General features: G+C 39.6%; 2 protein-coding genes and 2 long non-coding RNA genes across 11 annotated transcripts; all 4 read left to right on the top strand.

Annotated features, from left to right (window-relative positions):
* The first annotated feature begins 3,202 nt into the window (after positions 1-3,202).
* On the top strand, positions 3,203-11,987 carry LOC121857489 (TBC1 domain family member 23-like). Its single transcript, XM_042353569.1, has 15 exons — positions 3,203-3,267; positions 3,935-4,034; positions 4,429-4,543; positions 4,696-4,900; positions 5,084-5,207; positions 5,560-5,684; positions 6,260-6,410; positions 7,044-7,208; positions 7,741-7,827; positions 8,057-8,270; positions 8,851-9,047; positions 9,616-9,766; positions 10,026-10,143; positions 10,338-10,535; positions 10,746-11,987. The coding sequence occupies exons 1-15, from the start codon at positions 3,239-3,241 to the stop codon at positions 10,825-10,827; spliced, it is 2,061 nt and encodes a 686-aa protein (XP_042209503.1). The 5' UTR covers positions 3,203-3,238; the 3' UTR covers positions 10,828-11,987.
* Positions 11,988-15,549: 3,562 nt separating this feature from the next.
* On the top strand, positions 15,550-41,320 carry LOC121857476 (WD repeat and SOCS box-containing protein 1-like). Of its 6 annotated transcripts, none has more exons than XM_042353528.1 (12): positions 15,550-15,810; positions 25,873-25,932; positions 33,107-33,275; positions 33,909-33,929; positions 35,239-35,265; positions 36,235-36,464; positions 36,776-36,885; positions 38,872-38,994; positions 39,657-39,807; positions 40,102-40,237; positions 40,359-40,481; positions 40,709-41,320. In XM_042353528.1, exons 2-12 carry the CDS (start codon positions 25,890-25,892, stop codon positions 40,872-40,874), a joined length of 1,299 nt encoding a protein of 432 aa, XP_042209462.1. In that variant the 5' UTR covers positions 15,550-15,810; positions 25,873-25,889; the 3' UTR covers positions 40,875-41,320. The 6 variants fall into 6 exon arrangements, with proteins under 6 accessions (XP_042209462.1, XP_042209465.1, XP_042209466.1 ...); XM_042353529.1 differs by lacking the exon at positions 15,550-15,810 and adding an exon at positions 17,107-17,123; XM_042353531.1 differs by lacking the exon at positions 35,239-35,265.
* Positions 41,321-44,887: 3,567 nt separating this feature from the next.
* On the top strand, positions 44,888-54,222 carry LOC121857505. 3 transcript variants are annotated; one of them, XR_006087211.1, is made up of 10 exons: positions 44,888-44,951; positions 46,714-46,823; positions 48,728-48,834; positions 49,143-49,286; positions 49,943-50,055; positions 51,608-51,673; positions 51,883-51,959; positions 52,104-52,350; positions 52,514-52,730; positions 53,043-54,222. It is a non-coding gene; the product is annotated as an uncharacterized LOC121857505 (long non-coding RNA). The 3 variants fall into 3 exon arrangements; XR_006087213.1 differs by lacking the exon at positions 51,608-51,673; XR_006087212.1 differs by lacking the exons at positions 44,888-44,951; positions 46,714-46,823 and adding an exon at positions 47,085-47,202.
* Positions 54,223-55,547: 1,325 nt separating this feature from the next.
* Positions 55,548-59,215, top strand: LOC121857506. Its single transcript, XR_006087214.1, has 2 exons — positions 55,548-56,648; positions 57,621-59,215. It is a non-coding gene; the product is annotated as an uncharacterized LOC121857506 (long non-coding RNA).
* The last annotated feature ends 6,521 nt before the right edge of the window (positions 59,216-65,736 follow it).

Here is a 65,736-nt window from a genome sequence, read left to right as displayed (position 1 = left end):
TTCACACACACATGTACAGGTGTCTTATGGTTCACACACACATGTGAGTGTCTCATAGTTTCACACACACACACACATGTGCAGGGTGTCTATAGTTCCACACACACATGTACAGGTGTCTTATAAATCACACACACCATGCAGGGTGTCTCATGTTCCACACACACACATGTACAGGTGTCTTATAGTTCTTTACACATGTACAGGGCATCTTCCTAGATTCTGCACACACACATGTACAGGGGGTGTCTTTATAGTTCACACACACACATGTGGGTGTCTCATAGTTCACACACACATGTGCAGGTGTCTTATAGTTCACACACACACACATGTACAGGTGTCTTATAGTTCCACACACATGTGGGGTCTTGGTTCACACACACATGTACAGGTGTCTCATAGTTCCACACACACACACACACATACACAGGGTGTCTTATAGTTCTTACACACATGTGGGTGTCTTATAGTTCCACACATGTACAGGTGTCTCATGAGTTCCACACACACATGGCTGGGTGTCTCATAGTTCACACACACACACATGCAGGTGTCTTATAAGTTCCACACACGTAACACAGGTGTCTGCAGAACACACACACATGCAGTGTCTTATGGTTCCACACACACACATGTGGGGTGTCTCATAGTTCACCCACACACACATGTACAGGGGTGTGTCTGTAGTTCCCCACACATGTGCAGGGTGTCTTATAGTTCACACACACACACATGTACAGGGTGTGCCTGGTTCCACACACACACATGTAGGGTGTCTCATGGATTCCACACACACATGTACAGGGTGTCTTATGGTTCTTTACACACATGTACAGGGTGTCTCATAGTTCACACACACACACACATGTGCAGGGTGTCTTATAGTTCACACACACACACACATGTACAGAAGGTCTTGCTATAGTTCTGCCTTTAGGAGTGTCTCATAAGTTCACACACACACACATGCAGGGTGTCTTATAGTCACACACACACATACTTACAGGGGTGTCTTATGGTTCACACACATGTGCAGGGGTGTCTTATGATTCACACACACACACATGTGGGGTGTCTCATAGTTCCACACACACACATGCAGGGGTGTCTTGTAGTTCCTGCACACATGTGGGGTGTCTTATAGTTTCACACACACACACATGTACAGGTGTCTTATAGTTCCACACACACATGCAGGGTGTCTTATGGTTCCACACATATGTGCAAGGTGTCTCACAGACTCACACACACATGTACAGGGAGTGTCCATAGTTCACACACACATGTGCAGGGTGTCTTATAGTTCCACACACACATGTGCAGGGTGTCTTGGTTCACACACACACATGTACAGGTGTCTTATAGTTCTTACACACATGTGAGGGTGTCTTATAGTTCCACACACATGTGCAGGGTGTCTTATGGTTCACACACACATATGTGCAGGGTGTCTCAGTTCACACACACACCAGCACAGGTGTCTCATCAGTTCACACACACATATTTTTGCAGGGGGTGTCTTATAGTTCACACACACCTTGGGGTATGGTCCACACACACACACGTAACACAGGGGTGTCTTATGGTTCACACACACATGTACAGGGTCTATATAGTTCACACACACATGTACAGGGTGTCTCATGGTTCTGCAGCCACAGGTGTCTTATGGTCCACACACACACACACATGTACAGGGTGTCTTATAGTTCTTTTTTACACACATGTGCAGTTGTCTTATAGTTCACACACACATGTGCAAGGGTGTCTTATAGTTCACACACACATGCAGGGTGTCTTATAGTTCTTGCACATGTGGGGAGTGTCTCTAGTTCACACACACACATGTGCAGGTGTCTTATAGTTCTTTTTACACATGTATTGGTGTCTTATAGTTCACACACACACATGTACAGGTGTCTTATAAGTTCAACTCACACATGCTTGGTGTCTTATGGTTTCACACACACACATGTACAGGTGTCCTAATTCACACACATAGCACACAGGGGTGTCTTATAGTTTCACACACACACATGTAGGGTGTCTCATAGTTCAGCCACACATGTACAGGGTGTGTTATAGTTCACACACATATGCAGGGGTGTCTGCATAGTTCCACACACACATGTGCAGAATTTTACGTGTGTGTGTGTCTTGATTCAACCCCGGGTGTGTTATAGTTCACACACACATGTACAGGGTGTCTTATAGTTCACACACACATGTACAGGGTGTCTCATAGTTCACACACACATGTACAGGGTGTCATATAGTTCACACACACATGTACAGGGTGTCTTATAGTTCACACACACATGTACAGGGTGTTTCATAGTTCAACCACACATGTACAGGGTGTCTCATAAGTCACACACACATGTACAGGGTGTCTTATAGTTCACACACACATGTACAGGGTGTCTCATAAGTCACACATGGGTTTTATTTAGGCTGTAACATTAGTATGGGTATAATTCAAGACTTATTCTCTGGTAGATGAAGGATAAGTGAATATATGGCTACAGTGAAGAAGAGAAACGCACGTGTAAAAAATATTAATTAAAAAATTATATTCAGTTACGACACTCCGAACACTTCGCTCTTACAACACCCTTATTTATAGTCTTTTCTAACATTTAATTCCGATTATATACATCATAAAATATAAAAAACATACGATAAATATACATTATAAGTTTATTTACAATTATTAGGCCAATAAATATGGTTTTTATGGACAAGGTATTGGGTAACTAAGCCAAAGTTAACTCCAAGGGGATGGGACAAGTTGACACTCGGCAGCGCCTGTGTCGCCACCTAGGTATAAACAAGGGAATTATTGACAGTGTTACCAGATACTCTTCCTCATCAAACCCAAGATGTGAATTAAATGTATGAGAAATTGGATTATTTATCGTCGGAAATGCTCGTTTATTTCTTATATATATATTTATAAGTAATAATTATATCTTAAATGAAGATAAATATAACGATTCATAGACCAATAACTATTTAAAATACTATTTATCTTGAAGATAAGATATCCATTATTTTTTTCTTTTCTCGTCAAATAACAGATAATTATACATTATTATCAACGTAGAATATAAAACTAAATAATATCCCAACATTTATGAACTTTATTAAAGGATAAACAGAATCATACAGACGAAAAGAATAAAAAATACCAATATAGGTAAAAGTATTGAGGTGGCAACAGTGTAGATCAGTCATGTCTGTGGAGGATGAAGACAGTACCTGGTGAGTGATTAATGACCTCAATACCTCTTAAATAACACCTTTACTGCTATTAATCAACACTTAATGAACTCCTGAGCCTCATAGTTCATAAAATACTAGATAAATAGCGTCGTTAAGGGGTTAAATAACGGTAAATATGGGTAGTTTTGGTTGGAATGTTAGTTTGGTAAAATGTCAACATTGGATCAGCTGTTTTCACTTATTCTCTTATATTTCCTTTATTTCCTTTATTATCAGGGAGAAAATCATTCATATATACGTCATTTAACACATATGTATACTTGTGTCATCATACATAGGATAATACATGCTATAAACCTTTAAATACCTGTGGTCTTTACACCTTATATACGTCAGCCGGGTCCTGATTGTCACCTGATGGGCTGGAGTATTTAATGGTAGAATTGGTAATATGTTTTTCTGATGGGTTTTGATGTGATTGGTTCAAATCTGACTTTTGTTTTGATCGGAAATCACTCGTTATGGATTTAGCCCCTCCTATCATAATAGTTCTATCAATTGTGTATTCTGAATTCCCTGTACTGATTGGTTGCTCTTTACTGCAATATTACTTATTTAATGTCATAATCTTTAAAGTAGAAACTATTAAACTAACCTTAATCTAACCATAACCTAACCTAACTACGATCTTTAATATGTGTCATAGGTTGTTGGCCCTCGAGTCAGCGTTGCACGAAGGCGTCGATGACCACGAACTCGTCAGCATCACCAGAGGGCGAGTGTTGCCGGAGGAGCATCGAGCGCAGGCAAGTATCGGAGAGGGAAGGAGGTATGAAGTCAGGTGAAGCCCCAACCACCCTTGGTAGACTTAAATAAAACGATGGACAAACCAATTCCTCTGTTAGTCGATAGTTTGGGTATTCTTTTGGAAGGTGAATGTAATAATTGAACGATGAGTCATAATAGTAGTGTTCGTGTGTCTGTCCTTTGATTCCAACTGCGTCTTGGGGAGAAGGCGTGACAAAACGTAAATGAAAAAACAAAATCACGTTCGGAATTGTGCGTCTCACTCATGTAGGGGGGAAAGGGGCAGTGACTAATCATCAGGTAAAATAAACGAGGGTGTCTAATCATCAGGTAAAATAAACTAGGGGTGTTTAATCATCAGGTGACCCACTAAAACACTTCATTTCACCCCAGATATGGTACACGTGTCTCGGTGGCGGGAACAAATTCAGCAACTTTACTCAGTTCGATGAGATATTTGATCTACAGGAGCAGAGTACAGTGAGGCAAGACTGTAGAACCCTAGTAGGTGAGTGTATGATTGACTTGGAGTAATGCACACACACACACACACAGCCTTACAGATTTCAGTGAAGCTAACTTTATTTCCCACCAACTATAAAATTAACCCAACTTTATTTCCCACCAGCTAGAATATTAAGCTGACTTTATTTACCACAGATAAACTTGGTAATGAAGAGGAAGATAAGGTTTCGGTGATATGCGACGTGGAATCCATCTTCACTCATTACTGCAAGTCTCGGCACCTCAAGTACGACCCGACGATGCGATGGGCTGACATTGTCTTACCTCTCCTGGCCGGGAAAATGCCACGAGACCATATTTACATCTGCTTCGAGGAGATTCTTGAGAAATATATCCCGAGGTAAAGTATTTTCCTATATATCCCTATATATTAATCCTCTCAATAACAGACTTGTCAATAGTGGATATTCTCAATAACAGAAACCTCCCAATACTGTACAGGGCTTGTAAGAATTAGTGTGGTATTGGGAGAATTTACTTTATAGTCGGAAATTATAACCTAACCTAACCCCCCCCCCCTCAGGGAATCTGGCATCGGAGGTCCTGTTTATCACCTGCTGAGGCTCCTGCTCCTCTACCACGACCCGGAACTGTCGACTTTTCTCGACTCCCGGAAAATCACCCCAGATCTCTACGCCACGTCTTGGGTAACACAGATACTTTTGTTTGTTGTTGGTTAGATGTGAGTTTTTGTCTTGTGGTTTAATTTTATGAAGATTATGATTTATTATTGGTTTTTTTTTGTAGTGTTAAGTGGCCATGGTCTTTCAGAAAGCAGTTAGTTATTGTTATTATCACCTGAAGATTAACCCCCAATTGTTTACCTGAAATCACCCCCAGTTTAACCACCCTGGAACTACCTTTTGGGGGGGGGGGCTATTGTTCAGGTGATATCTAAAGGCTATAAATCACTAATGACCTCGTTCGCAGCTTTGACTACATCACCGAAGAAAAACAACCACGTCACGCTCTATCCCGTTTGCCATTCTCCGTTTCCAGATGCGGAGTTTGTTTGCCGCAGTGTGTAGTCTGGACTCAACCATGGCCGTGTGGGATATATATTTCCAGGAGAGAGATCCGTTCTTTATTCTGTTCTTGGCTCTTGTGATCCTAGTCAACGCCAGGTTAGTGTTGAGGCCACTGACCATTATGGTTACGAACCTTTGATTATTTCACCTGATTGTTAGATGTCCTATTGTTGACCTGACCTGACCTGACCATGATGGTTATGAACCTTTGATTATTTCACCTGATGATTAAACATCCTATTGTTAACTTAACCTAACCCAATCTAAGCTAACCTAACCTAAACTAATCTATCCAAACCAAACCTAACCTAACCCAGTCTATCCTAATCTGACCTAAGCTATCCTAACCAAACATAACCACAGGAAAGTTTTGCAGAAGAAAAAGTAAAGTTTACTATATTTGAAAATATCTAAAACATTATTAATTTGTATGTAATTTAATTTTTATTTATTTTTTTTAATTCGCTAACACCTTCACTACAGGGACGACACTTTTAATATTAACAGCAGATGATTTTATTCAGCTCAGAGGTGACCCCATACACCAGGTGTTAGTAGACTATCACCACTAACACCTTCACTACAGGGACGACACTTTTAATATTAACAACAGATGATTTTATTCAGCTCAGAGGTGACCCCATACAGCTAACCTTTAATCTATTTCTCAGGGAACAAGTTTTAGAAATGAAGAGCAAACCGCAAAACAACATCATTGAGACCTTAAGTGGAATCCCATCTGGCCTGAGTGTCGACGACGTCTCGGACTTCTGCTCCCTGGCCAGATACTACGTCGTCAAAACACCTGCCACTTTCAGAAAGGTGTGCAGGGGCATTGTGGGTGATGACGATGCCTTACTCTAGTGTGAGCCTTGGCTATGTACAGCACTATGCAACAGACGAAGTTTACCGCCAACTCTCTGCACCACAGCATTGAATCCAAATAATCTCAAACCTAAAAAAAATCCCTTCAGTCTCCATAAAGTCCATTAGATTAAGTTATCTCATCTATAATGGACTATAACCTCTATAACCTGGCTTGTATAATTATTTCCAGATATATAGACACATATCTTTTCTTCTCACGTAGGTACTGTATTGCACGCTTAATGCCACATGTGCTTCTGTTGACAGTTTGGTGATTGTGTGTTAAACTGTCAACAAGAAGAGTTTAAAAGTGCTTGCTGGTGATTTCTGCATGGTTAGGTTAGGTTAGGTGGGTTTGAGAAGGAGAGAGTGTGTTTGTGTGTGAGAAAGAGTGTTTACATCTGTATTTTCATTTAAACGATGTAAAAGTCATAATAATATTCATTCATTGTATTAAAATAGCTCCTAGTAGTGTGTTAATATGTCAAGGGTATACAGTCATTGTATTTCAGTAACTCATGGTGGATATATTCATACAATACACCACCACGGCTTTTGAAGTATCCCGTATTTATTACCCCCAAACAGGACTTCTCGACGGTGATCTTCGGCTCGGTGTACATGGGTCACGGGGACATGTGTAATAGGGTAGGCGACCTCCCTCTCTCCCAGTCTCTGTGTCTACCCGTCTCGGCCGAGGAAATCATCGACACCTGCGATATGCTTCAGGCCCCACCAGAGGATATTGAGCAGGTCGGTCCTGATGCGTAGTTTGGTAGTTATTGGCAAATTGTTCGGGGTCTTAGGTTAGTTTAAAATAGATTAGAATTGGTCTGGGTAGATTAGGTTAAGTTGCATTTGGTTTGGTTAAGGAAGGTGAGGTTTCGTTTATTTTTGTTAGGTTAAAGTTAGATTAAGTAATGTTGATTTAGGCTAGGTTAGGGTTGTTAATCTTCCCATGAAAATAAACTAGGGGGTTAATCTTCATGTGACCTGACTTAATCTTTTAAATGTGTACTTATGTGTATTAATTATTGGTTCATTGTTCATCCAACCAATCAGAAAATCAGTCAACCAATCAGTGTTTCTATAAGCCATTTCATAGTTTTTTGTCGACCAATCAATTCGTTTTATGTGTATCAATTCTAGGTTCAGTATTCAGTCAACCAATGAGGAAACTAACCAACCAACCAACCATTGAACCAATCAGGAAATCTGTCAACTAATCAGGAAATCAGCCAACCAATCAGCCAATCAGTGTTTCTGTAAGGCATTATCATTCCAGGTGCGGTTCTTCCTCATCGACTGCCGCCCCTCTGACCAATACAACGCCGGCCACCTCCCAAATGCCTTCCACCTCGACTCTAGCCTGGTACGCCGCCCTGTGTATGGTTACGTCGGGTGGGGTGGGGTGGGTGCTTACAGGAATGATAAGGGGTTGAAACGTGTTATAATGTTGTTTTATACGGTTTATTGCCTGTTTATGTTCTTATGCTCTGTTTATCATTGCTTTTGTTTACAGTTTGTGTTTGTTTACAGTTTTTCTCTGTTTACACTTATCATTGTTTGTTTACAGTACACATTTATTTGTTTATCTACAGATGCTTCAACACCAGGCCCTATTCCAAACTGCCGTCCAGGGTCTGTTTATGGCACAGCGTCAGGCCGTAGCGTCGGAGACCCCAGGCTGCGGGCAACACCTCTGTTTCGTGGGGTCGGGCCGTGAGCAGGAGGACCAGTACGTACACATGGTCGTTGCGTCGTTCCTTCAGCACAACACTCAGTACGTCAGCCTGGCCAAGGGCGGTTACCATGGTGAGTGTCTGGTGGTGGTCGAGTCTTATCATTTAGGGTTAGGGTAATTTAATGTTATCCACTCCAGTGCTAACCTAACCTAACTTAACTTAATTCAACCTTAACTTATCCTTGATTTAACTTAACTTAAACTAAACTAACCTAAGCTACTCTAATGCTAACCTAATCTAACCTAACCTAATCTAATCTAACACGACAGTCAGCTCTTGTTTCATATTCGTCAGTTATTACACTTTTCTATTAAGTTCCTCCTATTAACAACATCCACATCCTATTATCTGTCCTTTATAAAAAAAATACTAGTTAAATAATGATAAAACTAGATTATAGATGATTAGTTTATGTATTTGAGATAGATTATAGTACAGTACATAATTATAGTCACTTAATCATTAAGGTCTAGCCATTGTTAGTGCAGGATTAGACCGTGAAAACTACCATGATTGGTAGTTAGGTTCACACTGGATAACACCCTACTCATGTGTGTCTCAGGCCAGGACATGATCCCAGGACAATACTGAGAGGTACAGTACTCAACACCCTTCTCATTACACTGTACTAAAAACTCGTTACATTGCAGCCATACACGACCTGCTGGTACACAACATCAACGAAAGCCTCGCCGACCACGACTCCAAGCAGTGTCTCGTTTGCGCCCCGGACAACCAATCACATTCCTCCGAGCCCGCTGACCAGGAGGACTTCACAGCGGTTCCCAAACCTCAGCCGTCGCTCATGAATCGATTTTCGTCGCTATCGTCCGTGTTTAAGATGAGGGTGAGGTGTTTTGTGTGTTTGTGTGTGTATGGTAGGGTTTTTTTCCTATATAATGGCTGAACTTTTCAACACCACTGTCAATTGAATCTTGACTCTCTCAGCTATAAACATGTATACATATCTCTCAGTAATACATATATCTTACATGTATACATATATCTTACAGTAATACACAAGCTTTCATTATTTTAAACATTCTAATACGACATGAGATTTCTTCACTCTGAAACAAATGACAGAGAAAACTTGTGTCTTATAAGGGGGAACTCAAGAAATTTATTGTCTTCAGGTTTTATGGGATATTGAGTATAATGTGAATTGTCTGGGTGTACTTTGATTAACATGTATGACTGCTACCATCACTACCACAATCCCCTACTACCACAACTACCACAATCTCTTTCTACCACCACTACCACAGTATCCCGTCAATCTCCTATTACCATTGCTACTACTACAACCATCTCCTTTAATCTCCTACCACCACTACCACAATCACCATCACAGTCTCCTACCACCACTACCACAATCTCCTATAATCACCACCATATCTGTCTCACATTTCCAGTCAGCCGAGATGAAGGAGAAACTGGTCGAGTACATCACGAACCCCAATGGTGAAGGCTTGACCATCGACCGCCACGTGAGCGCGCTGGACCGAGGGAGACCCTATCGTAACCTGGGAGACGTGTTTGGCTTCGGTGACGATGACGGTGAAAGTACGTATAGACCGGGTTACTGTAAACATGACCCCAGGACGTCTGTGTACGCTGGGCGGTGAATTTTCCGATCTACGGCATCAGTAGGAATCAAAACTCATAAACTGGATAATAAAAATGGACTTAGAACGTCACATAACATCACATAATGTCACAACTTTGTACCAGCAATGACCAATTCGGCATCTCATTTGACGTTTGTTTACCATTTGTCGATAATAATTCAGTTTCTCATTTGACCTCTGTTTACCTTTCATAGATAATGAAGAGAACGAGAGGCTGGAGGTAGTGAAGATCTCGCAGTGGCTCAAGAAACCGGACTTTATATCGTCGTTCACCTGTAACCAAGTGAAAGAGAATGGTTATATGTATAAATGGTGAGTTTGATCAATAGGGGATTGGGTGGGTGGGTGTGCAAAATTTAGTTAACAACATAATGAAAAATTTAAACAAAAATAATTAAATTTATCCACAAAAAATTACCTCTAAAAGCACAACAAATATTAACAAATAAAATAATAGTAAAAAAAGGTTAAAAAATCAATAAATTTCAATTATTTTTACCCCTCAGTCATCTGTTGCTTATGGAGACACTGCTGTTTATCGTACGTGAGTCGGAGAACAAGGACGGAGAAGGGCATGTGACGGCACGGAGAACTCTGGCCTCCATCGTCAAGATAACCTCTAAGAAGAGACACCCGGATCTCATCACCTTTAAGTACGGCACTACGTCACCAGAGGGCGAGGTCACCATATCCGACATGGACAGGCAAGTTGATGGTGCACAGGTGATGTTAGTTATGGTGGAGAGATGTTAGTTGATGGTGCACAGGTGATGTTAGTTATGGTGGAGAGATGTTAGTTGATGGTGCACAGGTGATGTTAGTGTCAATTATGATATCAATGCCACTTATGGTGTCAATCACTTTCAGGACAGTGATACCAACCATATAACACCATCTTGTTCACATCCTTCCAGGTTCCTCATCCCAAAGGCGAGCGAGGCAACGAAGGTCATAAAGGAGCAGATCATGAAGCAAATGGAAGCCGCCAAGACATAGTGGTGCGCCGGAGATGTGCGGTGAAGGAGGACTAGAGAGTGTGGGTGTATGTGTGTGTGTGTGCGTCTCCGAGGGGTTGGCTGATTCGAGGCCGACCTGAGCCAGAACGTGTTGTAGTATACCAGGAGATTGTTATGGTCTGTGAAAAAGTTATAGTGTTATTTTTGGCATGTCAGGAGTACCATAGTGTGATTTTTGATATGTCAGGAGTACCATAGTGTTATTTTTGGCATGTCAGGAGTACCATAGTGTGATTTATGATATGTCAGGAGTACCATAGTGTTATTTATGATGTCAGGAGTACCATAGTGTTATTTTTGGCATGTCAGGAGTACCATAGTGTGATTTATGATATGTCAGGAGTACCATAGTGTTATTTATGATGTCAGGAGTACCATAGTGTTATTTTTGGCATAACAAGAATAGATTTGGGGTGATTAGTCAAGTGTGTCCCCCCCCCAGAGAATACTAACAGCCCCTAACTGCTCTAAACTAACTCATCAGGGTTGTGTTTCGCTCCTAATTGACCCCAGTTTAAGTACTCATCCCTAATAGGGGCCCAGCCTCTATTAGTATTACGGTTGTGGCCTGATAGTTTCCAAATCTTGTGGTGTAGGTTAGTTTTTTGGAGAGAGGGGGGAGGGGGGGGGGAGCTGTTAGGATTCCTGGGGGCCATTTGACGTTGTGCTCGTCTCAGAGAAAGTGTCTACGTGAGAGATGGGACCCTAGAGGTGGTGTTTAGACCCACGTGAGGTGTATGTGGTCTTTTGTACATAGATATGATATAGATTTTTGCCTTCTCTTTCCAATGATCATTTCACTAAAGGTGTTTTTGTTCATCTATGTCCAGATTCTGTCCAAATGTTTGTATGATAGTCATTTGTGTATATACGATGATGCCATATTACCCCGAATTTGTGCTTCCTGGACGTTGTGATTGGATGAATGTTTCCCCCTACTTCTAACAAGCCTTCAGACCTAACCTAACCCCTAACAATTGAAGCTTAAGTTGTATGTGTAACGATCCTATGGGTTAGGTTAGGTTAGGTTAGGTTGAAGGTGTATTAAGAGTAGGGGGATTTATTTCACTTCTAATACTTGATAATTTTTGAAGGGAAAATGAAAAATTGTTGATTGTGTAATTTTGATTATTGTATTACCCCCCACACCCCCTGGACTTGTTCTATACCAGTGGTCGAGTCGAGACTGAGAACAGAGACGATTTTTTTTGTAATTTTAGCCTTTAATTATCACCTGAACTTTAGCTTTCCCTCCTTACCAACAAGATTGTAATTTTAGGCTGGTTAGGTTAGGTTGGGAGGGGAGTTAAACTTCAGGTGAGCACTTGGGGGTTAATCTTCAGGTGAGCACTTGGGGGTTAATCCTCAGGTGAGCACTTGGGGGTTAATCTTCAGGTGAGCACTTGGGGGTTAATCCTCAGGTGAGCACTGGGGTTAATCCTCAGGTGAGCACTTGGGGGTTAATCCTCAGGTGAGCACTTGGGGGTTAATCTACAGGTGAGCACTTGGGGGTTAATCTACAGGTGAGCACTTGGGGGTTAATCCTCAGGTGAGCACTTGGGGGGTTAATCCTCAGGTGAGCACTTGGGGGAGCTAATCTTCAGGTGAACACTAAGGGGAGTTAATCCTCAGGTGATAAATAAAGTTCAGAATTACAAAAACTCTCAATTCTGATCTGATAGTCAACTACACCATACTGTACTACTACTAAACCATTTGTGTGTTAAGCTGAAGACTTGATTATCCAAGGGAAGTGAGAACAGACATACAGATATTAAGCCTTGTCTAATACTGTACAGATTAATTTATTTTTAAAGCCAAATGAATTGTTCCTTCATTGGCTGCCATGAGGAAGTCTTCTCTTGTTTAATGGAAACAATTGACTGGTGTTTTCAAAGCAATTAAACCTGAATTACCAGATGTTATTATAATTTGTTTATTATTATCCTTAAACTGGCCTCTGTGTGTGTGGAAAAATCACTATCATGGCCCTCAAGTGGTCCTTATAAGCAGTAAATACTATACACAAGTGGTCGGTATAAGCAGGTGACACTATACAGAAATGGTCCTTATAAGCAGTAAATACTATACACAAGTGGTCGGTATAAGCAGGTAACACTATACAGAAATGGTCCTTATAAGCAGTAAATACTATACACAAGTGGTCGGTATAAGCAGGTAACACTATACAGAAATGGTCCTTATAAGCAGTAAATACTATACACAAGTGGTCGGTATAAGCAGGTAACACTGTACAGAAATGGTCCTTATAAGCAGCAAATACTATATACAAATGTGGTCGGTATAAGCAGGTAACACTATACAGAAATGGTCCTTATAAGCAGCAAATACTATACACAAGTGGTCGGTATAAGCAGGTAACACTATACAGAAATGGTCCTTATAAGCAGTAAATACTATACACAAATGTGGTCGGTGTAATTAATAAACATTGTACCAAGAGACAGACAGTTGTTTTCGCTGTTTAGAAATTTTGGGCGGAGATGCGACGACTCTCATCTTGACAACGTAACTGAGAATAATATCCAACAGGAAAACATAAATGAGGGTGTTGTGCTGACTGATTGTTTTCTTCTCCTATTGGCTGTAATTTGGTGTATTTACATTTTAGTCCACCAATCACAGTAAAGGATTTTTTTTACTTGAAGACCATAAAATAATGCGGACGTTTTCCTTTATTTAACATTAAAACAGTAAAGACTAACTCTAAAATAATTGAAAACCTTTGTATTCAATGTTTTTTCTTATTAATATGGTCTATTTATTTATCTGGAAAAAATATAGATGTATGTGGAACGGCACCCACACACACGACCAAGCTTCTTGTAGTGTAAATCATATGAGAAAAATAATAAGCAACAGCAGAACATAAGTCGGGGTGTTGTGCTGACTGACTGCCCTCTTCTCCCATTGGCTGGAATTTGGTGTGTTGACATTTTGGTCCACCAATCACCGTTAAGTAAAGGATAGGATATTAAATTCGAGAACGCAAAGGAAATGGCCCACTATCCCTTGACTTAAATTTACGACAATAATGATGAAATCAACTTGAAGCTCCAAGCGATGTTTCATATTATTCAAGGATCATAATGGAGATAAATAGCTTTTTTCTGTGTGATTTTATCAAGAATTAAACTAAGAATTAACTAAAGACTAAATGAAAACCTTTTTATTTTACGTTTTTCTAAATATACTTCGTACATTATTTATCTGGAAATTTTCATTTATTTTATTTTAGTACAAAAGTGTGCCGGTCGCGCGCCATGACTGTATAAATTGTAAGTCAACCTGCGCCATTTGTCAGTAAAATCAGAGGAGAAAACGAAAATCAACAGCAGAACATAAGTCGGGGTGTTGTGCTGACTGACTGCCCTCTTCTCCCATTGGCTGGAATTTGGTGTGTTAACATTTTAGTCCACCAATCACAGTTAAGTAAAGGATCGGATATTAAATTCGAGAACGCAAAAGAAATGGCCCTTTATCCCTTGACTTAAATTTATGACAATAGTGATGAAATTAACTTACGAAGCTCCAAGCGACGATTCATTATGTTTAAAGTATTATAAATGAGATAAAACTTTTATTATTCATTAACTGGTTATGTTAAAAGCCGTTATCATTCAGTAATGGCTTATATCAGTTCCTCGACATCACGAAGACACAAGGCGACATGGCCGGGGTGTTAGGTTATAAAAATCATGTATTCTGATATATAATCTTTTTGATTAATAAAAATGTATTTCCTCCACCATTTTTAGGATATTATCAATGAAATAAAGTATTTTTATTTAGTAAGAAGTTTTCTGACTTGGCTTCTTAATGCAGACACCTGTTGTTGAATATTACATAATGACGTGATTAACCTTTCGTGAATCTTAACTTAATTTGTTATTTATTTTTATTATATTTATCACATAATTAACAGCAGAAATTATATTATTAAATGTGAGTAATTTATCCCCAACACCAAAGTTTGATTTATTGCCAAAGTTTACATATTTTGCTGTGAAGTAAATGAACCAGTTTATTCATTTAAAAACTATAACAATTGTATACCGGACAGTGATACCTCCATATAGCGGACTTATCCATATATTCCGTTAAATGGAGGTGTTACATCAAAAGTCCCCTCGATATAACGGAATTTCTTCGCCATATCGTCGTTAATAGAGATTTTACAGCTATGTCATGTCTTACTAAATAAAATATAGATAGAAGGATAAGAATAAAGAAATATAGATTTTTAATTATTAATGGAATATTTCTGCCATAAATGAGTGACTGTAGTTTAAGGTGACCTAGATCTACGGCTCATAAATTCCATAACTCCTGTAATGTTTCTCCCTGACAGTTATTTTCATTGTCAGGTCGATAACTTAAATATTATATCATTCCTCTGATAAAATGAACTTGAGGAAGACTTATAACCTTGAGTTTATTCTTATCAATATGTCCCATTGGCAGACACAGAATTTAACACCTATTATAATTCGCGAAAAGTGATATTGTAGCTTTATATGGTGATTTAGTAGAATTATTTAATGTATGATATTAATAGGCGCTTATCGGGATGTTAATAGTTGGGTTTTATACGGAAATAAATGGGATATAATGGAATAATATGGGGAATATTTTTAGCGAGGAGGAATCGATGTTGTGATGGGTGTCGGCCGTGACGTCACCTGTTAGTGTATCACCAGACGTGGTCGAGGGAGGACACGACCTGTTATCTATCTCCTTCCTGTTAAACTAAAGTGTATTTCAACGCATATAAACCCCAGTACATTACTCTATATTAAGTGATAAACTAAACCAGTGTATAGAACCGAAAATAAACCAGATTATAAGTGAAATACATAATCTACCGAGAAAAAATTGATCCGTTCTGAATGTAATACAATCAACTAACTCAACTATTGGCTTTTTCAATTCATCTTTAAAGGTATTAGTTTATAATGACCTAATACATGTTTAGTGTGTGGTAGAAGTAGTTTAGTAGTTACGACGTAGATTGTGGTAGGCGTTACTGAAGGCGTTAATGTAGTGTGGCGTCGTGAGTGGTCTGCTGCCCTACATGTTGATCTGAATATTATTTAAATCTTCTTATTTTGTAGTTTGTTGTAATTTATTGCATTTGTATTTTAACTTATAGTATTTTATAGTGGATATTATTGTTTTTGTTATAATCTAACCTAACCAAACCAGTGCTACCCCCGATCTAACGTGACCTAGGCTAGTCCTAACCTAACCTAGTCTCATCCCAAGGTAATCCAGTCCTCTCCTAACCTTATATAAACTTAGATCTTAACCTAACCCCCCAGGTGACCCGTTGCTAGGATAACATTTACCTAGCCTGAGACAGACCCCGGAAGCAGACCTCAAGGAGACATTTCAAGGCTGGCTGGTTTGGTAGGGAATAATGTAACGGGTAATATAATGTAAGGGATATTGTTTCTGTCTAACGCTTGAGATTATAAATTATATAGAAAATGTTGATAAAATTACTCCCAGACATTTGGCATCTTGAATATACAGACAGATTTATAAGGGCGAGAGAGAGCGAGAGAGAGCCTAGTATGGACCAATAAGACTTGACTGTACTTTTACATAATACTGTGTTTAGGACAAAGAAAAGTCTTTATTCAACCAGACAGACTAACAGATAAAATAATATAATCAAACAGTCATACACAAGGAGTTTATACACACATTGGGGAAAAAAAAGTGTGGCATGGCATTATTTCTTAAGTTACCCTTTCAGATTTTCCCATAGCAACATTTTCTTTGATTACCCACCACCTGTGTTGTTGAAACTACCCTTGTTAGGAAATTACCACGAACTTCTTAATTTTTTTTAGATAGATAGAAAGGCAGACGGATAACCGGAGAGAGAGAGAGAGAGAGATAGAGATAGATAAATAGAGAATGAAATAGGTTTATACTGGTGATAATTGTAATAGGTCAACTTTTTCTTTTATCCTCTTCACCACTGATTGGTTCGTTAGCCGCTTGGGCGGTCGGTCACGTCTCTGTTACACACTGTTGGCAAGTACTGGGCATGTACTGGCTCTCTGTTACACACTGTTGGCAAGTACTGGGCATGTACTGGCTCTCTGTTGCACACTGGTGGCAAGTACTGGGCATGTACTGGCTCTCTGTTACACACTGTTGGCAAGTACTGGGCATGTACTGGCTCTCTGTTACACACTGTTGGCAAGTACTGGGCATGTACTGGCTCTCTGTTACACACTGTTGGTAAGTATTGGGGATGTACTGGCTCTCTGTTACACACTGTTGGTAAGTATTGGGGATGTACTGGCTCTCTGTTACACACTGTTGGTAAGTATTAGGGATGTACTGGCTATCTGTTACACACTGTTGGCAAATATTGGGGATGTAGGCCTACTGGCTCTGTTACACACTGTTGGCAAGTACTGGGCATGTACTGGCTCTCTGTTACACACTGTTGGTAAGTATTAGGGATGTACTGGCTCTCTGTTACACATTGTTGGTAAGTATTAGGGATGTACTGGCTCTCTGTTACACATTGTTGGCAAATATTGGGGATGTAGGCCTACTGGCTCTGTTACACACTGTTGGCAAGTACTGGGCATGTACTGGCTCTCTCTTACACTGTTAGCAAGTACTGGGCATGTACTGGGTCTCTGTTACACACTGTTGGCAAGTACTAGGCATGTACTGGCCTCTGTTACACACTGTGGCAAGTACTGGGCATGTACTGGCCTCTGTTACACACTGTTGGTAAGTACTGGTCATGTACTGGCTCTCTGTTACACACTGTCAAGTACTGGGCATGTACTGCCTCTGTTACACACTGGTGGCAAGTACTGCGTACTGGCTCTCTGTTACACACTCGTTGGCAAGTACTGGGCATGTACTGGCTCTCTGTTACACACTGTTGGCAAGTACTGGGCATGTACTGGCCTCTCTGTTACACACTGCTGGCAAGTACTGGGCATGTACTGGCTTCTGTTACACACTGGTGGCAAGTACTGGGCATGTACTGGCTCTCTGTTACACACTGTTGGTAAGTACTGGGCATGTACTGGGTCCTGTTACACACTGTTGGCAAGTACTAGGCATGTACTGGCTCTCTGTTGCACACTGGTAAGGCACTGGGCATGTACTGGCTCTCTTTACACACCTGCTGGTAAGCATAGCATGTACTGGTCTCGTTACACACTGTTGGCAAGTACTGGGCATGTACTGGCCTCTGTTACACACTGGCAAGTACTGGCATGTACTGGCTCTCTGTTCACACTGTTGGCAAGTACTGGGCATGTACTGGCTCTCTGTTACACACTGTTGGCAAGTACTGGGCATGTACTGGGTCTCTGTTACACACTGTTGGCGTACTGGGCATGTACTGGCTCTCTGTTACACACTGTTGGCAAGTACTGGGCATGTACTGGCTCTCTTACACATGTTGGGCAAGTACTGCATGTACTGGCTCTCTCTGTTACACACTGTTGGTAAGTACTGGGCATGTACTGGGTCTCTGTTACACACTGCTGGCAAGTACTGGGCATGTACTTCTCTGTTACACACTGGTGGCAAGTACTAGGCATGTACTGGCTCTCTGTTACACACTGTTGGTACAAGTACTGGGCATGTACTGGCTCTCTGTTACACACTGTTGGCAAGTACTGGGCATGTACTGGCTCTCTGTTACCTGGTGGCAAGTACTGAGCATGTACTGGGTCTCTACACACTGGTGGCAAGTACTGGGCATGTACTGGCTCTCTGTTACACACTTTCAGTGCACTGGGCATGTACTGGCTCTCTGTTACCACTGGTGGCAAGTACTGAGCATGTACTGGCTCTCTGTTACACTGGTGGCAAGTACTGGCATGTACACCTCTGGATGTATCTGAACCTGCTGCAGTCAAGTCTGGTAAACAGCTCACACTCGGTGCCGTCACAACACTCTCTCTGGTGGGTGTTCCAGAGTTTACAGCTCACACTCGGTGCCATACAGCCTCTCTGGTAGTTGTTCCAAGATTTGGCTCACACTCGGTGCCGTCACAACCCTCTCTGGTGATTGTTCCAAGAGTTTGGCTCACACTCGGTGCCGTCACAACACTCTCTGGTGATTGTTCCAAGAGTTTACAGCTCACACCTCGGTGCCGTCACAACCCTCTCGGTGATTGTTCCAGGTTCCAGCTCACATAGTTGCCGTCAGCACTCTCTCTGGTGGTTGTTCAAGCTCAGTCACACTTGTGCCGTCCTGGCCCCTCTCAGGTGTTCCAGGTTCAGCTCCACTCGGTGCCGTCCTAACCCTCTCTGGTAGATTGTTCCAAGAGTTTCTGGCTCACTCGGTGCCGTCACAACCCTCTCTGGTAGATTGTTCCAAGAGTTTACGGCTCACACTCGTGCCGTCTACACTCTCTGGTGGTTGTTCCAAGGATTTACAGCTCACACTCGGTGCCGTCACAACCCTCTCTGGTAGGTGTTCCAAGTTTGGCTCACATGGTGCCCCGACACCTCTCTGGTGGTTGTTCCAAGAGTTCACGGCTCATCAGTGCCGTCCAACCCTCTGGTAGATTGTTCCAGAGTTTCCGGCTCACAGGTGCCACAACCCCTCTGTAGATTGTTGATTCCACACTCAGTGCCGCCACCCTCTCTGTGAATTGTTCCAGAGTTCGGCTCACACTCGTGCGTCAACCCTCTCTGGTAATTGTTCCAAGGTTCTACCTCATCGCAACCCTCTCTGGTGATTGTTCCAAGAGTTCACGGCTCCACTCGGTGCCGTCACAACCTCTCTAGTGATGTTCCAAGTTTACAGTCCCTCCCAGTGCTGCACAACACTCTCTTGAGAGTGTTCCAGAGTTAGCTCACTCGGTGCCGTCACAACCTCTAGTGGGTGTTCGAGTTTACAGCTCACTCGTTGCCTGTACTCTCTCTGGTGATTGTTCCAGAGTTTACAGCTCACTCGGTGCCGTCACAACACTCTCCTGGTAGATTGTTCCAGAGTTCTAGCTCACCTCGGTGCCGTCACAACCCTCTGGTAGATTGTTCCAAGAGTTCACGCTCACACTCGGTGCCGTCACAACCCTCTCTGTAGATTGTCCAGAGTTTAGCTCCCAGACAGTCCTTCTCTCTGGTGATTGTTCCAAGAGTTTAGCTCACACTCGGTGCCGTCACAACCTCTCTGGTAGATTGTTCCAGGTTTGGCTCACCTCGGTGCCGTCCCAACACTCTCTGTAGATTGTTCCAAGAGTTCACGGCTCACACTCGGTGCCGTCACTACCTCTCTGGTAGATTGTTCCAAGAGTTCACGGCTCCTCTGGTGCCGTCACAACACTCTCTGGTGATTGTTCCAAGAGTTCACGGCTCACACTCGGTGCCGTCACAACTCTCTGTTGGTTTGCACACTCGTGCCATCTCCTCTAGTAGTTGTTCCAAGAGTTCACAGCTCACACTCGGTGCCGTCACAACACTCTCTGGTAGATTGTTCAAGAGTTCCGGCCTCACACTCGGTGCGTCCACAACACTCTCTGGTAGTTCCAGAGTTCACGCTCACTCTGTCCCCTCCTAGTGGGTGTTCCAGGGTTACAGCTCACACTCGGTGCCGTCCCAACCTCTCCTGGTAGTTGTTCCAGAGTTACGGCTCACACTCGGTGCCGTCTCTCTCTGGTAGATTGTTCAAGTTTACAGCTCACCTCAGTGCCATACCTTACTCTCTAGTTGTTCCAGAGTTCTGGCTCACACTCGGTGCCGTCCAACCCTCTCTGGTAGATTGTTCCACACGGCTCCACTCGTGCCGTCACAACCTCTCTGGTAGATTTTAGAGTTTACAGCTCCTCGGTGCCGTCACAACACTCTGGTAGATTGTTCCGTTTACAGCTCACTCAGTTGCCTCAACACTCTCTGGTGATGTTCCAAGAGTTCTGGCTCACTCGGTGCCGTCACAACCCTCTCTGGTAGTTGTTCCAAGTTACCTCTCGTCCGTCCCAACACTCTCTGATGATTGTTCAGAGTTTACAGCTCACCTCGGTGCCGTCCAACTCTCTGGTAGGTGTTCCAAGAGTTTACAGCTCACCTCGGTCTCAACCTCTCTGGTAGATTGTTCCAAGAGTTCACGGCTCACACTCGGTGCCGTCAACCCTCTCTGGTGATTGTTCCAGTTCACGGCTCACACTCGGTGCCGTCAACACTCTCTGGTAGATTGTTCCAAGAGTTTACAGCTCACACTCGGTGCCGTCACAACACTCTCTGTGGTTGTTCAGAGTTTACAGCTCACACTCGGTGCCGTCAGCACTCTCTGGTAGATTGTTCCAGAGTTCTCGCTCACACTCGGTGCCGTCCCAACACTCTCTGGTGGTTGTTCCAAGAGTTCAGCTCACACTCGGTGCCGTCACAACACTCTCTGGTGATTGTTCCAAGAGTTCCGGCTCACACTCGGTGCCGTCACAACCCTCTCTCTGGTAGATTGTTCCAGAGTTTACGGCTCACTCGGTGCCGTCACAACCCTCTCTGGTGGTGCCAAGAGTTCACGCTCACCTCCGGTGCCGTCACAACCTCTCTCTGATGGTGTTCAAGAGTTTACAGCTCACACTCGGTGCCGTCACAACCTCTCTGGTAGATTGTTCCAAGGATTACGGCTCCACCAGTGCGTCAACTCTCTGGTAGATTGTTCCAAGTTTAGCTCACTCGGTGCCGTCACAACCCTCTCTGGTAGATTGTTCCAGGTTTACAGCTCACACTCAGTGCCGTCAACACTCTCTGGTAGATTGTTCCGAGTTTAGCTCCACTCGGTGCGCCAACACTCTCTGGTAGTGTTCCAAGTTCAGCTCACCTCGGTCCGTCCAACCCTCTCTGGTAGTTGTTCCAAGAGTTTACAGCTCACTCGGTGCCGTCTAACCCTCTCTGTAGATTGTTCCAAGGTTCGCTCACACTCGGTGCCGTCCAACCCTCTCTGGTGGGTGTTCAAGAGTTTACAGCTCACACTCTGCCCCCAACACTCTGTAGATTGTTGAGTTTACAGCTCACACTCGGTGCCATCACAACACTCTCTGGTGGTTGTTCCAGAGTTTCAGCTCACACTGTGCCGTCAACACTCTCTGTGGTGTTCCAAGAGTTTACAGCTCACACTCGGTGCCGTCACAACCTCTCTGGTAGATTGTTCCAGAGTTCACGGCTCACACTCGGTGCCGTCACAACCCTCTCTGGTAGATTGTTCCAAGAGTTTACAGCTCACACTCGGTGCCGTCCAACACTCTCTGGTAGATGTTTCCAAGAGTTTACAGCTCACTCGGTGCCTCGCACTCTCTGTGATTGTTCCAAGTTCTGGCTCACACTCGGTGCCGTCACAACACTCTCTGGTAGATTGTTCCAAGTTCACGGCTCACCTCGGTGCCGTCACAACACTCTCTGGTAGATTGTTCCAGAGTTTACAGCTCACACTCGGTGCCGTCACAACCCCTTCGGTAGGTGTTCCAAGAGTTCGGCTCACTGTGCCGTCACAACACTCTCTGGTAGATTGTTCAAGAGTTCCGGCTCACACTCGGTGCCGTCACAACACTCTCTGGTAGATTGTTCCAAGAGTTTACAGCTCACACTCCGGTGCCGTCACAACACTCTCTGGTAGATTGTTCCAGAGTTCACGGCTCACACTCGGTGCCGTCACAACCTCTGGTAGTGTTCCAAGGTTTACAGCTCACCTCAGTGCCGTCACAACACTCTCTGTAGATTGTTCCAAGAGTTCACAGCTCACCTCGGTGCCGTCACAACACTCTCTGGGATTGTTCAAGAGTTTACAGCTCACTCGGTGCCGTCACAACACTCTCTAGTGGTGTTCCCAGAGTTCACGCTCACACCTCGGTGCCGTCACAACACTCCTGGTAGTTGTTCCAAGAGTTTACAGCTCACACTCGGTGCCGTCACAACACTCTCTGGTAGATTGTTCCAAGAGTTTACAGCTCACACTCGGTGCCGTCACAACACTCTCTGGTAGATTGTTCCAAGAGTTTACAGCTCACACTCGGTGCCGTCACAACACTCTCCGGTGATTGTTCCAGAGTTACAGCTCACTCGGTGCCGTCCAACACTCTCTGGTAGATTGTTCCAGAGTTCACGGCTCACACTCGGTGCCGTCACAACCTCTCTGGTGGGTGTTCCAAGAGTTCACAGCTCACTCGGTGCCGTCACAACCTCTGTGTGTTCAAGTTCGCTCACACTGTGCCGCCAACCTCTCTGGTAGATTGTTCCAAGAGTTCACGGCTCACACTCGGTGCCGTCACAACCTCTCTGGTAGATTGTTCCAAGAGTTTACAGCTCACACTCGGTGCTCCCAACACTCTCTGGTGGGTGTTCCAGAGTTTACAGCTCACACTCGTGCCGTCACAACACTCTCTGGTAGATTGTTCCCAAGTTTGCCCACCTCAGTGCCGTCACAACCTCTCTGTAGATGTTAGGTTTACAGCTCACACTCGGTGCCGTCACAACACTCTCTGGTAGATTGTTCCAAGAGTTTACAGCTCACTGGTGCCGTCACAACACTCTCTGGTAGATTGTTCCAAGAGTTTACAGCTCACACCTCGGTGCCGTCACAACACTCTCTTGGTAGATTGTTCCAAGAGTTTACAGCTCACACTCGGTGCCGTCACAACACTCTCTGTAGATTGTTCCAAGAGTTTACAGCTCACACCGGTGCCGTCACACACACTCTCTGGTAGATTGTTCCAAGAGTTTACAGCTCACACTCGGTGCCGTCACAAACTCTCTGGTAGATTGTTCAAGAGTTTACAGCTCACACTGTGCCGTCACAACACTCTCTGGTAGATTGTTCCAAGAGTTTACAGCTCACACTCGGTGCCGTCACACTCTCTGGTAGATTGTTCCAAGAGTTTACAGCTCACACTCGGTGCCGTCACAACACTCTCTGGTAGATTGTTCCAAGAGTTTACAGCTCACACTGGTGCCGTCACAACACTCTCTGGTAGATTGTTCCAAGAGTTCACAGCTCACACTCGGTGCCGTCACAACACTCTTCTGGAAGATTGTTCCAAGAGTTTACGGCTCACACTCGGTGCCGTCACAACACTCTCTGGTAGATTGTTCCAAGAGTTCACAGCTCACACTCGGTGCCGTCACAACACTCTGGAAGATTGTTCCAAGAGTTACAGCTCACACTCGGTGCCGTCACAACACTCTCTGGTAGATTGTTCCAAGAGTTCACAGCTCACACTCGGTGCCGTCACAACACTCTCTGGAAGATTGTTCCAAGAGTTACGGCTCACACTCGGTGCCGTCACAACACTCTCTGGTAGATTGTTCCAAGAGTTCACAGCTCACACTGTGCCGTCACAACACTCTCTGGAAGATTGTTCCAAGAGTTCACAGCTCACACTCGGTGCCGCACAACACTCTCTGGTAGATTGTTCCAAGAGTTCACAGCTCACACTGGTGCCGTCACAACACTCTCTGGAAGATTGTTCCAAGAGTTTACGGCTCACACCTTGGTGCCGTCACAACACTCTCTGGTAGATTGTTCCAACAGTTCACAGCTCACACTCGGTGCCGTCACAACACTCTCTGGTAGATTGTTCCAACAGTTCACGGCTCACACTCCGAAAAAGTTTGCCCTCACAGTTTTTCGGCACTTGACATTATTAGGGACCTGCCACACTTTGCTATAAACAGATGAAATGTAGCGGGAATTTCCCCCTCCCCCTACACACACACTCATCATTCTGTCACTTTATGTAACTTGCTGACAAAACCCATGACCCTTCAGGCTTCCACGCCCTTAATGCATGAGTCATAAAGGCAAGCATGAACTCCGCATGCTTCCCTGTTGGGCGCTGTAAACGCTTCTGCGCTTCACCTTGCACAGGATGTAAGGGGGTGCCCAATAAACTAGCCCCCTCCGGGGCAATCTGTAAATCTGTAAGGACTTTCAACTGAGTAGTGCCCCTTGAGATGTTTATACACCTCAGTTAGGTCGCCCCTTGTCCGCCTGTAGTATAAGCTAGGCAAGTTCAGGGTAACTGGGGTGCCGCAGCAGGCACCAGTCTGGTGGCCCTCCTTTGGCCATTTTCAATCTTGAAAAATGTTCTGTTAGAATTTCTACGCGTTCAAATTTTAGTAAAAATAATTAAAATAAACCCAGAATTGAAATAGGGTGGATAAATAGGGTGAAATGGGTTAAAGACGTTAGAAAATGTGATAAATAGAAAGAGTTGGGTACTTGAAGCGGCCTTATTGAGTTGGTTAGCGAGTGTCCACACGGCCCACGTGCTAATGGTTTTAAATTCGCTGCTTCCTCGACCATTGTGCTTTGCCAGTCATACCGCGTGACCGCCTCATCCTCTGGTCACCCACCTGCACGATTAGCCATCCACACTTGTCATCCAAACAAGCAATTAACCCCTGATTGATGTGGATTGGTATAAAACGCTAAATTTTCACCCCAAGTTAAATTGTTTCCCGTTGTGCGGACTTCTAATGGCGTCTGTGATTGCCAGAAACAAATTATTACATTTATAAAATCCTCTCAATTTCTATCATATTTTCCGATCATGTGGATAAATATAATTAAAAAAAACAATAACTAGATGACATAGTAGAGGATAATAACGTAAAATAAACTTAGAAATAGACAAAAAACAGCTTAAATAAATAAAAATACCACACATACACAGCTTGACGAACCCCATATGTCCTCAATAGTGCAAGTCATTGTTATGTCTGGTTCACCAAGGTCAGTATACTACAGTCATACTCTCAGTTCATTATACTCGTGAGGATATAACTGTAATTTATCCCGTCACTAAACTCGATTTACAGTTGGATTTCTCTATAACATCTGGTTTCTCTGTTTACATCTCCTAGACTAAATATGTTACATTGAATTTCATCTGCCATTTTTCAGACCATTCGTAAAACAGTAGGTAAACACAAACAGGGAAAACAAACACGGGTGTAAGGTAATAAACACAGGGGTAAGAGTGGAATAATGATGTTTGTTTGTTTGTTTCAGTTGTTTGTGTGACATAGATGGCCCCTGAACGTGTACTGCGAGACCTTCTGAGAGTCAGTGGTGAGTACCTGACCTGACCTGACCTCACCTGACCTGGCCTCACCTGACCTGACCTCATGGGTGTTTAACAGGGAGTGGCCATGGGCTTGTGGGTTTGATCCTTATCCAACAGGTCCAGGTGTCAGGTCCAGGGGCCACGGCCAACACTAAAAAAAAAATTACAAATTCAAGGCCTCATCGTAACACTTGGCCAGACAGTGTTGCCAAAAACCTTTGTCTTTTACCCAGATTAAAGTTATTTTTCTCACCCATGACCGAATTGTTTATGCACTTGGCAACACTTCACACCCTTGCACTTGGCTTACTCACGAGTCCGTCTTCAAGTTCATCTTTTCTCAGCATGTACTTACACCTTGAGGCACTTACGTACGCCCTCACGTCACTATTTAGGAGGACAAATTTAACGAAGGTAGCATTTGAGAATCTAGTCCAATATTGCACAAAGACTCAGTGTGTGTGTGTGTGTGTGTGTGTGTGTTATACTGACCTATTTTAGTGGGACAACTGATTGGCCTTGTATACTATGCAGTTTAATTCAGTCTGACGGACGAGACAGACAGACAGACAGACAGGTAGACAGACAGACAGACAGGTAGGTAGACAGAGAGATATACAGACAGAGACGTGACCTATCCTCGCGTATATACACTGTAGAACACGTCTGACCTTCACTACCTATTACAGTACTATCCCGTATGATGACGTTCTTCCTCTTGTGAATCCGTCCGTCCGTCTGTCTGTCTGTCTGTTTCTTGATACGAGCGCTTGTCCACGATCTATCTCAACGTCTATTGGTCCGATTGTCATTAGATTTTTATAGTTAGTTTATTTAATTGTTGTTTAGGTGTGATTAGCATATGGTGGCCAATGGGTGATTTTTATGCCTTTTACCTGATATGTGATTGGTCGATAGGTAGTCAGTTATATACTGCTCTGTGATTGGTCTATACGTAACCAAATATCACATCCTGCTCTGTGATTGGTCGAGAGGTAACCAAATACTTACTCTGTGATTGGTAGACAGGTAGCCAATGATAATCTTGATACACTTATGGTACAAATTCTTTTTAGATAACTCAAGGGGATGAGTTTCTGGGGCGTAGTGAACGAACCATAACTAAAGTATATATTTAATAACAGGGAATTTTTGTATTATTTGATTGTTTTCAGAATGTTTCGTTCAGGCGTGGGGGGGTGGGGAGAGGGGGGTGGTATATGCGTAGGTGAGGGGTCTCTCTCTCTCTCTCTCTCTCTCTCTCTCTCCAGATACCCTAAAAAACTTACAAAAACGCCAACACTCGACAAGGTTTTAGGTAATAAGCGTTCGTGTAAGGAGTCCGTGTTGTGAGCAGACAGCCCTCCCCAAATAACACGGCTGTCAACCCTTGCAAAACACATATTGATTTCTGGGCTATCAATTACCTTGTTTGGGCGTAACTAGTGATTAGGCTGTTACGAGGGGATGATAGTCATGATGGAGAGAGGGGAGATGAAGGAGAGGATGAAGGAGAGGAAGGAGGAAGGAGGGATAGCATCTAAGCCTTCTAGAGACGACTGCACAAGACCACGAACCTTGGGCAGATCAAGATGCTATTTAACCAGATGTTAATAAAGGTCATATTAAACAGTAAGAAATAACAATAATCACCCTAATGTCCCAGTTTGTCTCACCTGAAGATTAGACACCTCATCTTATCGCATTCAAGGAGTTTAAATGAACTAGGGATCTGAAAGGACATTGGAGCATTAACCACACCATCTGGACCCCTTCATGTGGGCCCCAGTCAAGAGTATGTCATGTTCTCTATGACCCTTGGATACGTGGCTCTCCCTGGCATAGTGTGGCACCTCTTGGCACTGTCTGGCATATGTTTGTGTTTCATGTGTGTGTGTGTGTGTGTGTGTAGGGGAGTTTCCTGTTGTGTGTGTGTGTGTGTGTGTGTGTGTGTGTGTGTGTGTGTGTGTTTTCTCTGCCCCCTCCCCCCCACTCATCAGAATAATGCTAACAGGACACACACACAGACACATCAGGAAGTTGCCTCCACACACACACACACACACACAATCTCGTTATCCCAAGGTCGGCCAGTTTATGAAGTGGAAAAACATCCTGCCCAACTTAGTACAAAATCCCACCACCACATCACCACCACCACACCACCGCCACACTCACCACCACCACACCACCACCGCCACACGCCACACACTCACCACCACCACCACCACCACCACTCCACACTCACCACCACCACCGCCACACTCACCACCACCACACCACCACCACCACACTCCCACCACCGCCACACTCACCACCACCACCACACACCACCACCACCACCACACCACACCACTCACCACCACCACACCACCACCACACCACCACCACCACACTCACCACCACACCACACACCACCACCACACCACCACCACCACACTCACCACCACCACACCACCACCGCCACACTAACATTCCATCTTATTAATTTAAAAGTAAAGTCTACCTAAAAATAGCCCAATTGAATATACTTAACAACTAACTCCCAGCATAGTAAAACGTAAACACGATTCCTCAAACACTTGTGATTGGCTGAGAAGCATCACACCATCCCCACACCTCCTCCTATTGGTCGGTTATATGACAACAAACTCGTTTATTGGTTGATTACCCAAACATTGCCCTTTTCTCGCCTCGGTATTGTATAAAGGATAACAATTTTGTTTTGAATACTTAGTGATTTTGTTTTCGCATCGTTTAATCCTCTTATAAAGGATTGTATGCTGTTGATAAGGGTTCAATAGGGTTTATAAGGCGGGTTTAATACTATATTAGTGCCATATTCTGTGGGTGTTGCCAAGTTGGTGAGAGGTGATGCTTATGCGTGGCTGACTGGGTCTCTTGAATAAACATTACCTCTCTCTCTCTCACTATTTATATATACTTTCACAACGTTCTACAATGAGAGGGAGTGGGGTCATGTCAGTGTTCTTTAACTAGGTAATTACAACGTATGGTTCTAATAGGCCCCAGTTCTAATAGGCCCCAGTTCTATTTGACCCCTGTTCTATTTGACCCCAGTTCTATTTGACCCCAGTTCTATTTGACCCCAGTTCTATTTGGCCCCTGTTCTATTTGACCCCAGTTCTAATAGGCCCCAGTTCTATTTGACCCCAGTTCTATTTGACCCCAAGTGACGAAATCCGTACACGGTGACTGAAAACTTACACAGAGTGACTTAACGACTTAATTGGGGACATGACGTCAGTTATTTGCCACGTGACAACTCCGTAAATTAGAACACACACACACACACACACACACTTCATACATACAAACACACACACACACACACACATTCTACATACATACATACATACATACATACATACATACATAGTTCAGATATATAAACAATGGTTAACTATTCACAACACTTCAAAAAACTATTATTACAATTATAAACAAATAAATTAAATAAATACAAGCATTAAACGAGGCTAAAGTTATATATATAGTTAATGATTTATTTATCTGAAGTGTGGCGCCGTGTGTGAGTTAATGGGGGTGCGGCTGTGTCTCGACCAATCACGAGTCAAGGTTTAGTTGTCGTGTACGTGGCCAGCCAATCAGCGTTCAACATTGGGTTAATTTTTTTTTTTTTTTGTAATTCTCTTATTTTTTGGTTTTATCCCTAGTTTTTGTATATAATATTAATATAAAAAATAATAGTGAAAGAAATAGAACACTTGTAATAATAGCAGCACTAATAGATAATAGTAATAAACGATAAAATTAAAATAATATATAGTAACTGGCACCTCAGGCAGTCACTATGGCAACACCACCGAGGTTTTAAAAGCACAGAAGTGTCAACATTTCCTTCAGTTGACAAGAGGAAGTGAGTCGGTATAGACGGTCTAATTCCTTGGACATCTTGTATTAAATCACCATCCACGTTATTCAGATCACCACCAATAACGAGTCGTGTTATTGTTGTCTTGTGGAAAAGGTTATTTAACGAAGAAATAGACAAGAAAGGGAATGGAATACACTTTTGCCAACAACACACAAACGAACGGTGAGTAAATAGTTTCCCCTTGTTATTCTTGCGTTAGTTTAGTCTGTTTATTTATTTGTTAACGTTAAATAACCTTACAAGCAATAACGAGCCGACCAATGGCGAAGAGTATAAGAATAATTAAACCTAACAACTCCATAGGCCTATACAAATTGCCCTGGCTTTTTTTAATGGATATATAGGCTGGTTTAATTATATAGGCACCTTTATATTTTCGTAGGCCTCGTGAATAGGCCTATGACGTGTTCCCCAGTGTGTTTGGAGAGAGACCCACACAACGGGGTTTGGATAGATAGTTTGGTAGATAGACAGACGAGTAGACAGATAGACAGATTGACGTACAGACAGACAGACAGACCTTCAATGACTTCCTTGCTTTGATCTACTCGTATCTTGGTATGCCTAACGGTTATCGTGTCGTCTCTCCAAGGCCGCAGTCCGTCGAGCCGTGGGTATATAATAACATAGGCTTGTAGACCTTGAGCATGGGCTTCCTTGTGGGCGTGGGTTAAGTATCAGGGTTATCTCTGTTCTCGTGTAGGCATGGGTTGGTCTATGCTTCGGTGTGGGTGTGGGTTAAGCATGGCCTGAACTATGCTTTCATCTTATAAGCTTAAAACACGTAATAAGCTGTGTTGTGGTGGCAGTTTAATGACTACGTAACCTAGATACTGTTAGCATTTGTATTCAGTTATTTTCCCAGTGTGGGTTAAAGAGTGGGTTCCATGAAGTTCCATGAAGAGGAGTTGCCAATTATGTTTTGTTCTATGTGTATAATGACCCTGGTGGTTTAAATAACTCGTAGTTGTTTGTGTGTGTGTGTTTGTAGAGTGTACGTTAAGTTTGTGTGTGTGTGTGTGAAGGTTTGATTGATTGTATGTATTGTGGATCTCTCTCTCTCTCTCTCTCTCTCTCTCTCTCCACCAATGTACTGTAATATAAACGCTTCCTGCTTAACTCCTGGTAAAATCGCGGCTACGCAGTTTGTTGCGTCAAATGGTAAATTGCGTCATTGGGTGTAATGTTTTATTGGGATTTATTTGTTTGATTTGGTTTATTGTATTTTACGTGTAGGACTAGGGCAACTCTCTCTCTCTCTCTCTCTCTCTCTCTCTCTCTCTCTCAGTATCTTGCGCCATTATCAACCACAGGAATTAACTGTTCCTTATAGCGGGGTTTATTTACTTTTATGGTGAACTTCAAAGGGTTCAGGTAAACATTATTGGAACCCAAATATCAACCACTTTTTTTACCCCTCGTATCCTGACAGTGTCTATAAACGTTATATCTTGTAATTCTTATTATTTATTTTTATAACCAGTAAGGGTCAATTTCGTATAGAATGGTGTAGTAATTCCGCCATTAAATATACGACTTGGTGTGGGTGGTGACGTCACTAGGGCAGGATTGTTATAGGTGGTGACGTCACACTTGGGAAGGCTGACTTGGTGATGACGTCATTATAGTGAAGGTATCTCATTGGCTGACTGGGCAAGGCCTCCATGGTGTCTAAACCTTGACTGTATTTTTAACGGTCCTCAATACTCTTAATAAACTAAACTAGAATAATTAACTTATACCCTAAACACTCATTAGTATATAAATAATGAATTAATCCACTAATCCACACGTTAACAATAGGTTAGAAAATAATTAAGACATTTTTAGCTTTCTAACAATGACGTAACCACAAAATAGGTATTGTAAAAAAAACTAAGAATTCTGGTTAAATTTGGGTAGAATGAACTGGTGTGGAGAGAGAGAGGAATTCTAGTAAGTAGTAGTAATAGTAGTAGAACAAAACAAGTACAATAGTAGCCTCTTGAATAATCTGCCCACTGTTCTCTCAAGGTCACACAACACAGGCAAGATACCCGGCCAGCAATCACGTTCACCTCCCCCACTGAGAATTATCTCTTAATTATTGAACCATTGTTTTACATATCTGTTTTAATCTCATGTTAATATATTTTTTTGTGAGATGGCGTAATGTAAATAGAGATGAATAAATGAGGGAAGTGGTGTAGAGGGAGAAACGTGGGCAGTGGCATTAGAAATATCCACAAGTATTTGTTCTTTACCTTAATTGAGATGAATAAAAGAGAATGAAAAGTAAAAAGTAGATGTGGTTTATGTTTTTGTTATTGGTGTGTAAAAGTTGAGGTTCTGTAGACAGGAATGTGAGTTTACATACTGTCTGGTGTGAATGTGAGATTTGTCACGTATACCACACACACTGGCCTGACCGCACAACTCTCTCTATCTGTCTGTCTGTATGTCTGCTTCTCTCCATGTCTTTGTTATTCTCTTTTTACTATCAGCTCACTAACCACTCGGTCGATTAGTCTATTCCTTGTTACTCTATTATGACCTTTACTGTCCAGTGTTAATACAGGAAGAAAGTGCTATGCCCTTATGTGTAAATGTCATCTGAATTCTTGACCATTGAGACATTTATTCAAAGGTAATATTAAATAAATGTATTTTAGTTACTCTGTATTACATTACGATTAAATTGTATTCCTGTAAACTTTATCAGAATATCAATAATTGACTCTTGTTTGTATCTCAAATTATATAGTCTTTTTTATATCAATATATCAGTAAGTACTTTAAATTTTTGTTGTTTTATCATATCACTCAATTAAACTCTGTCTATGTTGTCAGAAGTTAAAGATAATGTAGTTTAAAGGTAGTCATTCAGCCATGGCAAGTGACGTCATAGTTTGTTTACACTAGAAGAATAATAGTAATTTAAAGGTTAGTCATTCATCCATGGTAAGTGACGTCATAGTTTGTTTACACTAGAAGAATAATAGTAATTTAAAGGTAGTCATTCAGCCATGGCAAGTGACGTCATAGTTTGTTTACACTAGAAGAATAATAGTAACCAAGACAAGAAACTGTACGGGTATTATCTTAACATGGTGTACAGTATAACAAAACGGGAAACACCCAAATTACACCCAAACAAGGCATTCTAATATATATATCCTCTATTAATTAAGATAAAAAAACTAATACACCACATTTATTGATGATTTAAAACACTAATACACCACATATATTGAGGATTTATATAGTAATGTATTTTACAGGTGAGGCGCGCGTCATAGGGGAATTAATAACTGGACGGGACGGTAACAACTACGCCCCTGGTGGTGAATCCTGGAAATGTGCCTTTGCCCCCGATGAGTCCCGGTTTGCTTGGTCTTGTGGCTTCAGGAAGGTTGTAATTCTCCCATGGAATAGATATAAGAATTGCCTGTAAGTTTATTCGTATTCTTTTATGTTGTGGTTGAGATAAAACTCCGGTTGATAGCTGTTATCTTAAGGGCCCTTTGGGGGGGGGGGGTATTTTTTATTTAATGGGCAATTAATCAAAAGTAAAGACAAGAATTTATTGGTATAGTGTTTGTGATAATATATGTGGCCTGTATTGCATCTGCTGTATTGTACTGTATTTTGTAGTGGTTTAAAATAATTATTTATGATGTTTTATTTAGTGTGCTGTTACATACTTTGCAGCTGCATGTACAGTTGAGGAAATACTGATTGTCAGGTACAGTGTCTGGCTGATAATGGAACCCACTCTGATCTTTACTGACTCTCTCTCTCTCTCTCTCTCTCTCTCTCTCTCTCCTTCCTTTATTTCAGTATATTGTAAGAGATAAAATACATAAATACCAAATTACTGTATTATTTAGACAATTTCCTAACAGCTACACTACAGTCAATATCCAGTGATTTTGTATTTCCCTGTTTTATCATCATAGACTACTGTATTATCTGTTAGTTCTGTAATCTATCGTGTAAAGTGTAATATTATTTGAGGTGTTCTGTTGTTTGCCTAAAATACTAATATTTCTTTTATTATTTTTTTTTTATTTTCATATATAGATTGGGACACAGACATAGAGGGTAAGTATCTTTGACCTGTTGTCTGGGGCTGTGTGTGTGTGTTCGGCTCCCACGATGAACGGGTTTTTATTCGGGCTTTTGTTTATGTCGTGAGTCCGATGTGATTTTGTTTGCGGTTTTTGTTGTTGTTGTAGTTTTTAGCTTTTATTTTCTCGGTAATTCTTCCTTTTATTTTTGTTTTATTTTTATATTGTTTATTATGTGTTTGCTTCTATAGGTTTTCTCTTCACTAATAATAGAAATCACTATTATTTTGCCTCCTTTTATTTGTGTATTATATTATTGTAATATCGTAGACCTATTTAAGAGTTTATTGCTTATTATTTCACCCGAAGATTAGACACCCTACCTGAATTTATTTTAACATAATGTAAACTTAACCTAACCAAACCTAACCCCCATAAATAATATTAAGGGGATTAATCATTTATTGCAATAATCTGGGGTGTCTAATCTTATTGTTAACCATAGTGTGTTGCACGTTGATGTTATTGATTGCATGGACAGAATAAATTACTGTTTGTCGATCACCATAATACACTGGTAGTTAATATTGTCTTCTACTTTAATTAACAGTCTAATGGGCACTAATGGGAAATATTCTCGGTTGTTCCGGAAATTGCCCTTTAATCATCTAGCGAACTCTGAAAATTATTCCCCATCCTCGGAATTTTCTGGGTATTGGAAAAATTTTCTCTGAATTTTCCATAAAATGAGCCCCTCGGATAATCGTTCCCATAGCCGTAATTCTCCGTAAAATTACTGCCTTGGGAACGATTTTTCGAGAAAATTTCAATTCCGGCTATCAGAGAGTTCTGGGTCTGAGGGATTCTGGGTAACGGAGATTTTACTGTACAGCTGTTAAATGGGTCCTATAAATACTGCATTATAATTATTATCATTATCATCTTCACTTATCTTGACCAATACATATCAGGTATCTATTGTCGTAAATTACACTTATTTGTAAATACTATACATTGAAACACCTTTATTTAACAGACAACAGGGAGATGAAAGTCCATTATGTCGAGGGTTCATTAGATATAAAACCTCCATCTAATGAACTATATAGAGATGAAAGTCCATTATGTCGAGGGTTCATTATACGTGACACTTCCATTATATGAGGTTTGTGTTATAATAGGTTAAATCAGATTAAGTTAGGTTAGGTCAGGGTGAATTATCTAAGGTGAAATAAACTCAAGTGACGATTCTTCTGGTCATTTATTCAGTGTAATAAATATAATACAGGTGTTATTGTATGTTATTAATTAAGTTTCTGTCTTTGCATGCGTACGTGCACCAGTGTTGTGCTGTCGGTGTGTTGGGGAGAGTAAGTAGAGACGTTATGTAAAGAAGGTTTTATTTTTTTTAGATTCTTACGAGGATTGGACCACCCCTGTCTAGCTCGCCTGATGATGAACCTAACCAGTGTTAATATAATCTATTTTGATGTTATTGTAACCTAATCTGATCTAACACTCATCTATCAAAGTTATCTAATGCTAACCTAACCTAATCAAACATTAACCTAACCTAGTGTAACCTACCCTACCCTACCCTACCTAACCTAACCTAACCAAACCCCTAGGTAGCATGCCATTACAATACTAAACCATCAGAAAAAAATAAACTGGGGTGGCTAATCTTCACATGAATCTTATTTATCTTGCATGTACAGTATAAATAAGTCGCTGAGGTGCATTCTACCACGGTATATTTTAGGCAGGAAACGTTACCAGTAAGTTCGAGTTTATTCTCCGCACTAGGACGGTTCATAGGGCCATAGCACGGCTCATTTGCTACTCAAACTTATTACCGCATTTGTCTACGATGTTGTGGTAAGTTTACGTTCTGTTTAAAGTAGTTTGGTTTAACCCTCCGAGGACTCAGAGGGTTAAAGCATCGTCGCCAAAGGGTGAAATCATCGTCCTCAAAGGGTGAAATCATCTACATCCAATAATTAAACCATCGTCATCAAACTGTTACCCAATAACTAGCGAGAAATTTTTATTTTTTCTCCCACTTGATAAACTCGGTAATGGAATACAAGGAAGGAGAAACATTCACTAATATACAAGTAACAAGAAACATATTTACAGACATACACCACGACGGCTGGACAAATGGTAAACACTACATGCTGGTCGTCTTGAGAATAATATAACCCCAATGTTGATTAATAACACCGAGTATTTGCACCACACACGATGTTTATACCATTATTTTGCTCTCCTCGCCTTTTCCGAGCAATAATTCTCGACTGTAAACGTGCGCTAATTATTTACGTCCTCTCTTCCAGACAATCGGATCGAAACAACACCAATGGAGAAGGTTACGAGGTGTTTGCCGAGAAGATCAACATCGATGCCGGTTTTCCAGTCACTAGTTTAGCCTTTGGCACGGGCACCCCAGAGCAGGAGTTGGTACCGGTCAAGAGGGAGTACTGGACGAGGTTCAACTTCTCTAAAGATTTGATCCTCGCGACGGGACACAATAATGGCCGCATTAGGATCTGGGACCCTTATACTGGTAAGGTCTCTCTCTCTCTCTCTCTCAACTAGATGCTCGTTACACATGGGTTCAAACTAGATGCTCGTTACACTACATAGGGGGTCAAACTAGATGCTCGTTACACTACATAGGGGGTCAAACTAGATGCTCGTTACACTACATAGGGGGTCAAACTAGATGCTCGTTACACTACACACGGGGTCAAACTAGATGCTCGTTACACACGGGGTCAAACTAGATGCTCGTTACACATATGGGGGTCAAACTACATGCCCATACCCCCTAGTTTAAGGCAACGGAGGAAATTAATTCTCTACATCAATTTCCAGGGAAGCTTTTACTGGAGTTGACAGACCACATGAAACCTGTGACAGATCTGGCCTTCGCTCCTGATGGCTCTCTTAGACTTGTGTCGGCCTCGAAGGACTGCACCATTAAGGTTAGTTTGGGATACAGCGATGTTATGCTGTATTTTTTTGTATTTTGGTTTATGTAATGCCATTTATAATACAGTTTTATTCTAGGGTTTTGAAGGTTTTAGAGCTGTAGTTTTGTATTTCTATAACGAATATTTAGTCAGATTTTGTAGTGAATTTAGATATATTTGACCAGACATACAATACCCATTATGTTTTGTGTAGTACTGTAGCACAATGATGGCTACTCTTGTCATGTTACCACTTGCATTAGATTGTTATATATTGTATTATATCAATATTCCTGCCATAATGACCATGATTATATATTATTGAGCTGTGTATTGAAGGTACTGTGTAGGTTAGGTACAGAACTCACGCCATTGTTACGTTTAGCTGTTATTAATGAGATGTTTTCCTTACATTGTAATTACTAAATGGCATTGTCAGTTATATTTTTTTTTTGCTGTATTTATAACAAGCTAACGGTGGGGGTCACTCACCGTTAGTTAAAACAAGCACTTTACACTAAACGGGATAGTTCACGCCTCATTTGTAAGTTGAATGAGATGATTTGGCGTTTTCAGTAACATAGAGATTGATTTTGTTGGCGTAAGATAAAGGTTATTAAAGGCCTTACCGGGCAGAACGTTGTGTAAACTGTTTGTTGTGTGTCGACGTCCTCGCACTGACCGCCGTTCCCCCCCACAGGTGGCCTCGCGGGACTGAGACGACCGCCCGGCCATCTGTCTCATGTGCCCTTGTTTTGAACCCCTGCGTGGCTCTGTAGTGTATGTCTGTCTGTCTGTCTGGGATTCTTAAAAGTTCTCATCTTATTTTTCAGAGTCTTAGCACTTTACATTATAACTCTGAAGAATTTTGGCTTTTATTTTGAAATATTGTGTTAGGTTATTGAGTATTTCTTGTACAATATAATATTTAATGAAGAACAAGTGTTGTGTGGTTTAGTGAATAGTTCAGTTTAGTGTAGTTTATAGTGCACTTTTTCCGTGCTCAGAAGAGATGCCCCGCTCCCTCCTCAAGAGTTACATCTGATTGGTTGTTTACAAATTTGTCCGATGTTGCCGTTTTGGACGAGAAAGATATTTAGCTAAATTATATAAAGATACAAACATTAATTATTTCAAACATGAGCAAGTAGGAAGTTTATCAGAAGTATTATACAAGAATTAACTGTTAAACTCTGGTAGCAAATTGATGCTTTCAGAGGATGCATTTAATATATACATATTTTTACCTACAATAAGACATACTAAGACAAATTACATATCAGTAATATTACATTATGCAAAAACTAACATTTTAAAAGATCAGAATCACATTGAAATATTACCCGGCTGTCAAGAGGCGGGAAATATGAAGTTGTCCGCCGTCATATTTTCCGCCTCTGCTGACAGCTGGAGTGGCCAAGCTACTTCCCTCCCCCAGTCTGTCACAATCATCCGCCAACTTTCAGAGGTCGTGTAATATTTTAATGTGATTTTGATCTTTTAAAATGTTAGTTTTTGCTTAATGTAATATTATCGATATGTACTTTGTCTTGGTATTTCTTACTGTGGGTCGGGGCATCTTTTCTCATCTGGGGAAAACTCACTATAGTGTAGTGTGGTGTAGTGTAGTGTAGTGTGGTATAGTGTTGGCCACCAGTCACGTCAGTACTTCACACATCAACACACACACACACCCACCCTAGCAGTACATCGCCAACAGTCTAAGATTTAATGATATAAATATATTACTGTATAAAAACGTTAAAAATAAAAATAATACAACTGTCATATTCGTGTAATTTTTGGAAACTTGATAAAGAATAACGATGTAGGACCAGTACAGTAATTATCATCTTTAATAACATCATTTATGGGTCACAGCTGACAACCCTAGATAATTACTGCTGTAAATTGACCTATTTATTCAACTCGCATCAACTAATTTAATTTTGTCGTGTTGTTGTTGACGCCACTCTGATAAAGACGTTTTATATACAGGTGTGGGACATGTCCGATGACGGGAACATGTTCAAGACGCTTAAAGAACATCCTGGACCAATCAGAAGCTTGTGTTGGTCACCTGATGGGCGGTACCTCTGTTCTGCTGGGGACAAACAGAAGGTAAGTACTGTTGTGTGTGTACCCTGTTGTGTGTGTACCCTGTTATGTGCATTCCCTGTTGTGTGTGTACCCTGTTGTGTGTGTACCCTGTTGTGTGTGTACCCTGTTGTGTGTGTACCCTGTTGTGTGTCTGTTTGTGTGTGTCCGGGTGTGCATTCCTGTTGTGTGTACTGTTGTGTGTGTCCCTGTGTGTATCCCTGTTTGTGTCCTGTGTGTGTGCCTGTGTGTGTCTTGTGTGTGTACCCTGGTGTGTGCATTCCTGTTGTGTGTGTACCCTGTTATGTGCATTCCCTGTTGTGTGTGTACCCTGTTGTGTGTATACCCTGTTGTGTGTGTACCCTGTTGTGTGCATACCCTGTTGTGTGTGTGTACCCTGTTGTGTGTGTACCCTGTTGTGTGTGTGTACCCTGGTGTGTGCGTACCCTGTTGTGTGCATTCCCTGTTATATGCGTTCCCTGTTGTTTTGGATGAGTAAAGGGAACTAGGAAGGAGGGAATAAGATTAAAATAATAAATAATGACTTAATAGGTGAGAATGATAATTGACTAAAGTAACAGTAAAGTTCTTAGACAACAAGATGAAATTACTAATACCATCACTGATCTTGTTTACAGTTCGTCCTTATAATCTGATAATCTCGACGTTTTTTCTCGCCCCCACAGGTGCTTCTCTGGGACATGAATTCGTATAGCTTAAGTAAGAGATTCTGCGGACACTACAATAACGTGCTTTCCTGTGCGTTCTCCCCCGATGGTGCTATGCTGGCCACGGCCTCCTGCGACACTCGAGTTATTATCTGGGATACCTCCAGTGGTGAGTTATTGTCTATGTTACCCATTGGGCCATGTACTGTGTGGCCATGTTACCTAGTGGGCCATGTACTGTGTGGCCATGTTACCTATTGGGCCATGTACTGTGTGGCCATGTTACCTATTGGGCCATGTACTGTGTGGCCATGTTACCTATTGGGCCATGTACTGTGTGGCCATGTTACCTAGTGGGCCATGTAGTGTGTGGCCATGTTACCTATTGGATCATGTATAATAAATAACATCACATCTCCTCCCATATTGTGAGCGAGATAAATAACAGAATATTTCTTGACAGGTGAACAGTTAAGAGTTCTCAACCATATGAATCCTCCCCCCGGGGTGATCTACATGTCTGGGGAGAATAACTCTGTGGTAAGGGGGGTCGGCTTCTCTCCAAATGGCTGCCATGTGGTTACGATATGTTGTGACGGGTAAATATCTCTTTTTATTTTATTTACCGGTAGACGGTGGTGATTAATACCTTTAATTTATTACACCTGATGATTAAATACCCTGAACCTAACCCTTATTATTGTTTTAATCTCCCGAAAGGTTTATCCGTTTCTGGAATCTGATGTACGAGGAGGATGGGCCAGAGAGTGTGGGGTCTGCTCTACCTGGTGATGCGATGCTGAATTGTTCGTTTTCTCCCGTAGGCGGCGCTGTGTCTGTCGGGTAAGTGGATTATTATTTTTACCCCGTTCTTATTGTCTTAGATGAGTTCTGAGGGTGAACGGTCGGATAAAAGTGGATATAATTTATGTGATATTTTAGCGATGTTATGATTGATGATTGAGGTAATTATAATCTATGGTATATGATGATACAGGTAATTATAATCGACGATCATCGATGATAATATCGACCCTTAATACCAATATTTTTTTCCCGGACGTCAACAGTCATGCGTCAGGCAGCGTTGTTTTCTTCCTGGCGCCGACTATGGTTCCGTCGTTGCTCCATCTGTCGCGTATGTCTGTGCGCCGGTCGCTGGGGGACATCACGGCTAGGGACGACGTAGTCTTACCTCACACGCTCAAGCCATATCTCCAGTACAAGCAGTGGTGATGATGGCGTAGTGAACTATTCCAACGACGCTCTGATGAACGGTCGGCAGACGTGCGGCGGCGGTTGTGGTAAACACCGCCGCGGTGCACTATTCCTTATTTCTAATTTATTGGAAATTTTCGAGGGTCCAGACTCCTGTTAGGTTGTAAGGCTCAATGTCTGTGTGTACGTTTGTTCGCCATTTTCACGAGGATTATTGTGTACAGTTGATAGTTTGTCCTCCGAGTCAATATAATTTTTACTCTCATTGCGGTAAATATTTGTCGACTTTCACACAGAGTATTTTTGGTTGTCACTCCAGTCTTCTCTCTGTCGTTATACCATTTATTGACCTCATTACCACATGACCAGTTCACGATATGCTGCGTCATGCACAAGCCGAGCCACCTGTATTTTCTACTATTTACTTGTAAAAAAAACATATTAAAATTTTCATGACAAGTAAACATTCATAATTTGATTCTCCTAAATAACGATAATTTACTTATCTTATGGTATGTTAATAGATTTAGGCTGCTTATACTTGATGGTATTAACCCCTTGTGTATGGGGTCACCTCTGAGCTGAATAAAATCATCTGTTGTTAATATTAAAAGTGTCGTCCCTGTAGTGAAGGTGTTAGTGGTGATAGTCTACTAACCCCTTGTGTATGGGGTCACCTCTGAGCTGAATAAAATCATCTGTTGTTAATATTAAAAGTGTCGTCCCTGTAGTGAAGGTGTTAGTGGTGATAGTCTACTAACACCTGGTGTCTGGGGTCACCTCTGAGCTGAATAAAATCATCTGTTGTTAATATTAAAAGTGTCGTCCCTGTAGTGAAGGTGTTAGTGGTGATAGTCTACTAACACCTGGTGTCTGGGGTCACCTCTGAGCTGAATAAAATCATCTGTTGTTAATATTAAAAGTGTCGTCCCTGTAGTCTACTATAAGCTGTAGGGACGGTGGTCATCATCAGTGGTAGTTAGCTGTAGGGATGGTCTTTGTTTTCGGTATTTAGTATCTCAGGAGGTCGTTATTTTTGCTCACTTTTCCAAAAAACTTTAAAGACAGACCAAGCATCTCTCTTTCATATGACTGGGGGGGCGGGCGAGCATTGATCTCTAGAGATAGATTGATAGATAAACGGAACAATGGATAGATAGGAGGATAAATAGACGGAAGGTAGGATGGATGGCTAGACGGATAACCAATCACATTCTCCTATCATCTCTTATTTAAGTTCCTTTAATAATAATAAAAAAAGGTGAATTTAATCTTCCTACACATGGATCACAATTATTGGCCCATATGCCTAACAAATGCCAATAATTGTGATCCATGTGTAGTATATATATATATATATATATGCTGATAACCACAAGGAAAAAGAAAACACAGTTCCCAAGTGCTTTCATGTAACTCACATCTTCACAGGTGAGTACAGATTAAGGAGAAGTACAAAACAAGGTGTATATATACAGAGGAGGGTGAGACCAGGTCCACAATGGTCAGGTATTAGGTAATGACCCTACTAATCTTTAAAAAAGCATTAATGTTACAACTGATGTACAGTACAGAACATTACAGTACAGATGTCCCTCAATGTTACAACTGATGTACTGTACAGTGCAGTGCAGTTCAGTGCAGTACAGAACAGGACAGTACAGATGTCCTTCATTAATGTTATAACTGATGTACAGTACAGTACAGATGTCCCTCATTAATGTTACAACTGATGTACAGTACAGTTCATTTCAGTACAGTACAGTACAGATGTCCCTCATTAATGTTATAACTGACGTACAGTGCAGAACAGTACAAATGACCCTCATTAATGTTCCAACTGAAGTACAGTACAGTACAGATGTCCCTCATTAATGGTACAACTGAAGTACAGTACAGTACAAATGACCCTCATTAATGTTACAACTGATGTACAGTAGAGTACAGTACAGATGTCTCTCATTAATGTTACAACTGATGTAAATAAATGTATCTTTAGCAGGGTGAGTTAAAAGTCAGTTATAATAGGAGAAAGTTATTTATTTCCTTGTTTACAACGACTGATTTAACTGAGAACTCTTTACGTGAATGTGTTGTGATGTAGTCACTGAAGAGCGGCGACGTACAGTACAGTGTGTGTAAAAAAAGAAAAGTTTCCACTGAGAAGGTATATTAATACACCCTGTACCTGGACCCTAGTGGCAGGAATGTGGACTGAGGACCACCATATGTATGGTAATAACACAGTAAATATAGTTTATACCTTTAGAATAACTCAAGAGGCACTAGAGTGTGAAGTAACAAGACGATCTGTGACCAAGAGGAGAGAGTAAAATAAACTTAACAAGACTTAACATAGTTTCCCTTACCAAAGTGACACTATTAAATATTAAATGCTTATAAATTTATTTAAATAATTGAGTGAACAATTGGTAAATTTTTATTTTTTGACTAGTAATTAGCAAATACAAATTAAACTAAATAAATAAATAAAAAAAGAAATATATGCAGAAATAAAGGAGAAATAACAAAAATATCCAATATTACCAAAACTACAATAAAAACTAGAAACAAAAAAGATGGGGATCATCCTTCTAGTGACACAAGGATCATGGAGGGACTCCCCTAACATATAAAGGCCCAAGAAAACATGAAATAGAATAACTTGGCCTGACTGAGACCGGCCTGGTACTGCACCCTCAGAGCTAATGGTTCATCTCTATATCACCAACCAACCCAACTACTTCAATACTGTTGTCGACAGTGAAGGACAGACCAAGACTGTCAAGATATAAACAAATTTAATAGAAAAATTAAAAAAATTATCTATGAGGTCAATATTTATTATATTGGCTGTGACTTAATACTTGCATTTTCCTCCAAGTTCACTGATCAAATATAATAGTTACCCCAGGAACGTTTTCTGTGATCAAATATAATAGTTACCCCTAAAACCTTCCTCTTATTAAAACAAGAACTCAATCCTTTTTATTCTTCTTCCTCTCATCAAACACAATCCTTTTTATTCTTCTTCCTCTCATTAGAATATGACTCCAATGTATGTGATCCACTGACCTATATATGCTGCTGGTGAATGTGATGTATTTCCTTCTTTGTGTACGAACCTCTGTCCTGCGTGGCAGTGAACAGTGACATTACCCACATGAATCTGACCTATATATAGTGTCAATGAATATGATGCATTCTTTGTGTACGAACCTCTGTCCTGTGTGGCAGTGAACAGTGGCATTACCCACATGAATCTGACCTATATATAGTGTCAATGAATATGATGCATTCTTTGTGTACGAACCTCTGTCCTGTGTGGCAGTGAACAGTGACATTACCCACATGAATCTGACCTATATATAGTGTCAATGAATATGATGCATTCTTTGTGTACGAACCTCTGTCCTGTGTGGCAGTGAACAGTGACATTACCCACATGAATCTGACCTATATATAGTGTCAATGAATATGATGCATTCTTTGTGTACGAACCTCTGTCCTGCATGGCAGTGAACAGTGACATTACCCACATGAATCTGACCTATATATAGTGTCAATGAATATGATGCAACTCTTTGTGTACGAACCTCTGTCCTGCATGGCAGTGAACAGTGACATTACCCACATGAACTTGACCTATATACATTTATAATTGTTAATGAATATGATGTATTTCTTTGTGTATGAACCTCTGTCCTGCATGGCAGTGAGAAGTGATACCACCCTCAGTGTCAAGACCTGACTGAATTACTCACAATAGGCAAACTGTACTACAAGCTCTGCCAATAAATTTGTTAAACTAAAAAAAAATTTCCTCTCATCAAAACCACAAGGAAAGAATGCAAGATAGATGGAGGGAGGCCTTATATAAAGTTATCAAGGCATTATTGCCAAAGTACACACAGTGACAAAATTTACACAATTTAAGATAATTAATAATATGATAGAATATTTGTATAATTGTTAGATCATTTAAAAACTAAATGTAATGTAAAAGTTGTTCCTTTTATAGAGGGTGAGAGGGAGCCGTGTGTCATGGCCTCCTCCATGTAAACAAAGCGGAGAAAAATATTGTGAAGAAAATTGGTTTGTGTTGGTGTAATATTGTGTTGTGAGGACTCATTTGGGTTTAGTGTGAATGATAAGTGTGCAGGGATTATGGTGGTGTAAGAGAGAGAGAGAGAGAGCCTTATAATAGTTGTGAGAGACTTGCTGTGTGTTGGTCTGCTGGCAGGAGCAACAGGTAGGCACGGCTTATAGCACTATTTTACCCTCACTTATATATCATATTATTGTATGTCAATAATTATTATTTACCAATGGTTTTACTGTATCAATTTGACTAACAATTTATAAATATAATATAATATCTTGAAGGTTCTAAGGTTGTTGTGGCCCCAGAATATACTACATATTATTTTATTGATAACTTTAAACTATTGTAACACAGTAGAGATAGGAACACGTAAAGGAAGATAGAACATGATTAAATTAACCAACAGCTCAACGTTTAACAGTTTAGGTATAGACTAAAAAATGTTTATCTAACCTAACCCAATTATATGTCCATAAGAGAAGTGGGACATCTTGGAGTATCACAAGATAATTAAGGGAGATAATGATTAAGCATTTAACATTTAAGTTATTATGTAATGACTAGTGTAATAATGCCCACAGCCATCCTGTCCACAATCCCATTAAAATCATAGACAATCTCCGCAGCTAACGGTCAAATACCCTTTGGATATTTGGCCAGCCAGCACAGTCAAATAACACCTTCATAACTTGTGGTGGTGGAGTCCCTTAGTACCACAGTACTGTGTTTATATTTGATTCATATTATCCACAGTTGTTCTGTGGATGATGTAGTATTAATGGTAAAATTTCACTTGTTACCACCAAGCATTTGGAAGTTGAAATTATGCTTGATGGATGTAAAATGTTATATAGATTTGATTCTATTGTTTGAAATTTTTTGGTACAAATTTAGAAATTAAAAAGTTTTGATTTTAGGGGAAAATTTGACATTTCCTACGAACATATAGGACAAGAGTGTACAGTGTATGTAATTAATTTGTATTTAGTATATATGTGCACTGTATGTATTAGATATAGAGTATATAATTAATTTAGGAAAACCTAACCTAACCTACTCCAACTTAACCTAACCCATGCACTATACCAAGATCTGGTTGGTTAACAAACCAGCAACTAAAATATCTCACTTATACAGTACTTAATTTGTGACAGAAATGCCATATAATAAAAGTGTTTTAGAATGATCAAAACTACTGATTGCAACCGTAAAATTATTAAAATCTTGATAAAAAAATTGAAAGAGAAATACAGTAAATGGCTCCCTTCCATTCCTTGATATCCTTATCATGATAAATGACCAAAACTACAACTTTAAGATATACAGAAAGCCGACACAGGTAGACAGTTTCAACCATTACCAATATGTTAATAAGAAATAGTCCAAGTTTGGATGTAAATGGAAGTGTTTATTGTATTTCATGTAGTAAATGTAATGGTCATTATGTAGGAGACTGCAGCTGAGGTTCAAACAACACCTTAACAGTGCCATGTTAGGAGTAATAATCACCCCATTACTTGGGATAAAACCTTACAAGTATTCTAACATCTTGTGTCACAGGAAGACTTGTGGTTGAAGCTCGTTTGATTAAGGAATTAACATCAATAAACCTTAGTGGCGAAGAGGAAAAAAGTGAAAAGTAAACAACAATGAATTAATTCAGCCTTAAATTTGTATTAAATCTTGTATGTTTGATTAAGGTTGGATTTTATTATTTATTAATCCCTCATTTGATATATTTTTGGCGGGAAGAGAACAGAGGAGCGTCTGATGCCGGGCGCCGGGAGCCAGTGCTGCTTCAGACGTCGCCGGGGCAGGTGTCGGGCGTCCTCAGCTGACATACTCTGTTCCTACAATGTACAGTAAGTGTTATTATTGATCTATGTGGTTAAAGGTAAAGGTTGAGAGATAAATGTGACTTGTGCATCATTAATGGTGGTAGAGGCTCTGACACCTTAACACTGTGTCCCGCCATTATCGTCCCCCCCGCGTCTCCTCCATAAATCATAGTGCGCATGCGTGCCAGTACACGTCACTCGACCAATCAAAGGCGTGTATATGTTTTGTTGACCAATTAACGCGGCTCTTGGCTTAAATCGCAGTATATTTGGACCAATCAAATTGAAGCATTGCTCCGAGTGACAGTTGGTTCAGTTCCGTCGACCATGACAGAGACGAGTGAGAGTTATGGAAGAAACTATATCGGTGTTTATCGGTGCCATCGTCTTCCTCCAACCTCAGGTAAGTGTACTAAGACCAAGACAATGTAACGACCGACATATGTGACGGGTAAGAACCTAACCAGGCCATTAGGGTATGAAATCCAGGGCGTAAATGAAGAGGAAAAATATTATATTAAACAACGGCGACAATGGAAAAGTTACCATATTTATTGTTAATTATGATAAAAATTAGTTATTACGGTTATTAATGGTTAAGAAAAATGTTGTCTAGTCAGTTTAAGTTAAATTAAGCTTTGTTTCTTCAGGTTAAGTTAATTGAGGTTAGTGTTACGGTTGGTTAAGTTAGGTTAGGTTAGAATAAGTTAAATTAGTGTTAAAATAGATTAAATTAGATATGTTACATTACTGTTAGATTAAGTTAAATTATTTTACTGTTAGATTAAGTTAAATTAGCATTAGGTTGTTTAATCATCAGGTGAACAGATCTAAATTATTCCTAATATTAAGATAAGTAATCCATTTAATCTAACCGGGTCTGACAAATTACCCAAATGTAGCCGCAATAAAGTCCAATAATGGTCCTACATGAATAAATCGGACTGCCAATCACTTCTCGACTAGTATTTGGTGTCACGGTCACAAAAAATTGGTAAACTTAATTTAACCTGAGTTGTTAATGTTAGGTACATGCACTTGATCTATTAACTCAGATTAAATTAAGTTTACCAATTTTTTGTGACTGACACCAAATACTAGTCGAGAAGTGATTGGCAGTCCGATTTATTCATGTAGGACCATTATTTGACTTTATTGCGGCTACATTTGGGTAAAGTTGGACCGCTAACGAGTAATTACGTCTTATTCAAATATGATAATAGATTAGTGGCAGGAATGAACGGTGTGTAAATTATATTCTGGCCGGGTAATTTGTATGAATTTTGAGCTAAAACAAATCTTCATTAAATAAAGAAATGTTTGAAAATGCGCTCTGAAATCCATGTCGTAAAACATAGTTCCCAAGGGACGCCGGGGCTTCTCATACCATTCATAGTATTAGGAGAAACTTTAAGAAATATTATTCGACCAGGAACTTTAGCCGGGCATCTTTTGTTGACACTTTTAGGTAATATAGGTCCTTCTTGATCTTTAACTTTAGTATCATTTTTAATGTTGGCTCAAATCCTCCTTTTAATATTAGAATCTGCTGTTGCAATAATTCAATCATATGTATTTGCCGTCCTAAGGAATTTATATGCCAGAGAAGTTAACTAATGTCATCACCACACGGACACCACACTTAACACTTAGTTGATATAAGACCCTGGTAGCATTAGGGCTAAGTACAGTAATCAAGTACAGTAAGTGAAGGGAATAAAGAAAATTATTAATATAATATAACCCCAAACAAAACAAAACCCAATGATAAAAACTTAACATGTAGCATAACTTTATTACAGGGGGCATTGTTGATGTGGTCTGAAAAACTGTTTATAACCCATTCTCTTAATGTTGGGTAGTCAAACTTAGTTTCACTTATCATTTTCTGTCCTGTTCATTAAATATGACAATTTTTTTTTTGGCAGATCGGACCATGCTAGGTATAAGAGGGAGATTTCCAAGAATTCTCCCTAATATAGGGAAATACGGCCTCTCTGAGGAGGCCATTGAAAGATTTACGTATAACACCTCTGTAAGTATGTTTTAATAAAGTATCTATTTCCCTTTTAATTTTTAATGTGATTCTTGGGACAGTACTTTATACTGTAGTGTTTTAACAAATTTTTAAATTAAAGTTATTTATATTCTTCGTGTAGTTGTATCTAAAAATATTAATAATCTTTGTATTTATAGATAAAATGATTTTATTAGTAGAAAATTTTGTAAATAGTAAAATAGTGGTCGTTGAATAACTCGGTATAATAAGAAGAGTTTGACTTGGAACAGTAAACTATTTGCTTTCATTCATGGTTGTTAATACTGTGTGTTTTTTATTTTCAGGAAAAGCAACCATCAAAGAAATTGTGGCAAACATACTAAATATTAACCAAGAACAGCGGAGGTCTTTGACCATCGTCAGATATTAAAACCAATCATTACCTTGAAGAACATTAAAAATCTGAACATCTCAAATTACGCCATAAGGTAAGAGAGAAAGGAAGGGGGGTCACCAACCCTAGAGAAATGTGTGGTCGTTGAATAACTTGGTATAATAAGAAGAATTTGACTTGGAACAGTAAACTATTTGTCTCAAACACAAAAATCGAATTTGACTTTTGAAAGACTGTAGTCAAGTTGTGTTAACTGAAATTTGTTTTATGAATGTGGACCAAGTCGATTTATGAGGTGAAGGACAACAATCGAAATGTGAATAAAGTCGGGCCACGGTGAAAGGGTTAAACATTGACCTCACCTAACCTAACCTTTTCAGGTAGCATTAGGGCTAAGTACAGTAATCAAGTGAAGTAAACTTGGGGGTGTGGTGAAAGAAGACTAGTCGACCTTTTTCTAGTCTATTGTTTATATAACTGACCGAGGGAAGTATGGCATCTGGAAGAGAACAAAAGAATGTTCTAGTAAGTGAAGGGAATAAAGAAATTTATTAATATAATATAACCCCAAACAAAACAAAACCCAATGATAAAAACTTAACATGTAGCATAACTTTATTACGGGGGCATTGTTGACGTGGTCTGAAAAACGGTTTATAACCCATTCTCTTAATGTTGGGTAGTCAAACTTAGACTCACTCATCATTTTCTGTCCTGTTCATTAAATATGACAATTTTTTTTTTTGGCAGATCGTACCATGATGGGTCTTCGGGAGCGAATCAGGCGGCGAATCCTCCCGAACCTTTTTAAATATGGCCTCTCTGAGGCCATTGAAATATTTACGTAAAACACCTCTGCATAAGTATGCTTTAATAAAGTTTATTTCCCTTTTAATTTTTAATGTGATTCTTGGGACAGTACTTTATACTGTAAAGTGTTTTAACAAATTTTTAAATTAAAGTTATTTATATTCTTGTAGTTGTATCTAAAAATATTAATAATCTTTGTATTTATAGATAAAATGATTTTATTAAAAATATAAGTTACTTTAGGGATAACAGCGTTATTTATTTTGAGTTCATATCGACAAAAAAGTTTGCGACCTCTATGTTGAATTAAAAATTCGCCATGGGGTAGTGGAGGAGGTCTGTTCGACCTTTAGATTTTTACATGATTTGAGATTAAACCGGCGTGAGCCAGGTTGGTTTCTATCTTTTAAGAAAGCAAGAATTACTTTAGTACGAAAGGATTTAGTAATTAAAATAATTTTTAAATGTAGATTAATTATATTACTTTGGCAGATACGATGCATCAGACTTAGGATCTAATTAGTGTTTTCTATAAGTAATAAACATTTTATTAAAAAATTTTTGAATAAAATAGTTTGCGATAGCTTTAGTTATATTTGTGAGTTATTTAATTTTAATTATTTGTGTTCTTGTAGGTGTCACATTTGTTACATTGCTTGAACGTAAAATTTGAGGGTATATCCAAATTCGTAAGGGACCAAATAAAGATGGTTTTATTGGATTGCTACAACCCTTTGCGGACGCTGTGAAATTGTTTACTAAAGAGCAAACTGTGCCTGTAAAATCTAACATTCTGCCATATTATGCTTCACCTGTTTTTAGTTTTACTGCATTAATTGTGTGGCTAGTAATTCCTTATGAAGTTGGAATAATAAATTTAAATATAGGAGTAACTTTTTCTTTTGTTTAGGATTAGGGGTTTATTCGACTATAAGAGCTGGTTGAGCTTCTAATATTAAGATAAGTAACCCATTTAATCTAACCGTGCCCGACCAATTACCCAAATGTAGCCGCAATGAAGTCAAATAATGGTCCTACATGAATAAATCGGACTGCTAATCACTTCTCGACTAGTATTTGGTGTTGCAAAGTCAAAAAAAATTGGAAAACTTAATTTAATCTGAGTTAATAGATCGCGTGCTTGTACCGAGGAATTACCCAAATGTAGCCGCAATGAAGTCAAAGGATGGTCGTACAAGTGTAAATCGGGCTGTGAATCGCTTCTCGATTTGTATTTGGTGTCATAAAGTCACAAAAAAATTGGTAAACTTGATTTAATCCGAGTTGTTAGGTTAGGTACATACACTCGATCTATTGACTCGGATTAAATTAACTTTACCAATTTTTTGTGACTGACACCAAATACTAGTCGAGAAGTGATTGGCAGTCCGATTTATTCATGTAGGACCATTATTTGACTTCGTTGCGGCTACATTTGGGTAAAGTCGGACCGCTAACGAGTAATTACACGTCTTATTCAAATATGATAATAGATTAGTGGCAGGAATGAACGGTGTGTAAATGCAATAATACCCTGGATTTTGTTTTTTGGTTGTTTTATTCACTTAGCGGCTAAGCCCTGGCTATTATTTTTTTGGTCCATAGGTTCCTGCCATGTTTACCTAAACTCCCCACTTAGTCTGGCGTCATCTCCTCCTCCTTATTGGTTAGGTAGGTGTCGATTCCTTTGGCTAAATTAATGTTTTTTGGTGTTTTACTCAAATTTAATCTGTGTAAATTAGCAGTGTTAAAAATGAATGTTAAATTTTTGTATAAACCTTCAACTTCAAATGAATTAAAGGTCAGGTTTGAGTAAAAAAAAATTCGTACCAAAACCCGAAGACAGTCGATGAATGAATATTTTGTTTTGTTTTCTTTAGATGATGGATCCAGTTACTGTTGTGTTAAAGGCCAGTTTGGTGCATCAGTGGTCGTCAGCACCTCCGTATTTATTGAGGTAAGTTTATGAAATTTGCTAAAAAAATCTGAACTTTAATTTTGTTAAAATTCTAAATACTGCAAAATCTTCCTGTGAATACTTGTAATGCCATTTAGACATTCATTAATGGAAAACTTATGGCTTGATGATTTTTCATCCCAGAGCAGCAGCATGGAAGCACAGCACAGGGCAGTGTAGAGGCCAGCAAGAACTTAAAAAATTTTGGATTGGCAGCTTTAGAAAACTGTTGCACTGGGTATTCTTTCCAAATGTCAAAAAAGAACCCAATGAGGCCATGAATGTTAACACTAAACGCACGTTACCAAATTTATTCGAAAAGGAAATGGCGTAAGACTTATCATTCAAAAAGGAAATTGTGCAAGAGCTATCAATCCAGCAGGTAATACAGGTAACTATTCTTAATACGGTTAACTATACTCTTGCTACACTAACCTGGGGCTGCATACTCAAAAACATTTATGGGACTGTATGTCTTTGTGTACCCCGTAACTGGACTTAGTCTCAGATCGGTGTACTCAAAACTTACCCGAACGAATTATTTCACCCGACAGCATATTTCGTCCGGACGTAACCATGGGGATGACTCGGCCAATTCCCACCAAAACCCCAGTCAGGGTAGTGGTGGCCGAAGGGAAGTCGAGGCTGTTGGACGAGGGGCGTTGGTCGTTATGGAAGGTAGCGACAGAACGGGCAAGTCGACACAGGCCAAGATTCTCGTCGAGTCTCTAAACAAGCTTGGAAAACCGACAGTCTTCATGCGGGTCCCAGGTGAGGTACTATGGGGGTCACCTGAAAAATATCCACCCTTGATATAATGGAATTTCATCTCTATATACTGTAGTTCGTTACATAGGGGTTTTAGTCTGACGGACCCTTGATATAATGGACTTTCATCTCTATAGTTCCTTACATAGGGGTTTTATGTCTGATGGACTTGATATAATGAAATCCATAGTAATTTTTTTATTCCTTTAATCTTCAGGATTACCAAAAAGTCACATACAGGGAATATAAATCTAGCATTTGACTTAAAAAAAAATATCTATTTAGTCTTAACACATGTTTCTACCTGAATTGCAGATCTGCCTGGGAAGAAGTGGCAGTCCCTAAAAGAGCATTACGTAAAGCACATTGTTCGAAAGATTGGTGCATACGAGAAAGATAAAACTATAAAATCAAGCATGTTGTTTGTGTAAGTACAGAACAGTACATTGTGTTAACAGTACTGTACGTGGGGAGGCAAAATGGGGGAGACAGTTTTCACAATGATTGCTAACTGTTCATCAGTGAAGTAGACCTATGGCTTTGAACTTAAATCTATAAGCTTCATTGGTATGTGTACCTTGGATACCTTTTTGTCAGGCTACAGACATTTACCAATAGTTGCTGGGAGTGTAAACATACAACCACAAATTAAGAAATTCTTATTTGTTCCTGCTCAAACAAATTGTTTTAAGACAGTCTTTTATCTTAAAAATTTAAAAAAATCCTCATATCAGTTGTCCTGGATTTTATGCCTTCCCTTTTCGTGAAGGTTTCACACTAGTACACGTTGACCAACGTCCAATGCTTTCCTCGAGCTTTCTTATCATACAGAAGCTTCCTACTCACCCTTATTCTCCAAATTATCGTTTGCAACTCTCCAGGCATTCTCTAATACGTCTGTGTAGGGTCACCCAATCGTCACACGAGTCCTCCTCTGCTTGTGCTAACAACATATCTATTATAAGCTTGGGATCAGTACCGAAGATCGAAGTGTGAGGGGAGAACCCAGTGGTCGGGTTAGGAGTCTTATTATAGATGGCGGTTACCATTCCAAAATGCTTGCCCAATGTTTCTTTTGCTTGATTGACAAAGTTCGCAACAATTGGTGCATTGTGCGGTGAAACCTCTCGCACTGTCCATTTCCACAGCACCTCTGCATAATGAATCTAGTGGTGCATTCGATGCCCTGATGACCCCATGTCGTCATGCAAAAGTTTCATTACCTTCCCCTTCAAGGTAGTAGGCAAAACTAGTTGTTTTAGCTCCTTCTGGGCTCTACACGGCATTGCTCTTTTAGTTGATACAGTATGTAACAGCACCTTTGCTTTATATAAATATTCACCCAAATTAATAGCACCAAGTTATTCAACGACCACACACTTCTCTGGGGTTGGTGACCCCCTTCCTTTCTCTTTTGCCTAATGGCGTAGTTTGTGATCTTCAGTTGGTGATCTGAAAATAAAAAAACATTATTAACAACCATGAATGAAAGCAAATAGTTTACTGTTCCAAGTCAAACTCTTCTTATTATACCGAGTTATTCAACGACCACACATTTCTCTGGGGTTGGTAACCCCCCTTCCTTTCTCTTTTGCCTAATGGTGTAATTTGAGATCTTCAAATTTTTCATTAAGGCAATGATGGGTTTTAGTATGATGTTGTCATCTTTTTTGTGGTCAAAGACCTCCTCCGTTCTTGGTTTATATTTAATATGTCTACTACAATTTCTTTGATGGTTGTTTTTCCTGAAAATAAAAAACACACAGTATTAACAACCATGAATGAAAGCAAATTGTAGACCTATGGCTTTGAACTTAAATCTATAAGCTTCATTGTTATGTGTACCTTGGATACCTTTTTGTCAGGCTACAGACATTTACCAATAGTTGTCGTGAGTGTAAACATACAACCACAAATTAAGAAATTCTTGTTTGTTCCTGCTCCAAAAAATTGTTTTAAGACAGTGTTTTATCTTAAAAATTTAAAAAAATTCTCGTATCAGTTGTCCTGGATTTTATGCCTTCCCTTTTCGTGAAGGTTTCGCACTAGTACACGTTGACCAACGTCCAATGCTTTCCTCGAGCTTTCTTATCATGCAGAAGCTTCCTACTCTGACCCTTATTCTCCAAATTATCGTTTGCAACCATGAATGAAAGCAAATAGTTTACTGTTCCAAGTCAAACTCTTCTTATTATACCGAGTTATTCAACGACCACACATTTCTCTGGGGTTGGTGACCCCCCTTCCTTTCTCTTTTGCCTTATGGCATAATTTGAGATTTTCAGATTTTTAATGTTCATCAAGGTAGTGATTGGTCTTAATATCTGACGATGGTGTATCTTTATTGTGGTCAAAGACCACCGCTGTTCTTGGTTAATATCTAGTATGTTTGCCACAATTTCTTTGATGGTTGCTTTTCCTGAAAATAAAAAACACAGTATTAACAACCATGAATGAAAGCAAATTGTAGACCTATGGCTTTGAACTTAAATCTATAAGCTTCATTGTTATGTGTACCTTGGATACCTTTTTGTCAGGCTACAGACATTTACCAATAGTTGTCGTGAGTGTAAACATACAAACACAAATTAAGAAATTCTTATTTGTTCCTGCTCAAAAAAATTGTTTTAAGAGTGTTTTATCTTAAAAATTTAAAAATTTCTCGTGATCAGTTGTCCTGATTTTATGCCTTTCGTGAAGGTTTCACACTAGTACACGCTGGACCAACGCCCAATGCTTTCTCGAGCTTTATCATGCAGAAGCTTCCGCTCTGGACCCTTATTCTCCAAATTATCGCTATAAATCATGGAATGAAAGCAAATAGTTTACTGTTCCAAGTCAAACTCTTCTTATTATACCGAGTTATTCAACGACCACACATTTCTCTGGGGTTGGTGACCCCCCTTCCTTTCTCTTTTGCCTTATGGCATAATTTGAGATTTTCAGATTTTTAATGTTCTTCATCAAGGTAGTAATTGGTCTTAATATCTGACGATGGTGTATCTTTTTTGTGGTCAAAGACCACCGCTGTTCTTGGTTAATATCTAGTATGTTTGCCACAATTTCTTTGATGGTTGCTTTTCCTGAAAATAAAAAACACACAGTATTAACAACCATGAATGAAAGCAAATAGTTTACTGTTCCAAGTCAAACTCTTCTTATTATACCGAGTTATTCAACGACCACACATTTCTCTGGGGTTGGTGACCCCCCTTCCTTTCTCTTGCCTTATGGCATAATTTGAGATTTTCAGATTTTTAATGTTCAAGGTAGTGATTGGTCTTAATATCTGACGATGGTGTATCTTTTTTGTGGTCAAAGACCACCGCTGTTCTTGGTTAATATCTAGTATGTTTGCCACAATTTCTTTGATGGTTGTGTTTCCTGAAAATAAAAAACACAGTATTAACAACCATGAATGAAAGCAAATAGTTTACTGTTCCAAGTCAAACTCTTCTTATTATACCGAGTTATTCAACGACCACACATTTCTCTGGGGTTGGTGACCCCCCTTCCTTTCTCTTGCCTTATGGCATAATTTGAGATTTTCAGATTTTTAATGTTCTTCATCAAGGTAGTGATTGGTCTTAATATCTGACGATGGTGTATCTTTTTTGTGGTCGAAGACCACCGCTGTTCTTGGTTAATATCTAGTATGTTTGCCACAATTTCTTTGATGGTTGCTTTTCCTGAAAATAAAAAACACACAGTATTAACAACCATGAATGAAAGCAAATTGTTTACTGTTCCAAGTCAAACTCTTCTTATTATACCGAGTTATTCAACGACCACACATTTCTCTGGGGTTGGTGACCCCCCTTCCTTTCTCTTTTGCCTAATTGCATAATTTGAGATGTTCAAATTTTTCATTAAGGCAATGATGGGTTTTAGTATCTGATGTTGTGTCACGGCCCTTTCTAGGTTCTTTTTTTACATTATTTTTGGAAAGATTACCCAGTGCAACTGTTTTCTTAAGCTGCCATTCATTTTTTTTTTAAATAGAATATCTGATAACCATAGTTTGGGTATTGACCTGTTATATAATAACAACTTTTCAAAACAAAGAGAATAATCTTTTCTACTACCCAAGTAAAAACAAAAATTATAATGACCTTTGAATCCTTGGGACGAAGCATTATGTAAAGTGTGAATCTTCCTAGGAATATCATACTTGGTAAATATCTCATCAACCAGGGTCTTTGTTGCTACAGTTGTTGCCTTCTGATTCTGTGTTGAATGCCCAGGCATACTTAGAGAACACATGTCACCAGCACATTTTCTCTGCCGTCACGTGAAGGTTCTAGTACTGTAAAATCCACCGTCTCGGTGTCAAAGAGTCGCCTTTTCCTTTTGGTATAAGCCTGATTAACGGTGTTTTATGAAAAAAGTCACGGCTCTTTCTAGGTTCTTTTTTTACATTATTTTCGTAAAGATTACCCACTGCAAGGGTTTTCTTAAGCTGCCATTCATTTTTTTTTTTAAATAGAATATCTGATAACCATAGTTTGGGTATTGACCTTCTGTTATATAATAACAACTTTTCAAAACAAAGAGAATAATCTTTTCTACTACCCAAGTAAAAACAAAAATTATAATAACCTTTGAATCCTTGGGACGAAGCATTATGTAAAGTGTGAATCTTCCTAGGAATATCATATTTGGTAAATATCTCATCAACCAGGGTCTTTGCTACAGTTGTTGACTTATGTTTCTGTGTTGAATGCCCAGGCATACTTAGAGAACACATCTGTCACCACCGGCACATTTTCTCTGCCGTCACGTGAAGGTTCTAGTACTGTAAAATCCACCGTCTCGGTGTCAAAGAGTCGCCTTTTCCTTTTGGTATAAGCCTGATTAACGGTGTTTTATGAAAAAAGTCACGGCCCTCTCTAGGTTCTTTTTTTACATTATTTTTGGAAAGATTACCCAGTGCAACTGTTTTCTTAAGCTGCCAATCATTTTTTTTTTAAATAGAATATCTGATAACCATAGTTTGGGTATTGACCTTCTGTTATATAGTAACAACTTTTCAAAACAAAGAATAATCTTTTCTACTACCCAATTAAAAAAAATTATAATGACCTTTGAATCCTTGGGACGAAGCATTATGTAAAGTGTGAATCTTCCTAGGAATATCATATTTGGTAAATATCTCATCAACCAGGATCTTTGTTGCTACAGTTGTTGACTTATGTTTCTGTGTTGAATGCCCAGGCATACTTAGAGAACACATCTGTCACCATCAGCACATTTTCTCTGCCGTCACTTTAAGGTTCTAGTACTGTAAAATCCACCGTCTCGGTGTCAAAGAGTCCCCTTTTCCTTTTGGTATAAGCCTGATTAACGGTGTTTTATGAAAAAAGTCACGGCCCTTTCTAGGTTCTTTTTTTACATTATTTTCGTAAAGATTACCCACTGCAAGGGTTTTCTTAAGCTGCCAATCATTTTTTTTTTTTTTAATAGAATATCTGATAACCATAGTTTGGGTATTGACCTTCTGTTATATAATAACAACTTTTCAAAACAAAGAGAATAATCTTTTCTACTACCCAAGTAAAAACAAAAATTATAATGACCTTTGAATCCTTGGGACGAAGCATTATGTAAAGTGTGAATCTTCCTAGGAATATCATATTTGGTAAATATCTCATCAACCAGGGTCTTTGCTACAGTTGTTGACTTCTGTTTCTGTGTTGAATGCCCAGGCATACTTAGAGAACACATCTGTCACCACCGGCACATTTTCTCTGCCGTCACGTGAAGGTTCTAGTACTGTAAAATCCACCGTCTCGGTGTCAGTCACCTTTTCCTTTTGGTATAAGCCTGATTAACGGTGTTTTATGAAAAAAGTCACGGCCCTCTCTAGGTTCTTTTTTTACATTATTTTTGGAAAGATTACCCAGTGCAACTGTTTTCTTAAGCTGCCAATCATTTTTTTTTTAAATAGAATATCTGATAACCATAGTTTGGGTATTGACCTTCTGTTATATAGTAACAACTTTTCAAAACAAAGAATAATCTTTTCTACTACCCAATTAAAAAAAATTATAATGACCTTTGAATCCTTGGGACGAAGCATTATGTAAAGTGTGAATCTTCCTAGGAATATCATATTTGGTAAATATCTCATCAACCAGGATCTTTGTTGCTACAGTTGTTGACTTATGTTTCTGTGTTGAATGCCCAGGCATACTTAGAGAACACATCTGTCACCATCAGCACATTTTCTCTGCCGTCACTTTAAGGTTCTAGTACTGTAAAATCCACCGTCTCGGTGTCAAAGAGTCCCCTTTTCCTTTTGGTATAAGCCTGATTAACGGTGTTTTATGAAAAAAGTCACGGCCCTTTCTAGGTTCTTTTTTTACATTATTTTTGGAAAGATTACCCAGTGCAACTGTTTTCTTAAGCTGCCAATCATTTTTTTTTAAATAGAATATCTGATAACCATAGTTTGGGTATTGACCTTCTGTTATATAATAACAACTTTTCAAAACAAAGAGAATAATCTTTTCTACTACCCAATTAAAAAAAATTATAATGACCTTTGAATCCTTGGGACGAAGCATTATGTAAAGTGTGAATCTTCCTAGGAATATCATATTTGGTAAATATCTCATCAACCAGGATCTTTGTTGCTACAGTTGTTGACTTATGTTTGTGTTGAATGCCCAGGCATACTTAGAGAACACATCTGTCACCATCAGCACATTTTCTCTGCCGTCACTTTAAGGTTCTAGTACTGTAAAATCCACCGTCTCGGTGTCAGAGTCCCCTTTTCCTTTTGGTATAAGCCTGATTAACGGTGTTTTATGAAAAAAGTCACGGCCCTTTCTAGGTTCTTTTTTTACATTATTTTTGGAAAGATTACCCAGTGCAACTGTTTTCTTAAGCTGCCATTCATTTTTTTTTAAATAGAATATCTGATAACCATAGTTTGGGTGTTGACCTGTTATATAATTACTTTTCAAAACACTGGCAAATATGGGTGGAGGGGGGGGGGGTGATGATAGCAGCTGTGTTTATTACCGGGGTACATTGTTCTTTTACGGTATGTTAGACTGGTTTATAATACATTTCTATTATTTTAATATACCGGTAATCTTCATTTTAATCCAGCTTCCCAAACGTAAGTTTCAGTATAAAATAATTAGTGGTAGGACCTTGTGAGTGGTTTACCATGTTTCCATCACCACTCTTGACACGCTAAACTGCAATATTTAAGAGGTAAGAATTTTATCTCTGGTGCTTAAGATGACCCCCTAACTTAGGGTTGATTTTTTTTTTTTCAAATTCCGTCTTGTAGGCCGAGATATACGGTATATCTTAAAAGAAAGCTTTATTGGAGAGCAATTGCTTGCAGGACTGGGATTTTATGGAGCAGAACCTTGATAAATCTGACTAATTGGGGCAGACGGCTAGTCCAAAAAATTTGAAAGTTGTAAAAGTGTTGCACTTTAATATATAAGGTCTTTAAGTGTATTGGCTGGCTGCTCTCCTGGGTGGAGCATTTATCTAGCCATGTGTTTTCTATTAATAAATGTCTATCATTGTCTTAACCTTTTGAAGTATTTTGAATTTTAACAATGTTAAGATTTTGAAGTAAAATAATTTCATATAGTATTTGGAAATTTAACTATTTATTGTATATACAAATATAACAATGAAAAATATATAAATTGAAAAAAATAAAATATATGAATAATGGCATGAATAATTTACCCCTAAAACCACAAACATTTTTATTACTCAAAATTTACCCAGGAATAATTTGGGCCATTTTTGGACTTAAAGTATTTTATAACAATGAATTTTTTGACTTGTAAATATTAATGTTAAGCCCATTTAGACATTAATAGATAAATACAAAAATATTTGGCATAATTAGATTTAATACATCAAAATAATACTGACATTTCGGTGCTACTATAATATACTGTACAGTCTACTGGGGTATTTACACTGTACCCTTGTTAAATAGGATCCCTGTAATTTGGATTTTGCTTTAATGTGTCAAAAAATGAATTAAACGATTTATATTCGGAATGAATCGGAAATAACCGAGTGGTTCAAAAAGTTGCCTTGGCTGTCGTGTACAATATTCTATTTATAATTATTGTGCAAATATTAAATAGTTTTAAAATGTAGATGCAATAATAAAGTAGAGATATTAATATATAGTGTGAGGTGAGATCGTGGATGATATTTCTAGTGTAACGGCCACACTGGTAAATGAAGTAAAAACCCTCATTGGAGAAAAAAAAGATGAAATTTTGGAGCTGGTTTGACTATAGTGCATTTTTTTATCAGCTAAGAGATGCCCCGCCCCCTCCTCAAGAGTTACACCTGATTGGCTGTTGCAATTCTGTCCAATTTAGTCCTGAAGTAATGATATTTCTAAATGAGTTTATTCATAATGACCGTTTCTGACGAGAAAGATATTTAGTTAAATTATAAAAGATCATACATTAATTATTTCAAACATGAGCACATAGGAAGTTTATCAGAAATATTATACATGAATTAACTGTTAAACTCTGGTGGCAAATTGACTTTCGGTGGACGCATTTAATATATATTTATTTTGACCCACAATAAGACATACTGTACTAAGACAAATTACATATCAATAATATTACATTATGCAAAAACTAACATTTTGAAAGATCAGAATCATATTGAAATATTACTCGGCCGTCAGCAGAGGCGGGGAAACGTGAAGTTAACAGTTAATTCATGTATAATATTTCTGATAAACTTCCTATATGCTCATGTTTGAAGTAATGAAGGTATGTATCAATATAATTTAGCTAAATATCTTTCTCATCAGAAATGGTCATTATGAATAAACTCATTTAGCAATACTGTACATGATTACTTCAGGACGAAATTGGACAGATTTGAAACAGTCAATCAGGTGTAACTCTTGAGGAGGGGGCGGCGCATCTCTTCTCAGCTGGGATAAAACACACTATAGGTCCCTCTTGTGCCAACTAACACAACAAAACAAGGGAGAAACACGAAGAACAAAGGAACGGTCTCCTGAGTTAGATAGGTTGGGGATTAATCTTCAGTGGACCCGACCTGATCCTCAATACTATTACACTTTCTAAATATCAACATATCAGTTCACCTCACAATGTGCAGTAAGTCTTACATCTATTTATTACTGTATTATAAACTTCATTATTACTGTTTGTACACGTAAAAAGTATTTGTTCACAGTAATTATAAATAAGATTATTTTATGTGGCAGTCAAGGCATGGTGAGTATGTTTGTTGGTTGGAATAATGAGGTACAAATTGAACAAAAATTGATAAATTGTCGTATAATGTCAAAATATTTGGAACTCGGTTAGTTTGTATTTTCAGTAATTCGGTGGACCACAAACACTATACCCTCATTGATTTGATAAAAAGACTGGGTCACTCGAATTACTGAAAGTACGAATTAACTGAGTTGCGAATATTTTGACATGACTGTACCGTATATATCTTCAAGTACAGTTTGTCACAATATATACTGTATATTGGTATATTTTTATTACCCACACTACAGTGTAACTCAGGTTACAAGACTACTGTATAACTCGGGTAACCTGGATCCTGCTTGACCGACGTCCAGCACACCACTTCCCTCTCAACACACACAAAGTCGTCATACACACACACAATAAGTCGAATTCAATCCAGTTACTCCCATGATATGTTGAGAGAGCGTAATGACCCGACCTGACCTTCCGGGGGGGTGAAGCTACTACACAAAGGTGGATATTTCTATAAGACGGTCGAATCTTTTTCATATCGTCCGGTATAGGGAGGATTTATATATAAAGGATCTCGATATAACGTACATTCCTTTCCTATATACGAGTCCGTTAAATGAAGGCTTTACATACACGACCTCGATATAACGGATTACCCTCCTCACTATAACACATAAAAATTATATATAACAAACTATAATTCGATATATGAAACACAATTGGTACATTAAAACAGTCGGTTTGTTACTCGGCCGCAGTTACCAACCGGTTTTTATACGGACATTAACAGAGGACGCTTTATACCGAGTCAATTTTCGTTTTTTATTAAGGTTTCAGGATTAATTGGTCAAGGTTACTTATACTTTACACTTAAACCCATACTTATACTTTACACTTAAACCAATCCTCACACTTTAAACCTGTTCGTATAGTTTACACTTAGCCTGTTCTACTTTAGTTACACATGTACTTGTACTTAAACCAATACTCACTTGTATTACTTAACACAGTAACAGGCGGGGTTAGTGACTCTAACCTATATGGCTATACTACTTTAAGCTTTAACATCTGGCAACACTGCTGTATCCCAGAAGTGTACTGAAGGGAGATATTTGAGGAGGAGGGTTGAGATGCAAGAAGGTAGAGTTAGCAAGTGAGAGATTTGATAGCAGGTGAGCCATCCCAGGTTAAGAGCAGTATGGCAACATTTCCATCACCAGCAACACCCTCTATGACCTGCCAGATGTAGAAAAACATCAACTTGGTGACTTACAATCATATAACCCAAATACTATTAAGAAACTGATGAATAATATTAAAAACGATGAAAGATTAAGAAGTTATCGGAGAGGAAGCTCAACATAGATGCCGGTCAGCAAGTTGTGACCATCTTCACTTACCAGCAACAGTATAAACCTTTCACTACAGTGTTAAGGTCGAACTTGGGGAGATTAGTCCCTGGAGGTCGGCATACACCACCCAGGGTGAAACCTCTTCATTAAAAACACATTTATTGTTTTTGTTATATTACGTGGTCATACTGCAGTACAGTATTGAAGACAGCGGAAATTTGGTTATGAGAACACACTTCCTTGTGCACCTGAAGATTGGTATAAATTACTACATGTGCAATAAATCTTGGCCCAAGACAGACGAGGACTGGGTACCCTAGCTTTAAACATTACGACAAAACTTCATATTAATGTTGTCTTTATGTTGATGTTTATAGAAAACATTAACAGTATGTGAGTAATGAATGATAACCTAATAAATGAGAGAGACAGAGGAGTTCAACACCACACAGTACAGCAATACTCACTAGAAGTGTGTACAGGTTCAGACAGAATAGAGGGAGAGGAACTTGTCCGCCTCAGCTGTCTTGACATAAGCAAGTTTGTGGATGACACCAAAATAGGGCGGCAGATTATTTCAGGGCAGGATGCAAATTCATTACAGGAGGATCTAAATAAACTGCAGGGGTGGTCTGAAAAATGGCAAATGAAATTCAACACCAGCAAGTGCAGCGTACTTAATATTGGAAGAACAAATACCGTCAATGTATACAGCCTTAACATCAACCTAGAGAAGTCGACTTGTGAAAGAGACTTAGGGGTACTTGTAAGCCCGGACCTACGGCCTAGAAAACAGTGCGTTAATGTTCAAAATAAGGCAAACAGAGTATTGGGTTTTATATCTAGAAGTACCAGTTACAAGAGTGCAGAGGTCTTATTGCAACTATGTCTCGCACTAGTCAGGCCGCACCTCGATTATGCGGTTCAGTTCTGGTGCCCCTATTATAGAATGGATATAAATTCACTAGAGTCGGTGCAGCGAAGAATGACGAAAATGATTCCGGGACTTAGAAACCTTCCATATCAGGATAGGTTAAAGAAACTTAACTTGCATTCCCTAGAAAGACGAAGAGTGCGGGGAGATATGATAGAATTAGCAACTTTGTAGTGGCTGGAACGCTGGAAAGTTTTAAAGGAGGCTGTATGATTCAAAGTGTGTTAATCTGGGCCAGCTCGTTCAGCATTTCTTTCTTTGTCAAGTGAGTTTGTCGTAGTACCTGCTGGAGGCTTCTGAGGAAATTGGCCTGGGTATCGAGGGAAAGTTTTAATTGGTAAAATCATGGCTCAATTGATAGAACGCAGAGGGTCAGTGTGTAGATGGTGTTAAATCTGGAGGGGCCGTGTAACCAGTGGGGTTCTAGGGTCAGTAATATTCAATTTTGTTCATAATTTATATAAACGATTTAGACATTGGTAAGCAGTGATTACAAGCAAGTTTCTGGATGACACCAAAATAGGGGCGGCAAATTAATTCAGTGTGGATGCAAATGTATTATGGTGGAGGATTTAAATAAACTGGTGGAGGGGTGGTCTGAAATGAAATGAAATTCAAAACCAGCAAGTGCAGTGACTTTACATTAAGAACAAATACATATAATGTATACAGCCTAACAACATCAACCTAGAGAAGTCGACTTGTGAAAGAGACCTAGGGGTACTTTAAGCCCGTACTTACGGCCTAGAAAAACAGTGCGTTAATGTTCGGAAATAAGGCAAACAGAGTATTGGGTTTTATATCTAGAAGTGTAAGTAACAAGAGTGCAGAGGTCTTATTGCAACTATATCTTGTTAGTCAGGTCGCACCTCGATTATGCGGTCCAGTTCTTGGTGCCCTATTAGAATGGATATAAATTCACTAGGAGTCGGTGTAGCGAAGAATGACAAAATGATTCCGGACTTAGAAACCATCCATATCAGGATAGGAAAAGAAACTTTAACTTGCATTCCTAGAAAGACGAAGAGTGCGGGAGATATGATAGAAGGATTTAAGGGTGAAAGGAATCAATAAAGGGATATAGATAAAGTTCTTTTTAATATCCGGAGCAGGATAGGACCTGAGCAATGGATTCAGTTGGATAGTTTAGGCTTATGAGGGGAGATAGGAAGAAACTGGTTCACAAATAGGTGGTGGACGAGTGGAACAAGCTTAGCAACTTTGTAGTAAGTGCGGAACCTGAATGTTTCAGAAGGAGGCTAGATAGATTCTGTTGGATGATAGAGATTGGTAGTAATCCTCGACAGGAGCTGCTATGCATGTGCCAACCGGCCTATTGCAGACTCCTTATTTTCTGTTATGTTTTTATGTTTCTTATGTAGTTATAAGTTAGTGAAAAGAAGAAATTAAGACATATGAACTCATTCCTGAAACATATAGAGTGAAATTTAGGACTATGA

This window comes from Homarus americanus, unplaced genomic scaffold (genome assembly GCF_018991925.1).
Source record: "Homarus americanus isolate GMGI-L3 unplaced genomic scaffold, GMGI_Hamer_2.0 scaffold19065, whole genome shotgun sequence".
In the NCBI taxonomy this organism is placed as follows: domain Eukaryota; kingdom Metazoa; phylum Arthropoda; class Malacostraca; order Decapoda; family Nephropidae; genus Homarus; species Homarus americanus.
Note: the sequence above shows the minus strand (reverse complement) of the source record. Positions and strands in the feature narration are given on the sequence as shown.

Excerpts from the sequence above, each read along its gene's own strand:
- LOC121857476 (XM_042353528.1), top strand. The coding sequence starts at position 25,890 with ATGGCCCCTGAACGTGTACTGCGAGACCTTCTGAGAGTCAGTG. Across the intron at positions 35,266-36,234 it reads CTGTCGGTGTGTTGGGGAGA|ACAATCGGATCGAAACAACA; the intron begins GTAAGTAGAGAC and ends CCTCTCTTCCAG. Across the intron at positions 40,238-40,358 it reads GTTACGATATGTTGTGACGG|GTTTATCCGTTTCTGGAATC; the intron begins GTAAATATCTCT and ends ATCTCCCGAAAG.
- LOC121857489 (XM_042353569.1), top strand. The coding sequence starts at position 3,239 with ATGTCTGTGGAGGATGAAGACAGTACCTG. Across the intron at positions 6,411-7,043 it reads CACCTGCCACTTTCAGAAAG|GACTTCTCGACGGTGATCTT; the intron begins GTGTGCAGGGGC and ends ACCCCCAAACAG. Across the intron at positions 10,536-10,745 it reads ACCATATCCGACATGGACAG|GTTCCTCATCCCAAAGGCGA; the intron begins GCAAGTTGATGG and ends ACATCCTTCCAG.